The sequence below is a fragment of the Cervus canadensis genome, chromosome 4 (assembly GCF_019320065.1).
Source record: "Cervus canadensis isolate Bull #8, Minnesota chromosome 4, ASM1932006v1, whole genome shotgun sequence".
NCBI classification, from domain to species: Eukaryota; Metazoa; Chordata; class Mammalia; order Artiodactyla; family Cervidae; genus Cervus; species Cervus canadensis.
In genome coordinates, this window is record NC_057389.1 from 93225724 (window position 1) to 93297812 (window position 72089).

General features: G+C 40.5%; 5 protein-coding genes and 1 pseudogene across 5 annotated transcripts; 3 read left to right on the forward strand and 3 right to left on the reverse strand.

Moving 5' to 3' along the window:
• The first annotated feature begins 10978 nt into the window (after nt 1–10978).
• On the forward strand, nt 10979–11965 carry LOC122439314 (olfactory receptor 18-like). Its single transcript, XM_043464396.1, has one exon. It carries the CDS (start codon nt 11036–11038, stop codon nt 11963–11965), a length of 930 nt encoding a protein of 309 aa, XP_043320331.1. The 5' UTR covers nt 10979–11035.
• An 11507-nt stretch (nt 11966–23472) lies between these two features.
• LOC122439316 (olfactory receptor 18-like) lies at nt 23473–24414 on the forward strand. Its single transcript, XM_043464398.1, has one exon. It carries the CDS (start codon nt 23485–23487, stop codon nt 24412–24414), a length of 930 nt encoding a protein of 309 aa, XP_043320333.1. The 5' UTR covers nt 23473–23484.
• A 9486-nt stretch (nt 24415–33900) lies between these two features.
• LOC122439315 lies at nt 33901–34852 on the forward strand (annotated as a pseudogene).
• Nucleotides 34853–42085: 7233 nt separating this feature from the next.
• On the reverse strand, nt 42086–43018 carry LOC122440938 (olfactory receptor 7A10-like). Its single transcript, XM_043467595.1, has one exon. It carries the CDS (start codon nt 43016–43018, stop codon nt 42086–42088), a length of 933 nt encoding a protein of 310 aa, XP_043323530.1.
• Nucleotides 43019–56188: 13170 nt separating this feature from the next.
• Nucleotides 56189–57127, reverse strand: LOC122439317 (olfactory receptor 7D4-like). The gene has a single exon (XM_043464399.1). The coding sequence runs from the start codon at nt 57125–57127 to the stop codon at nt 56189–56191; it is 939 nt and encodes a 312-aa protein (XP_043320334.1).
• Nucleotides 57128–70240: 13113 nt separating this feature from the next.
• Nucleotides 70241–71197, reverse strand: LOC122440939 (olfactory receptor 7D4-like). Its single transcript, XM_043467596.1, has one exon. The coding sequence runs from the start codon at nt 71195–71197 to the stop codon at nt 70241–70243; it is 957 nt and encodes a 318-aa protein (XP_043323531.1).
• Nucleotides 71198–72089: the final 892 nt, after the last annotated feature.

A 72089-nucleotide genomic window follows, 5' to 3' on the forward strand; every position in this document is an offset into this window, starting at 1 on the left:
CACTTAATGCCACTGAACTGTACACCTAAAAATGGTTAAGATGGTCTACTGACAGATGAATCGATGACATACATGATAGAATATTAGAGCCATTAAAAAGAAAGAAATCATTCCATTTGCAGCAACATGGATGGATCTAGAGATTATCATTCTAAGCAAAGTAAGTCTGAAAGAGAAAGACAAATATGATACGACTTATATGTGGAATCTGAACTACAACACACATGAACATATCCAGGAGACAGAAACAGACTCACCAACATAGAGAATAGACTTGTATTTTCCAAGGGGGAGGAGAGGTGAGAGGGAAGATGAGGAGTTTGTGATTAACAGATGCAAACTATCATATAGAGATGGATACACAACAAGGTCCTGCTGTATAGCACAGGGAAATATATTCAATATCCTGTGATAAACCACAATGGAAAAGAATGTGAAAAGTATATATACATATATACAACTGAGTCACTTCGCTACACAGCAGAAATTAAACACAACTAAGTAACACATCTACACTTCAATAAAGTTTTTTAAAAATGATTAAGACTAAATTTTATATTATTTTGCGACAATAAAAAAAAAAAAAACTCCTATCAGGGATGAGAACATTTTGCTCCAATGTTGGGTGTTAGCGTTCAGCAATCTCTAGAGGGATCTGCCTCTAGGCAGGCAGCCCACATCCAATTACTATATGATGTGGCGGTGGAAGCATTTATCTTCTTTGCTCCAACTCCAGGATGATCCAAGGGATCATCCTAACTCCAGGGCTCCCTGGAGGTTTTCAGAGGCCTTTGAGGGGCTTCAACTTGGCTTGTTTTTTTTCTATTGCCTTTCCTCACTGCAAAGAGTTTGCTAAACCACAAAGCCTAAGGAAACAGTCCTCACAAGCCTGTCCTCATTTCAGATCCCAGCACAAGTTCAGGAGTTCCCAGGGCTAGCCTCATTTCAGGCCATGCGTGCATGCTCAGTTGCTAAGTCGTGTCTGACTCTTTGTAATTCCCAGGATTGTAGCCAGCCAGGCTCCTCTGCCCATGTGATTTCCCAGGCAAGAATATTGGAGTGGGTTGCCATTTCCTCCTCCAGGGGATCTTCCTGACCCAGGGATCAAACTTGTGTCTCCTGCATTGGCAGGCAGATTCTTTACCACTGAGTCACTTGGGAACTGTAGAACTGGGGAACTGAATGACTGTGGCTTATTCGAACATTGATGGAAGGAGTCTATGGTGAGCCTAGTTGCTCCTCTAGAGCAACTAGAGGAATTTCTGACTACATGGCCAGGAGCAGTATGGTGGCATCTGCAAAAAATACCCCAAACAGTGAAAATCCTTCCACGTTTCAGTTCTACAGGAAAGTTTTCTAGAAAAGATCAAGTTTTAATGGGCTGGAGATGAGGCTGGAAAACAAAGGAATATCTCTACAGTCTTACCTTTCTCCAAGTCAACTGTTCTGATAGAGGGTAAGGTCTGTGTGGTAGGTAGCTTCAAAGATGCTCCCAGTGAAACCAGCCACCTGTGTTCATGCTCTTGTAGATACCTGTCTCTTTGAATGAACAGGAAACAGTGACTTGCTTCCAATGAAAAGAATTTGGAAAACTATTGGACTGTCCCTTCAAACCTTAATGTGTAGAAAGACTCAGCTTTTATCTTGCCAACACTCTCTGGCCATCTCACCACCTTGCTCTGGTGAGATAGCAGCCAGTTGCCATATTGCCAGAGGTCCATCTGGTAAGAAGCTAAGAGAATTCTCTGGACCTCAAAGAACTGAATCCCATCAACAGACTTGTAAGTGAGGGAAATCAGACACTTTTGCAGGCAAGCCTTATAAGGACTGTAGCCCCAACACATTTTGAATGTAGATATCTCTAAGGCCTCTTGAAGAGTTTAAGCAAAGTAGCAAGTAACCAGATAAATATGTCAAATAAAGATTTGTGCAATGTGAAAACATACTTCAACTGAGTAGTAAAATTATAGCAAAAATTTTAAACTAATTTCAATTAAAAATTTTAAATTCCACCTAAATTAGAACTTGAACTGTCATTCAAAATAGCAAAAACCATACATCTCCAAGGCATAAAATCTAAAATTTCAAAGCAAGACTACATAAAAAGTAGGAAGTTTTCAGAGACAGAAATCTTAACTAAAGAATTAGAAATACTGTCAGAATCCTGTTATGGAAGACCTAAATCTCTCTAGTTTACATGATGAACTCAATAAATGTGCAGATATAAAAGTCACATATTCCCTTCTCTTATTAAATAGAATGTGCCTGAATTTTATGATGAGGTAAACAACCTGGAAGTCAGAAGTGAGGAGAAGAGATCAGTCTCCTCCTGAGAAGAGGACAGGTCTAGATCCCTTCTAAAACAATCAGTTTCTCCTCTTCCTCCTCCATTAAATTAGCAAATCCTCAGAGACTGTGAAACCATGGACCAAGTTGGCTAATTATCTGCTATGTACATCAAGGTCTCAAGGCTGCACCACAATAAATAATCAGCCTGTGCTTCCCAGACCTTCAGTTAGCCAGCTCCAGTCCAATGGGCTCCATACCTGTGTGTCCCATCCCCCCAGAGTTGTTGTCCGCACCAGGAGGCCCACACCTGAGTCTGCCTTGCTGCCAGTCCTGAGGACAAGCCTCAGCCCTCATCCAACACCAGGTGGAAAAGGGACAGCCAATCTGTATCCCTCAGTCTTACCCCAGCAGAGACGCAGCACAACCCAGTGAGTGCCAAGCGCAGTGGGAGACGCTGAATGCAGGAGGGATTGGGGGAGCCTTGTTTTCTCATCAAAACAGTGGGACATTTCTCATCAAGCCAGTGGGAGGGCACCAAAATACATAGATTCAGCTCAGAGGCCTAGGAAATTGATGTTGTTGTTACCAGTGGGGATCTTAGAACTCTTATTTAAGTGCTTATTTTCCTCCCTTCTCTCTTCCTTGGGCATCTTTTCTACCTGAACAAGAAATAGGAACCTCTAAACTATACCCTAAGTACTCCAGATGATCATGAAGGGGATGGTCATGAAAATGAACAGTAACCACAAAATTATAAACTTTTACCTAGGGATTCCACATGCCAGGAGCTGAGTTAAGATTTCATATAACTCATTTCCTTTTACCTGCATTATCACCTCCCATATATGCTTTAGCATCATTTTACAGTTAAGGATAGGAACACAGGACTTTAATGCAATTTTTTTACTAGGCTCTAGGGTAGAAAAAGATTAAATTCAGATTTGAATGTAGACAATGAAATTCCATCCATAGGGCATCTAGACAGTAGTCTTTTCTGCTAACTCAACCTATATTCAAAGAGCTGAATTTAGAAGAAATGCAGTCCTCTAAAAGGGCAAATTGACTTGAAAATTCTGAAATTGTCATAAAAGGCCAACTTTAGGTTTCAGACGTGGCCTTGGTCCTAAATTTCTCAAGTATCCGTAAGAGGTGTGGATCTGATGAGAGATCAACCCTCCACAAATGTTTAGGTTTTGCGACATCTTTAAGAAGTTTATCAACCCACTACAAAGATAGCAGAAAGCAAACTTTCTTCCTTTCATCCTAGGCAGAGATGTCCTGCTCACTGGACTCTTTCCTTTGGGGGTTCATGGTACAGTGGAAAGCAGGGGTGGTACCTGCTGCATCAACTATAGGAGAGAAGGTTGAGCTGATGGTGGGAATCCCACAAAGATTCTGTTTATAAGGATTCAAGACAGTTCTCTCTCTTGAGCCAGCTCTTGGATTTTGTTTCTGTTTCCACTTATTCCTTCATTCTTAATTTATATCCTCTTGATCTCTAAGGGAGTACAGAGTGAGGGTGTTGGACTTTATTCTTAGGTAAGAAACAAGAAATAGTTTAAAGGTATACCTTAGAACGTTTGGGAGACACCTCTGATCCCCTACTTAAACTCTCTGAAGTGGACACAAACAGTGGCAAAGTTCAGCGCACAGGCCTCAGAGACTCACAGTCAATTTTGGTTCATATCTGCTGTATGTATTTAAATGACACTGAGAAAGATCTTAATATCTTTCAGCCTGAACGTTGTCATCTAAACTGATATCAGTCGATAGAACTGTGGTGCATAAGAATTAAACAAAATGAGTATTAAGCATGTGACTAAATGTGTGAAGGATGCATTATAGCAATACCAGAGTAAACTAGGTATCTTTTTTTTTTTTTTTGAGTTTCACTTAGGTATTTATTTCCAAAGCATATCTAGCAGTTACAGATTTTAAAAATATAACCTAATTCTTAATTCACATAAGAATTCACTAGTTCCAAATCAATTAATTTTAGAGAAAAGAATTCAGTATCTTGCCCCAATTAGCCTCCAACTAATAAAAAGAAATGAAATAAATAAATAAATAAATAAGCTAGGTATCTTTATCATCATCATCATCAGCAGCAGCATCAAGGCTAAGTGCCATATGCTGCGATCAGAAGTTTTTTTTTTCCCTAAATCCTGAGAGAATATATTTTTTTACAATTTATTTATTTATGGCTACACTGGGTCTTCGCGGCTATATGTGCTTTCCCTAGTTGCGGCAAGTAGGGGTAATCTCTGCGGTGCATGGGCTTCTCATTGTGATGACTTCTCTCATTGCAGAGCAGGTGCTCTAGGGTGCGTGGGCTTCAGGAGTTGTGGCTTACGGGCTTAATTACCCCAAGGCATGCAGGAGCTTCCAGGACCAGGGACTGAGCCTGTGTCCCCTGCATTGGTAGACAAATTCTTAACCACCAGACCTCCAGGGAAGTCTGAACATTTTATTTTTGTTCTGCAAGTAGAGTTGAGTGCCTGGTGGGACACATCTGAGTTTCCCTCATTTCTTGAATTCTCAGAGCCTCCCCTTGCTTGGCACAGAACAAGATACAAGAACAAGCCTCTCTGTTAAAATATTGAATAGACCTTTCTTTGGTTCTCAAAAAGAGTGTGGGCAACATGACTTCCTCATGCTGGGCACTTTCCTGCTTGTTCTGACATTCCTTCCAGTGAAGTCTTATAGGACTAGACAATAGATGAATCAGTGTTTGTAACCCTCTGTGTCAATTTCTACAAGAATTATTACTTCCCATTTAATAGAATTTAAAACATGAGGTTATTTTTTAAAAAACAACACTGGGTCCTAAAAGAAATTACCATATGTAAAATAGATAGCTAGTGGGAATTTGCTATATGATGCAGAGAGCTTAAATCAGGTGCTCTGTGATAACCTGGAAGGGTGGGATGGGGTGGGAGGTGGGACGGAGGTTCAAGAGGGAGGTGACATACGTATACCTATGGCTGATTCACACTGATGTGTGGCAGAGGCCAGCACAATATTGTGAGACAATTATCCTCCAATTAAAAATTAAAAAGAAAGAAAAATGAAAAAAAAGAAAAAGAAAATAAACAGCCCTTTTCAGAAAAAAAGGAGAGCCAGAGAGAAAGGGATAAAAAAGGGAAATTAATCTGATTGTGTGGTCTGAGACATATTTTAGGATCTCCACTCATTTTATGAAAGACTTCCCTGAACCATGATAGTTTTCTGTGCCTCTGCTATAGGATAGAATATAAGATTATTAAGCCTTCATTAGGATTGTACTTCATCAACACCTAACTACCCCAGGGATGTCTCAAATTCTGATTTAAGAATTAGAATTGAATATTTATTAAGCACTGACCTCTGTTAGAGGCCACTATTGGGGATCAGGATGTGCTATGTGCTAAGTTGCCTCAGTCAATTCGGACTCTTTGCAACCCCACGGACTGTAGCCCACCAGGCTCCTCTGTCTATGGGATTCTCCAAGCAATAATACTGGAGTTTGTTGCCATGTCCTCCTCCAGGGGATCAGGATGGGTCACCCAAAAATATACCAAAAAGATGTATTGATTGGTATGAACTGAAGTTGTTTCTGGAGGAGCTGATATGAGAAGGAAACTCTGTCCTTCTCTGTCTCCATGAAAGTAGGAAATGAATCTCTCTTATGAAAGGTGTACTCCCTGCATTTGGAGAGAGAAGGACCCGCTTATCATCAGAGATGGAGAATTTGGAGCCTAGAAACCTGTATATACAATACTCTATTTCTCTTCAATTTACTACCTCACGCCCAAACTATTTAGATTCTTCACTAATTAAGCACCCAAATACTAAGATTCTTTGTCCTGCCAATTCCTCACCAATTTATTGTTTCTTCCTCTAAGAAGTATAAAAGTTACCTGCTCTGGACACTTCTTAAGTCCCATTTCTATGAAACCTCCATGTGCATGAATTCAAATGTGTTTCTTTTTCTCCTATTAATCTGTCTTGTGTTGATGCTATTGTTATTCCATGCACAAGAACCCAAGAGGGAAGAAGGTGAAATTTCTCCTTCCTTAATAACCCACATCTCTTACAAGTGGATGTTATTCACCCAACTTCAATGTAAGGGGTACCAGTGCCCAGAGGTGGGGAAATTTCCATAAACTCCATATTTAGCGGGTGAAAAATGTGGGACTCAGGCAAAGGTCTGCTGATTCCCATCCCAGGGCTCTGTCCCACCAGAGTGCAACAACTTATTGCTTTCTTTCCAAACCTGCTTTAGTCCCAGATGAACAAATGGAAGTAAATAGAACGATGGATTCATCCTAGTGTGATTTGGTGGGTCCATCTATGAGTTAGCAGAATGCATCAGATGGTTTGCAGGGGACTTTTTGCATACATATTATGGGCCATAAGATTTTCTATGAATGGTAATGCATTTTCCAGCCCATTTTGAAAATTTGACACATGGAAATAACAGTGGCTATACAAAACGGGAATTTTCACGTGGCTCTATCATGAAGAACTATTGCTAGTCATATTTCAGGAATCTTTTTGATTTAATTTTGAAAATCAGAATGTGTACTTGATCTTGTCTGATTTTTCCATCAGGAAAACAATTACAGGTAATTAATAGTAAAACTGTACAGGTTTCAATTTTTACAATTGAAACAATAATGTGTGCATATATGTTTTGGAAATTCTCATTTGTGTATTATGAAGGATGGTACAAAAATTTCCTTAACTGAAAACTAAGCTTATCCCTCAGGATATACTATGCTCGTTTTATGTAGTGAAACAAATGAATGTACTTCAGTTCAGTTCCATTCAGTTCAGTCAATCAGTCGTGTCTGACTCTTTGCGACCCCATGGACTGTAGCACACCAGGCTTTCCTGTCCATCACCAACTTCTGGAGCCTACTCAAACTCATATCCATCGTGTCAGTGATGCCATCTAACCATCTCGTCCTATGTCATCCCCTTCTCCTTCCGCCTTCAATCTTTCTCAGCATCAAGGTCTTTTCCATTGAGTCAGTTCTTCACATCAGATGGCCAAAGTATTGGAGTTTCAGCTTCAGCCTCAGTCCTTCAAATGAATACTCAGGACTGATTTCCATTAGGATTGACAGGTTAGGTCTCCTTGCAGTCCAAGGAACTCTCAAGAGTCTTCTCCAGCACCACAGTTCAAAAGCATCAATTCTTTGGTGCTCAGATTTCTTTATAGTCCAGCTCTCACATCCATACATGACTACTGGAAAAAACATAGATTTGACTAGATGGACTTTGTTGGCAAAGTAATGTCTCTGCATTTTAATATGCTGTCTGGTTTGGTCATAGCTTTACTTCCAGGAGCAAGTGTCTTTTAACTTCATGGCTGCAGTCACCATCTGCAGTGATTTTGGAGCCCCCCAAAATAAAGTCTGTCCCTGTTTCCACTGTTTCCCCATCTATTTGCCATGAAGTGATGGGACTGGATGCCATGATCTTTGCTTTCTGAAGGTTGAGTTTTAAGTCAACTGTTGTTTTTTTTTTCACTCTCCTCTTTCACTTTCATCAAGAAGCTCTTTAGTTCTTCTTCACTTTCTGCCATAAGGGTGGTGTCACTTGCATATCTGAGGTTATTGATATTTCAGGTGGATTCTTTACCAACTGAGCTATCAGAGCAACTCTGAGTCCAGTTCAATTAATATAACAACTTTACAGATATACAAACTACTCATATATTGTTTTTCTTTTCTTATGAAGTCTTTTATTGGTAAATTTCAAGAGGTACATAATCTCAATCCCAAGAAATGAGGTTAAATATTTTACCATTGTTTATCAGGGGTTATCAGCTTTCCTGCCCAAGATGGAAAGTATACTTTTTACCCTATTTTTCTGATATTAGCGTTTAGCTTTTCTCCTTTTGATTTTTCCCAAATTACATCATGTTTTGACCTGTCAGGAGAAATGAAGACCTGAGTTGCCTTCAGGAAGGTGAATGTAGGAGAAATGCCATTTATCAATAAGGAAGAATGACTTGAAAAGCTGGTATAAGAGGACCAACATAGCATTTGAGAACAGGCTTTGGTCTTAAACTTTTCTTTTCTATTTTTTTTTCCATTTATTTTTATTAGTTTGGTCTTAAACTTTTCAACTGTGTGTAAGAGAGTTGGATTTGATGAGAAATCAACCCTTCACAAATGTATAGGAAGAGATACATTGGGGTTTCCCAGGTGGTGCTAGTGGTAAAGAACCTGCCTGCTAATACAGGAGACACAAGATGTGCAGGTTCAATCCCTGGGTGAGGAAGATCCCCTGGTGAAGGAAATGACAACCCACGCAAATATTCTTGTCTGGAAAATCCCATGGACTATTCTTGTCTGGAAAATCCCACGGAGCAATTTGGCTGACTACAATTCATAGTGTCGCAAAGACTCAGACTCAACTAAAACAATTTAGAGACATATTTAAGAAGCTTTAATTAGCCACTACAAACAAAAACAGCAAAAGGCAAACTAAACTTCATACCTTTCTATGAGAGAATATAGTGCTTCAAAAATGAAAAAAATAAGCATTTATTAAAAGTGAATTATTCTTTAATCATTGGCATATCGTATAGTAATCATAATCAGTGACACTGTATTACTGTATGCTTTCAACAAAAATATGTTTATCAAAATATGAAGTTCACCAAGGCCAAATATTTGTATTTGAATTATATGTGAAGGAACTTTGACCTGACAACCCACCCCTACCTCCATGGAGGATGGAAGACATAAAACCAAGTAAATATGCAAAAACCCTTAATTTGCATAGAAATGCTATCTCTGAACATTTCATTTTAATTTAGGATCCAATTAACATGACTCTAGCTCTTTAGGTAGTCCTTTAGGTAGTGCATCTTAGTAGATGCACATCAAGGAAACTTCTTGTACTGCATTTGGATAAGATACAGTACATTTGAGTGTTTCTTAGTGTCCTTTAATCAGAATTTTTTTTTAAAAAGAGAGAAAAGAATACTTTCAATTTCATACACTTCCTTCAAAAGCAGGAGACAGCCAGTCAGAATGGCTGCTACCCAAAAGTCTACAAGCAATAAATGCTGGAGAGGGTGTGGAGAAAAGGGAACCCTCTTACACTGTTGGTGGGAATGCAAACTAGTACAGCCACTAAGGAGAACAGTGTGGAGATTCCTTAAAAAACTGGAAATAGAACTGCCATATGACCCAGCAATCCCACTCCTGGGCATACACATTGAGGAAACCAGAACTGAAAGAGACACGTGTACCCCAATGTTCATCGCAGCACTGTTTGTAATAGCCAAGGCATGGAAGCAACCTAGATGCCCAACAGCAGATGAATGGATAAGGAAGCTATGGTACATATACACAATGGAATATTACTCAGTCATTAAAAAGAGTACATTTGAATCAGTTCTAATGAGATGGATAAAACTGGAGCCCATTATACAGAGTGAAGTAAGCCAGAAAGATAAACACAAATACAGTATACTAATGCATATATATGGAATTTAGAAAGATGGAAATGATAACCCTATATGCAAGACAGAAAAAGAGACACAGATGTATAGAACAGACTTTTGGACTCTATGGGAGAAGGCGAGGGTGGGATGATCTGAGAGAATAGCATCAAAACATGTATATTATCAAGTGTGAAATAGATCACCAGTTCAGGTTGGATGCATGAGACAGGTGCTCAGGGCTGGTGCACTGGGATGACCCAGAGGGATGGGATGGGGAGGGAGGTGGGAGGAGGGATCAGGATGGGGAACACATATAAATCCATGGCTGATTCATGTCAATGTATGACAAAAAACACTACAATATTGTAAAGTAATGAGCCTCCAACTAATAAAAATAAATGGAAAAAAAAAGCAGGGGAAAAATATGGTACTGTGTTCATTAATTTCTGATCTCAAATTGTCATTACTTCTCTCCAATTCTTTGGCCTCATACCTTTAAAGTAGGTGTACAAAAAACTTGCCAGTATTTTGGGTGTCAATAAAGGTGTGTTCCGGCTTTATCATACTGTCCATGGAGTTCTCATAGCAAGAGTACTGGAATGGGTTGCATTTCCTTCTCCAGTGGGCCACATTTTGTCAGAACTCTTCATTATGACACATTCATCTTGGGTGGCCCTGCACAGCATGTCTTATAGTTTCATTGACTTATGCAAGCCCCTTCACCACAACACATTCGTGATCCTGCAAAGATTGGATTCTTTCAAATTTTGGTGCTGGAGGAGACTCTTGAGAGTTCCTTGGACTGCAAGGTGACCAAACCAGTCCATCCTAAAGGAAATCAACCCTGAATATTCATTGGAAGGACTGATGCTGAAGCTGAAGCTCCAATACTTTGGCCACCTAATGCAAAGAGCTAACTTATTGGAAAAGACCTGATGCTGGGAAAGATTGAGGGCAGCAGGAGAAGCGGGCAGCAGAGGATGAGAAGGTTAGATAGCATCACTGACTCAGTGGACATGAATTTGAGCAAACTCCAGGAGACAGAGGAGGACAGAGGGGCCTGGCATTCTACAGTCCATGGGGTTGCAAAGAGTTGAACGTGATTTAGCAACTGAACAACAATAACAAAATATGTGTTCACAGCTAAGAAGTATTGCTGAAGACTGTGGGATGTATGGTCTTCAAGCCTAAACACTTTGAGATCCACTTAAATCCAAAGCATAGACATTTATCTGGGTCCCTCTACAATTGATTCATTTATTCAATATTCTCTTCTTTTTCAAAAGGTGTCCCATCAACATGGAACCACAGAATCTAACAGGTGTCTCAGAATTCCTCCTCCTGGGCCTCTCAGACGATCCAGAACTTCAGCTCCTCCTCTTTGTGCTCTTCCTGTCCATGTACCTGGTCACTGTCCTTGGGAACTTGCTCATCATCCTGGCTGTCACCTCTGATTCCCACCTCCACACTGCCATGTACATCTTCCTTTCTAACCTATCATTGACTGATGTCAGTTTCAGCACCACCACCATCCCCAAGATGTTAGAGAATCTCCAGACACACAGCAAATCCATCACCTACGTAGGGTGCCTAGCTCAGGTGACCGTTTTTTCTCTTTTTGTATGTTTGGAGAGTCTCCTTCTGACAGTGATGGCCTATGACCGGTTGGTGGCCATTTGTCACCCTCTGCACTACCTGGTCATCATGAACCCCCGCCTCTGTGCCTTGTTGGTCCTGGTGTCATTTTCCATCAGCCTTTTGTCCTCCCTGTTGCACTACTTGGTAATGTCACAGCTTACCTTCTGTGCAGAAGTGGAAATCCCTCATTTCTTTTGTGACCTTTCTCAACTCCTCAACCTTGCCTGTTTTGACACCTCCACCAATAACATATTAATCTATTTCATTGGTACAATCTTTGGTGGAATTCCACTCTCAGGGATCCTTTACTCTTATACTCAGATTATGTCCTCCATTCTGAGAATCTCATCATTAGGCGGGAGGTATAAAGCCTTCTCCACCTGTGGCTCTCACCTGGTAGTTGTTTGCTTATTTTATGGAACAGGCCTTGGTGTGTATCTCAGCTCAGCCGCCTCATCTTCCCCCAGGAAGGGCGCAGTGGCCTCAGTGATGTACACTGTGGTCACCCCTATGCTGAACCCCTTCATCTACAGCTTGAGGAACAAGGACATCAAGACTGCCCTCTGGAGGATTATCAGCAGAATAGCCTAAGGTCAACATCCATGCTATCTTCTTTCTATTCATAGGACTGGAAAAGGCAGCAAGGTCAATCTTGTGCAAGAAGAAATTCTGATCTGCAGTCCCATAACGTATATGTGTCTTTCTGGATCTGCTTCTTGCTTACACATTTTTTCCCTCTTCAGTTTAGTTCAGAAACTCAGTCATGTCTGACTCTTTGTGACCCCATGGACTGCAGCACGCCAGGCTGCCCTATCCATCACCAACTCCCAGAGCTTACTCAAACTCATGTCCATCAAAACGTTGATGCCATTGAACCATCTCATCCTCTGTCATCCCCTTCCCCTCCTGCCTTCAATCTTCCCCAGCATCAGGGTCTTTTCCAGTGAGTCAGTTCTTCACATCAGGTGGCCAAATATTGGAGTTTCAGCTTCAGCATCAGTCCTTCCAATGAGTGTTCAGTACTGATTTCCTTTAGGATTGGCTGGTTGGATCTTTCTGCAGTCCAAGGGACTCTCAAGAGTCTTCTCCAACACCACAGTTCAAAAGCATCAATTCTTCAGCTCTCAGCCTTCTTTATAGTTCAACTCTCATATCCATACATGACTACTGGAAAAACCATAGCTTTGACTAGACAGACCCTTGTTGGCAAAGCAATGTCTCTGCTTTTTAATATGCTGTTTAGGTTGGTCATAGCTTTTCTTCCAAGGAGCAAGTGTCTTTTAATTTCATGGTTGCAGTCACCATCTGAAGTGATTTTGGAACGCCCCAAAATAAAGTTTCTCACTGTTTTCACTGTTTCCCCATCTATTTGCCATGAAGTGATGGGTCCGGATGCCATGATCTTCATTCTCTGAATGTTAAGTTGTAAGCCAAATTTTTCACTCTCCTCTTTCATTTTCATCAAGAGGCTCTTTAGTCCCTTTTGCTTTCTGCCATAAGGGTGGTGTCATCTGCATATCTGAGGTTATTGATATTTCTCCAGGCAATCTTGATTCCAGCTTTTTCTTCTTAGAATAAGTTTAATGGAATTGAGAGCTTATTTGGACACCTCATATGAGTCATTTCCTTTCCAGAATTCTGCATACACAGCAGTATGCCCTTTTCATTTTCATCATGCATTACTCAAGACTCTTCATCACGGGTAGTCTTGTCTCTATCTACTGAATAATCATAGTTCCCTCTTTCTCGGGAGGGAGAAATTTACTACTTATGTACTTTTTCTATGATTTTTTCCCCTATGTATTAGGTGAATCTAAATCCTAACTTGCTTCCCAGGTGATGCTAGTGGTAAAGAACCTGCTGCCAATGCAGGTGACATAAGAGACACGGGTTTGATCCCTGGTCAGGAAGATCCCCAGAAGGAGGGCATAGCAACCTACTCCAGTATTCTTGCCTGGAGAATCCCCATGGATGGAGGAGCTTGGTGGGCTACAGTTCATAGTGCTTCAAAGAGTCAGACATGACTGAGGCGACTTAGCACACATGCACACAAACCCTAACTTAATGACCAAGGCATCTAATATATTTTTACTCCTTAAGGATTTTTGAGCTAATGGGATGTCTATTTCATTTCATTTCCAAACCAGAGTATTTTGAAATTGAAACAGGACACTGTTAATATTAAGCTTGCATAAACATTTATCAGCTGGAATTTTCCTAGGAAAATGGGGATGATGGGAGAGAGTAGATGGGAGAGAACCTATCAGAGAAAAATTGATTCCCAATCTTTCTAATGACTCCCCTTCCATTCCCTAACTTTTCCCCAGTCATATTATATAACCAGACACAAAGTGACAAAATTTGAATGACTCCACAGATATAATAGTCAAATTCATAGAGAGAGAGAGTAGAATGGTGGTTGCCAGAGGCTTTGGGAGGAGGAGGGGAAGTTAGTGTTTAATGGGCACGGAGTTTCAGTTGGGGAAGATGAAAAAAATTCTGGAGATGTGGAGATGGATGGTTGTGATGGTTGCAAAGCAATGTAAATATACTAATGCCATTGAACTGTATACTGTAAAATGATTAAAAAAATACATGTCCTATCAGAAATGAGGGACATATTGCTCCAATGTTAGGTGTATTCAGCCCTCAGTAATCAATGCCTAAAGGAAGCTACTTCTGGACTCGTGACTGTATGGCCAGAAGAAGCATGGTGGGATCTGCAGAAGTACCACAACAGGGCAAACTTCCCTCTGCCAGGTCTTCTCCAGCGAATTTTTCTTGAAAAGATGATACTGTGATGGGTTGGAGACAAGGCTACTAAACACAGAAACATCTCTATAGTTTCAATTCTTCTTAGAGCCAATGCTCCTGAAAAAGTGTGGGGTCTATGTGAGGGTAGCTTCAAAGATGCTTGTAATGAACCCTTCCTCCTATATTGATGCCCTTGTATATCTGTCTCCTTGAGTATAGACTGGATACAGTGACTTCTGTTCAATGAATTGAATTTGGAAAAATATTGGACTGTCCCTTCTAACTTTAATATGTAGAACAGCTCAGGTTTTGTCTTGCCAGCCTGCTCCTACCAACTGACCACCTTGCTCTGATGGAAGCCAGGTGCCACGCTGTCAGAGGCCTATATGGTAAAAAGCTAAGGGAGTCCTCTGGCCCTCAGAGGACTCAATCCTACCAAGAACCATGAAAGTGAGCTTGGAATCAGATACTATCCTAGTTAAACCTTGATAAGACTGAAGTCCTGACCTATACTTTGAATGTAGACTCTCTGAGACTCCTTGAAGTGTTCAAGCAAGCTAGCAAGTTTCCAGATAATATGTCAAAATTCACAGTTGTGTAAAATATCACAGTGGCTCAGTGAGTAAAGAATCTGCCTTTAAGGCAGGAGCCACAGGAGACCCAGGTTCAATCCCTGGGTCAGGAAGATCGCCTGGAAGCAGAAATGGCAACCCACTCCAGTATTCTTGCCTGGGAAATCCCATGGACAGAGGAGCCTGGTGGGCTATAGTCCATGAGGTCATAAAAAGTCAGAGATGACTGAGCATGCATGCAATAACATACAACTACTGAACAGAAAAATTAGAGCTAGAATATTAAATTAACTAGAACTTAAAATTTAAAATTCTGTAATGTTAGAACTAGAGTTGGAACTCTCACTCAAAGTAGAAAAAAGAAAAACCCATGAATCTCCAAACATAATATCCCAAAACCCTAAACCAGAACCATAGAATTAAAAATAAGGTTGCCCAAGACAGAAGTCTTAATTAAGGAAATAGAAAAGATCATGTTTTAGAAGATGTAAATCTCTCTAAATTACATAACTGATTCAGTGGATCTGCAGATTAAAAAGTAACATTGTTTTCTCTAATTGAAAAAAAATAGTTGTCTGAATATTATGATGAGATAGACATTGTGAAAGTCAGAGACTGTGAGTAGAGGTCAAACTCCCCTGAGAAGAGGACAAGTCTAAATCTCTCAATGTTCTCCTTTTCTTCCTCCATGAAATTAGCAAGTCCTCAGAGACTGAGACCTTGGACAAATCTGGCAAATTATGTGCCACCTGCAGTGAGGTCTCAAGGCTGCATAACTGTAAATAAGCCTGTGATTCTCAGCTCTTCAGTTAGCCAGCTCAAGTTCAATAGGTTTGATACCTGTGTGTCTCACCCTCCTGGAATTGCTGTCTATACCAGGAGGCCCATACTTGAGTACATCTTGCCTCCAGTCCGAAGCCTCAGTCCTCATCCAAGAGCAGGTAGGGGAGGGGAAAGCAAGCTGCATCCCTCATCCCTGCTCCAGCAGAGACACAGCCCAGCCCAGTGACTGCCAATGCAGTGGATGACACTGAAGGTAGAAGGAATTGGGGGAACCTTGTTTTCTCACCATCAAGGCTGTGGGGCAGTTGGGATAGCCAGTGGGAGGGCACCAAAATGCAAAGATCAGCTCAGAGGCTTATGAAGTTGAGGTTGTTGGATATTTTGATCATCATAGAACTCTCATTTAAATTTCTATTTCCCCTGCACACTGGGTTTGTCTTCCATGGGCATCTGGTCTGCCTAATCATGCCATCAGTTCAGTTCAGTCACTCAGCTATGTCCGACTCTTTGCGACCCCATGAATCGAAGCACACCAGGCCTCCCTGTCCATCACCAACTCCCGGAGTTTACTCAAACTCATGTCCATCGAGTCGGTGATGCCATCCAGCCATCTCATCCTCTGTTATCTCCTTTTCCTCTTGCCCCCAATCCCTCCCAGCATCAGGGTCTTTTCCAATGAGTCAACTCTCCACATGAGGTGGCCCAAGTATTGGAGTTTCAGCTTCAGCATCAGTCCTTGCAATGAACACCCAGGACTGATCTCCTTTAGGATGGACTGGTTGGATCTCCTTGCAGTCCAGGGGACTCTCAAGAGTCTTCTCCAACACCACAGTTCAAATGCATCAATTTTTCGGCACTCAGCTTACTTCATAGTCCAACTCTCACATCCACACATGACCACTGGAAAAACCATAGCCTTCAGTAGATGGACCTTTGTTGGCAAAGGAATGTCTCTGCTTTTTAATATGCTATCTAGGTTGGTCATAGCTTTCCTTCCAAGGAGTAAGCATCTTTTAATTTCATGGCTGCAATCACCATCCACAGTGATTTTGGAGCCCCCATAAATAAAGTCTGACACTGTTTCTACTGTTTCTCCATCCATTTCCCATGAAGTGATGGGACCAGATGCCATGATCTTAGTTTTCTGAATGTTGAGCTTTAAGCCAACTTGAAGGAGATGGGAATACCAGACCACCTGACCTGCCTCTTGAGAAACCTATATGCAGGTCAGGAAGCAACAGTTAGAACTGGACATGGAACAACAGACTGGTTCCAAATAGGAAAAGGAGTACATCAAGGCTGTATATTGTCACCATGCTTATTTAAATTATATGCAGAGTACATCATGAGAAACGCTGGGCTGGAGGAAGCACAAGCTGGAATCAAGATTGCCAGGAGGAATATCAATAACCTTACATATGCAGATGACACCACCCTTATGGCAGAAAGTGAAGAGGAGCTAAAAAGCCTCTTGATGAAAGTGAAAGAGGAGAGTGAAAAAGTTGGCTTAAAGCTCAACATTCAAAAACTAAGATCGTGGCATCTGGTCCCTCTAAATTGTCTCCTAAGTGCTCCAAATGATCATGAAGGTTATGGTGATGAAAATGATGACTGTAAACACAGAATCACAAACTCTTATGTAGGTATTGACATGCCAGGGGCTAAGCTTAGTTGTTTTTTTTTTTTTTTTAAGCTTAGTTTTTAAGTTTGTTTCTTTCCTTTTATATGCATTACCAGCCTCAAAAGACAGCAATGTGCATTATCTTTATTTTACAACTGAGGATAAGATCACAGTATTTTAATGCAATTTTTATCAAGCCCTGTGATAAAAAGGGAGTAAAGTCAGATTTTAATGTAAACATTGAATACGGTAGGGCACCTAGACCGTATTCTCTCCTGCCAATCCAGACTGCATTCAAGGGTAAATTTAGGGAAAATGTAATCCCTATATGAGTTTATTGAAAAGTTCATAGTAATTTCTAGTTCCATCCATGTGACTGCAAATGACATGATATAGTTTTTTCCTGAAATTGCTGAGTAATATTTCATTGTATATATCTACCACATCTTCTTTATCCACTCATCTGTCGGTGGATATTCAGATTGCTAGAGCCAGAGACGGTCATACTGAGTGAAGTAAGTCAGACAGAGAAAGACAAATATCATATGATATCATTTATATGTGGACTCTTTTTTATAAAATAGTACAAATGAATTTATTTACAAAACAGAAATAGAGTCACAGATGTAGAAAAGAAACTTGTGGTTACCAGGGGGTAAGGGTGGGAGGGATAAATCTGGAGATTGAGATTGACATATACACTATTATATATAAAATAGATAACTAATAAGGACCTACTGTATAGCACATCTGCTCAATACACTGTAATGGCTTATATGGGAAAAGAATCTAAAAAAGAGTGATGTATGTATGTATGTGAATAACTGATTCGCTTGACAGTACACCTGAAACTAACACAACATTGTAAATCAACTATATTCCAATTAAAAAATCTTAAATAAGAATTCAAAATTTAAAAAAAAGCCCTTTAGCTGGCATGCAAAGGCCAACTTAGCATTTGAGAACTGCTTTGGTCCTAAATTGTTCAACTGTTCATAAGAGGGTTGGATTTGATGATAAATCAACCCTTCCCAAATGTTTAGGATTTGAGACATATCGAAGAAGTTTTATTAAGCTATTAAAAAGGAAAACACCAAAAGGCAAACTCTCTTCCTTTTCATCCCAGGCAGAGACCCCCTGGCCTCCCCTGGTGGCTCAAATGATAAACAATCTGCCTGTAATGCAGGAGACCTGGGTTCGATCCCTGGGTTGGGAAGAAACCCTGGAGGAGGGCATGGCAACCTACTCTAGTATTCTTGCCTGGAGAATCCCCATGGACAGAGGAGCCTGATGGCCTACAGTCCATGGGGATCACAAAGAGTAGGACACGACTGAGCAACTAAGCCCAGCACAGCACACAGAGACCCCTGGTCACTGTATTCTTCCTTTTGGGTGTTCACGGTAGACACAATGGACAGTATGTGTGGCACCTGCTACATCAGTGATAGGAAGGAAGACTGAGTTGAAGGTGAAAGTGAAAAAGTAAAAGTGTTAGTCACTCAGTCGTGTCCGACTCTGCAACCCCACGGACTGTAGCCTGCTAGGTTTCTCTGTCCATGGATCTCTCCAGGCAAGAATACTCGAGTGGGTAGCCATTCCCTTCTCCAGGGGATCTTTCCAACCCAGGGATCAAACCCATGTCTCCTACGTTGCAGGCCGATTCTTAACTGTCTGGGGATCTGAGAAAGTATCAGTTTATGACAATTCAAGGCACTTCTCTCTCTTGTCTTTGATCTTGAATTTTGCTTCACTGTCAACCTGCTCCTTCATTCTTGTCATTTATAACCTCTGGATTTCTTTTTTTTCCCCAAGGAGTAAGACTTGTATTTGCTACATACCCACTGGCAGCTACTTATATGCTATTTGCATTGTATTTACAACTTATTGCATTAGGTATTGTAATTTCTAAGAGAGTATAGTGTCAGGGTGCTGATTAGGAAACAAGAAACAGTATAAAGGTATATGTTAGGAAGTTTGGAAGAGACTTCTCAGTCTCTGCTTCAGCTCTCTGAAGTGTAGGGAAACAGAGTGCACATTCAGTGCATGGGCCTCAGAAACCCACAATTTAATTTTGAATCTTACGCTCTATTTATTATCTGAATGACACTGGACAAGCTCTTAATATCTTTGAGCCTGAAACTGGTCATCAAAATTGATATCCAATTGATACAACTGCCTAAGTAAGAATGAAAAAAAGAAGTAAAAAGCTAGTGATTAAAAGTTCCCTGGATACACTTGCATTACAATAATGGCAGAGTAAATTTTAGGTATGGCTGTTATTATTATTATCCTTGAGTCTAAGTACCAATTACTCAATTAAAATATTTTGTGATCTGAGGTTTGGTTTTTCCCAGATCCTGAAAGAACATTTTATGTGATAGTTCTTGTCCTTATGCAAATAGATTCTGAAGGCCTCCCGGGAAAACTGAGTCTTATTCATATCTGATTCCTCAGAGTCTCTCTTTGCTTGGCACAGAATAGGCTACAAGAACAAAAATCTCTGCTTAATATTGAATAGACCCTTCCTGGATTCTCAGAAACACAGCGTAGGCAGTAAGGCTAAGGCTTCCATATGCTGGGTCATTCCTGCCTGTTCCTTCATTCCTTCCTAGTTTCTTGTTGTTGTTGCTCAGTTGCTAAGTTGTGTCCAACTCTTTGTGACCCCATGGACTGCAGCACAATATCTTATAGGACTAGACAAAACATAAACCAGTACTTGTATGCCTCTGTGTCACTTTCTAAGGGACCTATTGTTTTCCATTTAATAAAATCTACAACACTCAATTATTTTTTTCTTTTTAAAAAAATTATTTTAAGTGAAACGAAGACGAATTTTTAAAAAAAATTTTAAATCTATTTATTTTTAAATTGAAGGGTAATTGCTTTACAGAATTTTGTTGTTTTTCTGTCAAATATCAACATGAATCAGCCATAGGTATACATATGCCCCCTCCTTTTTGAGCATCTCTCCCATCCCCCTCCCCATCCCACCCCTCTAGGTTGATACAGAACCCCTGTTTGAGTTCCCTGAGACGTAACACAAATTCCCATTGGCTGTCTATTTTACATATGGTAATGAAGTTTCCATATTACTCTCCATACATCTCACCCACTTCTTCCGTCTCCCCATGTCCATATGTCTGTCCTCTATGTCTGAAACAAAGATGAATATTTTTAATGGTCAAACGTACAATTCACAAAAGAGACATCATATACCATTAGACACCTTAAAAATAAAGAAACATAAAGCAAAAATCAGAAGAAATATAAAGGAAAAGAAAAAATATATCATAGTGAGACATATTAACATTTCTGTGAGAATATTTTATCAAATGCAGAAAAAATAAGAAGCGGAGCATCTTGAATTATGTCATTAATAATTTGAATATAATAAATTTATATTTAATTAATCTATATTAATCATATCCTACACAAATATATTTAAATTTTGTATCTCATATGCTGTTATTAGATGTCCATAGAACATTTAGAAAAACTGGCAAAAAGATAAACATTACTAAATTTCAAAAAGTAGAATTCTTTTTTGTGTACAACATAATTATTTAAACAAATAGTGAATCATAAAAAAATTTTTAACTCTATTATTATTTTTAATTGGAGGGCAATTAGTTTACAATGTTGTGATGGTTTCTGCTGTATATCAACATGAATCGGCCATAGGTATACATGTATCCTCTCCCTTTTGAACCCCCTCCCACTTCCCTCTCTATCACATCCCTCTAGGTTGTCACAGAGCACTGGCTGTGACAACATAAAAGTTTTTTTTTTTTTTTTTTTTTTTTAAGCAGAATCAGTTAAAGAAAAAGGAAAGCTAATTTTATTGGGTGGACTGAGACATATATTAGGATTCCATTCATTCTGTAAATGAATTCCCTGGGACATGACAGGCTTCTCTCTCTCTCTCTCATATAATAGAATGTAAGATCATTAAAACTTTATTAGAATTGTATTTCATCAATAAGATAAATAGCCCTATAATGATTCAACTTCTGATTTAAAAGCTGTGACTGGGGACTTCCCTGGTGGTCCAGTGCTTAAGACTTCACCTTCCAATGCAGGAGGTTTGGGTTCGATCCCTGGTTGAGGAGCTAAGATTCCACATGTCTCATGGCCAAAAAACTAGAACAGAAACAATACTGTAACAAATTCAATAAAGACCTTAAAAATGGTCCACATTAAAAAAAGTTTTAAAAAAAATAACTGTAACTGAATATTTCTTAAGTACTGACCACTCTTATGTGCCACTACTGAGGATTAAGGAGGTTGGTCCCAAAAGGTCCTGCAATGGTTTATTGATTAGTTTCTACAGAAGTTGCTTGAGAAGAAGCCAGTGCAAGAGGGAAACTCCCTTGTCTCCTGGAAAAGCAGGGAATAAATCTCTGACGTGAAAGGGGCAATCCTGCATCAGGAGTGGGAAAGACCTCCTTATGATCAAAGATAGGGAATTTGGAGCCTAGAAGCCTGTATTTGTTGCTGTTCAGTCTCTCAGTTGTGTCTGACTCTTTTTAACCCCAAGGACTGCAGTACACCAGGCTTCCTTGTCCTTCACTATTTCTTGGAGTGTGCTCAAACTCATGTCCATCGAGTCAGTGACACCATCCAACCATCTCATCCTCTGTCGTTCCCTTCTCCCCCTGCCTTCAGTCTTTCCCAGCATTGGGGTCTTTCCCAATGAGTCAGTTCTTCGCATCAGGTGGCCAAAGTATTGGAGCTTTGGCTTCAGCATTAGTCCTTCCAGTGAAAATTCAGGGTTGATTTCCTTTAGAACTGACTGGTTTGATCTCCTTGCTGTCCAAGGGACTCTCAAGAGTTATTCAGCACCAGAGTTCGACTGCATCAAATCTTCGGCACTCAGCCTTTTTTTGTGGTCCAACTCTCATATCCGTACTTGAAATGGGCACTCCTGCATTGGGAGTGGAAAGATCCCCTTATGATCAGTGAAAGGGAATTTGGAGACTAGAAGCCAGTGTTCAGTTCAGTTCAGTTCAGTTCAGTCACTCAGTTGTGTCCGACTCTTTGCAAAGCCAATGTAAACAAATCTTATTGTTTCTTTCATTTACCACCCCAAGCCTAAATCTGTTTAGATTCTTCACTCATGAAATACCAAAAGCCTACATTTCTTTCTCTCAATTCCTCATCAACTTACTGTTTCTTTGCCTAAAAAAGATAATAGCTGCCTGCTTTGGCCACTTCTTAGGTCCTATTTTAATGAGACCTCCATGTGCAGGAATTCAAATTTGTTTCTTTTTCTCCTGTTAATCTGTCTTGTGTCAATTTTGTTACTATCCCAGCCACAATAACTCTAGAGGGGCAGAAGAGGAAATTTCCCCTTCCTCCACACCACACACATTCTACAAATGGGTGTTATTGGCCCTACTTCAATGTGAGGGATACAAGTGCAGAGAAGTGGGGAGATTTACATACACTGCACATTAAGTGGGTGAAACATTTGGAACTCAGACAAAGTCCTCCTAATTCCCACCCCAGGGCTCTGTCTCACCAGATTATTTTCTTTTTAAAACCTACATTAGTCCCAGATGATCAAATAGAAGTAAAACCATGAATTCCTTCTTTTGAGATGTGGTGAGTTCATAGGTAAATTAGCAGAATGGACCAAACTGCTTGCAAGGGATCTTTATTGTATGAATAGTATGGATGATGGGGTTTTCTATGGATAGTAATGCATTCTCTAGCCCATTTTGTAAATCTGAGTTATAATAGTTATAATAATGTCATTCCTTGTGCTCAGTTGCTCAGTAATGTCCAACTCTTTATGACCCCATGGACCATAGCCCACAAGGCTCCTCTGTCCACAGAATTTTCCAGGCAAGAATACTAGAGTGGGTTGCCATTTCCTCCTCCAGAGGATCTTCCCGACCCAGGGATCAAATCCGAGTCTCCTGCATCTCCTGCATTGGCAAGTGGATTTTTTACCACCTGAGCCACCTGGGAAGCCCCATCATTCCCTATATAAGGTTCAAAATTTCATGTGACTGTATCATGAAAAGACTATTCCTAGTCAGCCTTCAAAGATCTTTCTAGTTTTACACCTTGAAAATCAGAACGTGTGGTTGATTTTGTCTGATTTTTCCATTAGCATAACTTGTAGAGATAGTTATAGAAAAATATAATGTTTCAATTTTTAAAATGGAAGCAATACTCTTGCATGCATATATCTTTTGGAAATTCTCACTAGTGTAGTATACAGAGGATTGCAAGAATTTTCAGAGCTGTATCATAATAAAATTTTTTTTAAATATTTGTGAATTGATTAAATCCAAAGTATGGACACTATCTGTATACCCCTACAATTGTTGTTTATTCAATACTCTCTTCTTTTTCAAAGGTGCCCCCTCTACATGGAACCACAAAATCTAACGGGTGTCTCAGAATTCTTTCTCCTGGGCCTCTCGGATGATCCAGACCTGCAGCCCCTTCTCTTTGGGCTCTTCCTGTCCATGTACCTGGTGGCCATGCTTGGGAACCTGCTCATCATCCTGGTCATCAGCTCTGACCCCCACCTCCACACCCCCATGTACTTCTTCCTCTCCAATTTGTCCTTGGCTGACATCAGTATCAGCACCACCACCATCCCCAAGATGCTAGTGAACCTCCAGACACAGAGCAAATCCATCACCTATGCAGGCTGTCTAGCGCAGGTGACCTTCCTGTCCCTTTTCGCAGGTTTGGAGAGTCTCCTTCTGACAGTGATGGCCTATGACCGGTTGGTGGCCATCTGTCACCCCTTACACTACCTGGTCATCATGAACCCCCGCCTATGTATCTTGCTGGTCCTGGCATCATTTGCCGTCAGTCTTTTGACCTCCCAACTGCACTACTTGATGATGTCACAGCTTACCTTCTGTACAAATGTGGAAATTCCTCATTTCCTTTGTGACCCTCCTCAGCTCCTCAACCTTGCCTGTTCTGATACCTCCACCAGTAAAATATTAATTTATTTCATTGGTACTGTTGTTGGTGGGATTCCACTCTCAGGGATACTTTACTCTTATATTCGAATTATATCCTCCATTCTGAGAGTCTCTTCATCAGCGGCTAAGTCCAAAGCCTTCTCCACCTGTGGCTCTCACCTGTCCGTTGTTTGCTTATTTTATGGAACTGGCCTTGGGGTGTACCTCAGCTCAGCCGTCTTGTCTTCCCCCAGGAAGGGTGCAGTGCCCTCGGTGATGTACACTGTGGTCACCCCTATGCTGAACCCCTTCATCTACAGCCTAAGGAACAAAGACATTAAGAGTACTCTGTGGAGGATTATCAGCAGAATAGCCTAATCTCAACACCATGGTATCTTTTTTTGGCTCATGGGAGTAGAAAATTTAGCAAAACCAAACATGTGCAATAAGTGATTCTGTTCTGTGGTCACATAGCTTACATGTACCTATCTGGCTCTCTGCTCTGTTTACACAATTTTTCCTCTTAGAATATCTCTAATGTAATTGGGAAATTATCTGGATGCCCCAAATGAATCATAGCCCTTCTAGAATTTTGCATAGCACATCAGTGTACCCTTCTCGTTTTCACTGCATATGACCCAGGACTCTTGGTCATGGGCATTCTTGCTCCTATCTTCACAAAATAAACACAGTTCTCTCTTTCTTGTTACATACTGTTTCTATAATTTTCCTATGCTTATTTTCTGTGTGTTAGGTGGATCAATGGGCTTGCAGATATGAAAGTCACATGTTTTCTCTAATTGAAATAAGAAGGGGGAAAAAAAAAAACTTGGAAGTCTGAGCTGAGGAGTAGAGGTCAAACTCCCCTGAGAAGTTGATGAGTCTAGATCCTTCCTAATACATTCGCTTTTCTCCTTTTCCTCCTCCATGAAATTAGCAAATTCTCAGAGTTTCAGAGACCATAGACAATTAATTATTTCCTAAGTGTATTGAGGTCTCTAGGTTGCATCACTTTAAATAGTCAACCTGTGCTTCCCAGCCTTTCAGTTAGCCAGCTCCAGTCCAATGGGCTCCATACCTGTGTGTCTTCTCCTCCCAGAGTTTTTGTCTGCACCAGGAAGCCCACACCTGAGGCTGTCTTGCTGCCAGTCCTCACCGCAAAGCTCAGCCCTCATCCAACACCAGGTAAGGGAGGGGCAGGTGATCTGCACCCCTCAGTCCTGGTCCAGTGGAGACAAGCGCAACCCAGTGAGTGCCAAGTGCAGTGGGAGACATGAATGCAGGAGGGATTGAGTGGAGGGTGTGTGTGTGCGGGGGCGGGTGTTTTCTCATCACCAAAGCAGAGAACAGATAGGAGAGCCAGTAGGAGGGTACCAAAATGCATATATCAGCTCAAAGGCTTATGAAGTTGATGTTGTTTTTAGTGGTGGGGATCCAAGAACTCATTTAAATTTCTATTTTCCTCCCACACTGTTTCTATCTTCCTTGGGCATCTTTTCTACATGATCAGGAAATAGGTCTCTCTAAACTGTCCTTCTCCCTTGGAGAAGGAAACGGCAACCCACTCCAGTATTCTTGCCTGGAGAATCCCAGCTAACAGGGTTTGAGAACGGCTTTGGTCCTAAATTGCTCAACTGTTCATTAGAGAGTTGGATTTGATGAGAACTCTTCACGAATGTTAAGGATTTGAGGCATATGTAAGTTTTATCAAGCCACTATAAATAAAAATAGCAAAAAGCAAACTCTCTTCCTTTTCTTCCCAGGCACAGACCCCCTGCTTGCTGTGCTGTTCCTTTTGGGTGTTCACAGTAGGCTCGGTGGAGACCACATGTGGCACCTGCTACTGAGCGAGTCCTTTCCTAGGCAGGTTGACACGAAGTCTGGGGGTCCCCAAGGAGAGAGGGGTCTGGAATTCTCAAGGAGGAAGAAAGGACAATAATTTTTTGTCCCTATACATTCCTTAGGATTATATGACAATAATGTATCCTGCTTGAGGACAGTCTCTGGAAAAAACCTTCTGTCTGGCTAATTCTGTTATCTCAAAATGTAAATTATGGGAGTAGGTCTGGTGAGGTCTTTACAATCTCCAGACATTCTTTTGATTCACTGTAATAACTAATTTGGGAGTATATAACTCCATTGCTAATGCTAGCAAGGGGGTACTCTTTCTGCCCCCTTCTGATGTCTATGTCAGAAGCTTTCTCTATCCCTTTTATACTTTAATAAACTCTATTGCACAAAAACTCTGAGTGATCAAGCCTCATCTCTGGCCCCAGATTGAATTCTTCTCCCCCGGAGTCCAAGAATCCTGGCGTCTTTGCGTGGGTTCAGCAACAACCTTTCACTACATTGGTTATAGGAAGGCAGGCTGAGGTGAAGCTGGGGATCCTAGAAAGCATCACCTTAGCCAATTCAAGGCACTTCTCTCTCTTGCCTTTGACCTTGAATTTTGCTTCATTATCAACTTGTGTCTTCATTCTTGTAATTTATACTCTGTGGATTTCTAAGGGAGTAGAGTCGGGGTGCTGGTCAGGAAACAAGAAACAGTATAAAGGCATATACAATATTGTAAAGTAATTAGTCTCCAATTAAAACAAATTAATTAATTTAAAAAAAAGAAAGTTGGGAAGAGATTTTTGAACCTCTGTTTAAACCCTCTAAAGTGTAGGGAAACAGAATGGACAGTGCATGAGCCCCATACACACACAAATTAATTTTGAATCCAACCAGTCCATTCTAAAGAAGATCAATCCTGGGTGTACACTGGAAGGGCTGATGTTGAAGCTGAAACTCCAATTCTTTGGCCACCTGATGTGAAGAGGTGACCTCATTTGAAACAACCCTGATGCTGGGAAAGATTGAGGGTGGGAGGAGAAGGGGACGACAGAGGATGAGATGGTTGGATGGCATCACTGACTCAATGGATGTGAGTTTGGGTAAGTGTCAAATTCCAGGAATTGTTGATGGACAGGGAGGCCTGGCATTCTGCGGTTCATGGGGTCGCAGAGTCGGACACAACTGAGTGACAGAACTGAACTGATCTGCTCCACTTAGTACCTGAATGACACTGAGTAAGCTCTTAATAACTTTGAGCCTGAAACTGGTCATCTAAATTGATATCCAGTTGATACAACTACATGAGTAAGAATGAAACAAAGTGGGTGATAAATATTTCATGGATGCATTGCAGTAACAACAAAGTAAATTTTAGATATTGTTATTCTCAAGTTTAGGCTTCTTAAGTGGCTTAGAGGCAAAGAATCCACTTTCCAGTGCAGGAGCTGCAGGAGACTTGGGTTCAATCCCTTGATCAGGAAGATCCCCTAGAGGAGGGCACGGCAACCCACTCCAGTTTTCTTGCCTGGAGAATCCCACAGACAGAGGCGCCTGGCTGGCTACAGCTCATAGAGTCGCAAAGAGCTGGGACACGACTAAAGCGACTTAGCATGTATGCTGGGCCCTTCCTGCCTGCTTGCCCCTTCATTCCTTCCAGTCATGTCCTGTAGGTCTAGACAAAGCATAAAGCAGGGTTCATATGCCTCTGTGTGATTTTCTAAGGGACCTATCATTTCCCATTTAATAGAATCTATGATACTCTATTAAATTTTAACAAGTAGTGAATCATAAAATTTTTTTAAAGGAGAAACAGTGAAAGAGAAAGGAAAGTTAATTTAATTGTGTGGACTGAGACACAATTTAGGATTTCCACTCATTCTATAAATGAATTCTCTGGGACATGACAGGATTCTAGCTCTCTCTCATACAATAAAGTGTAAGATCATTAAACTCTATTAGGATTGTATGTCATCAATAAGCTAACTAGTCCAATAATGATTCAACTTCTGAATTAAAAGCTGTGACTGGGAACTTCTCCTGGTGGTCCAGTGGTTAAGGCTTCACCTTCCAGAGCAGGAGGTGCGGGTTTAGTCCCTGGTTGGGGAGCTAAGATTCCACATGCCTCACAGCCAAAAAACTAAAACAGAAACAATACTGTAACACATTCAACAAAGCCTTTTTAAATGGTCCACATTAAAAAAAAAAATTTGAAAAATTAATAGATAAAATAAAAACCGTTGCTGAATATTTATTAAGTACTGACCTCTTAGGTGCCACTATTGGGGATCTGGGTGGACTGCTCCAAAATGTGCTGTGATGGTTTATTGATTAGTTTATACTGAAGTTGCTTGAGAAGCAGCTAATGCAAGAGGGAAACTCTGATCCTTCTGTGTCTCCTGGAAAAGCAGGGAATAAATCTCTCACATGAAAGGGGCATTCTTGCCCCAGAAGTTGGAGGACAACCTTGTTCTCAGAGATGGGAAATATGGGGCATAGAAGCCTATACAAACAAATCTGATTGTTTCTGTCATTCTCTGTCCCAAGCCTAAATCTGTTTAGATTCTTCACTAGCAAAGTACCCAAAGCCTGTGTTTCTTTCTCTTGTCAATTTCTCACCAATTTATTGTGTCTTTGTCTAAAAAAGAAAAAACTGCCTGCTTTGGCCACCTTTTAGGTCCTATTTTTATGAGATCTCCATATGTAGGAATTCAAATTTGTTTCTTTTTCTTCTGTTAATCTGTCTTCTGTCAATTTTGTTATTATTCCAGCCACAAGAACTCCAGAGGGGTAGACGAGGAAATTTCCCTTTCCTCAACACCACACATGTCCTACAAATGGACGTTGTTGGCCCTACTTCAATGTGAGGGATACAAGTGCAGAGCAGTGGGGAGATTTACACACACTGCATATTAAGTGAGTGAAACATTAAGTGGACTCAGACAAAGGCCTCCTAATTCCTACCCCAGGGCTCTTTCCCACCAGATCATTTTCTTTTAAAACCGACGTTAGTCCCAGATGATCAAATGGAAGTATAGCCATCAATTGCTTCAATTGGAATGTAGTGAGCTCATATCTAAATTAACAGAATGGACCAAACTGTTTGCAGGGGCTTTGTGGTATGAATATTATGGATGGTATGGTTTTCTATGGATAATAATGCATTTTCCAGCCCATTTTGTAAATCTGAATTATAGAAATATCATTCCCTATACAGGATGTAAACTTTCATACAGCTCTGTCATGAAAAGGACTATTCCTAGTCAGCCTTCAAGGATCTGTCTAATTCTACACCTTGTATATCAGAACATGTAGTTGATTTGGTCTGATTTTTCCATTAGCGTAACTTTTGTAAGTAGTTAATAGAAAAATTGCATGTTTCAAATTTTAAAACTGAATCAATACTCTTGTATGCATATACCTTTTGGAAATTCTCACTAATGTAATGTACATAAGGTTGCAAGAATTTTCATAGCTATGTCATAATAAAAAACTCAAAAAATAAAGTGAAATTTATTACTCTGAAAATGTTATGCATCATTTCTTTCATAAAAGGCATTTTATTTTAAATATAGTAGTGTGTACATGTCAATCCCAAACTCCCAATACTGTGGTCAATGAGAATTTATCTATGTTAGATAGGACCTAGGTAAGTTTTCAACAAAATTGCTTATGAATACATGGTTTAAGACTAGTGTTATGGAAACACTGAAAGAAAAATGTGTCTACCCAATTCATGATGTGTTTGCCTCTGAGCTGGTGAAGTGCAGGAGAATAAGATCACTCAGGGACAACAAAACCCCTCTGTTTTCATCAGTAATAAATATGCGTTCTAAAGAAAGTATTATCAAATATTTATATTTTAATATGGGCCGTGGGTAATATGAGGAAGAAATGGGAATCCACTTTAGTATTCTTGCCTGGACAATCCCATGGACAGAGGAGCCTAGTGGGCTATGGTCCATGGGTGGGAGAGGGTCAGACACGACTGAGCAACTATAAGCATGAGCACTAGTGGGTAATACGGTTTTAACGATAACTAACATTATCGCGATGTTTATCAATTGCCTAACAATGTTTCTCTACCCTGACAATATGTTCATTTGCCCAAAGGAATTATGAGCAGAGATTCTGATCTGATTGGTGTGAGGCTGCCAGGGCTAACACCATTGAGGGCGGCCGGGACCTAAGTTTAGATTTCCCCCGAAATGGTAAGATTCCCTACCCCCATCAGGCCACCTGGAGCCAGCCAATCAATATGTGCCCAGTAAGAAAAAGGGAACCTATCAGGGGAAAGCTGAAAAGCCTGCGAACGCCCAAGTTTGAAAAAAGCCCACGAAGGTTTGAGCCAATAAGATTACTTTGCAAACATGTAACCAATCCGCTTAAGCCAACTACCAACTGCTTATGCTCACCCTATAAATTTGTCTAACAGCTTGGGCTCAGCGCTTTCTGACCCCGCACCACTGTGTTGGACGCGGCAGGAGCCCTGACTCGAGTCAGTAATAAACTTCCCTTTTTTTGCGAGTTGCATTGTCTTGGAAGCCTTCTCTCTTCCCGCTCAGGGATTCGGACATCGGGCATAACAATTGGTTCTAGGTTGTGGCTAGTCCATAGCTAAATTTTGAAAGATCAAAAGGTAATTATATTGATCAGCCAGCACTAATAACACTGGTTAAGTATTTTATATTGATTTTAATTTGATTTCTTCCAGCAATCCTATAAGCTCAGTACAGTTAATATACTCATTTTACAGATGCACAAACTCCCCAGGTATGTGGGATATTAGCCTTTGGGGTTTTTTCCCCTTTTGATTATTCCCAAATGGCATCATGTTTTGACCTATAGGAGAAATGAAGGCCTGAGTTGCCTTCATGAAGCTGAATGTAGAAAAAAAATGCAATTTCTTATTAAGGAAGAATGACTCGAAAAGATCTTAAGCTGATCTTAAGTAGGACAACTTGGGGTTTGAGACTTGGCTTTGATCCTATGCTCTTCAACTGTTCATAAGAGTTAAGTTTGATGAGAAATCAACCCTTCCTAAATTTTTAGGAGTAGAGACATAGTTAAGAAGGGTTACCTAGCCACTACACACAAAAACAACAAAACCAAGCTCAGATTTTTTCTTGAGAGTTGCCGGGAGCCAGCACATGAGATCCCACCCATGACAAGGCCATGAGGAGAAGACCTGACAAGCAAGGCAGATAAGGACTTCAGGGATTTCAAAAAGCTGCCCCAGTGCTCACCTTAAAGATAATCTCTGTCTTTCTGATGCTTGCTATATTAGACTACTCCTAATTTCTGTGACACAGGTAGAAGTCCTTCCCTGCTCTCTCTCCAAACAGAATCAACTTAGAACTTTAATTAATATGTCCGCCAGACGGTGGTATCCTATGAGATTATCCAGGATGAAAGGAGTGTTTCAATTTAGACCCCTTTGCTGGCATTCTAGCCTGCTTGGCAAATGCGTACTAATGCACATGGCTGCTCACAACACCTTAATCATAAACAGCATAAAGAACCTGATCACATAAAGGCCCGAATAGGCACAGAGCCCTTCAGGGTGAGGAAGCCCTATTAGAGAACACAAAAGTATTATTCTAAAAGTGGTTATAGTTAAAGATTTAGAAAAATAAGAGTTTAGAATTGCTTATTTTAACCTGGAATGCTAAACAGGGGCTGCCTCACCGGAGCTGCAGAGTCTTTGTGTGGTAAACCTTTTAGATACGTTTAACTGATAACTTCTTCAAGAGGACTGACCTTTGTGTTCATTAAAGAATACATTTACAAATGCAAATACAGCTTTGCATTCACCTAGGTCATAAAATGTCAATAGGCCCCAAGGCCAGAAGATAACTATAAGACTCTCACAAAGAAGTATGCAGAAAACACCCTGGTTTCCTGAAGGATAAGCTAATGTAATATTAAACTATCTTCCCCTTAAAAAATGTGCTAACTTAGAATATAAAAGCTACGGTAAAAAAATAAAGATTTGCCGGACTCTGCTACACACCCCCAGTCTGGTCTCTCTTTCTCTCTCTCTCTTTTTCTCGCCGACGCCGTTCATCCTGAGGGTACCCCTGGATCCTGCTGAGGCTGGACCCCAGCAGAGAGTGTCTAACACTGATAGAGAAAAACTGCAAAAGTGAAAAAAGTTCAGAGTATTTATTAAAATTTAATTATCAAAAAAGCAAGAGAGTTTCAGAAAAAAACATCTACTTCTGCTTTATTGACTATGCCAAACAAAGCCTTTGATTGTGTGGATCACAATAAACTGTGGAAAATTCTGAAAGAGATGGGAATACCAGACCACCTGACCTGCCTCTTGAGAAACCTGTATGCAGGTCAGGAAGCAACAGTTAGAGCTGGACATGGAACAACAGACTGGCTCCAAATCGGGAAAGGAGTATGTCAAGGATGTATATTGTCACCCTACTTATTTAACTTATATGCACAGTATATCATGAGAAATGCTGGAGTGGATTAAGCACAAGCTGGAATCAAGATTGCTGGGAGAAATATCAATAACCTCAGATATGCAGACGACACCACACTTATGGCAGAAAGCGAAGATCTAAAGAGCCTCTTGAAAGTGAAAGAGGAGAGTGAAAAGTTGGCTTAAAACTCAACATTCAGAAAGCTAAGATCATGGCATCTGGCCCATCACTTCACGGCAAATAGATGGAGAAACAATGGAAACAGTGACAGACTTTATTTTCTTGGGTTCCAAAATCACTGCAGATGGTGACTGCAGCCATGAAATCAGACGCTTGCTCCTTGGAAGAAAAGTTCTGACCAACCTAGACAGCATATTAAAAAGCAGAGACATTACTTTGCCAACAAAGGTCCGTCTAATCAAAGCTATGGTTTTTCCAGTAGTCATGTATGGATGTGAGAGTTGGACTATATAGAAAGCTGAGTGCTGAAGAACTGATGCTTTTGAACTGTGGTGTTGGAGACTCCTGAGAGTCCCTTGGACTGCAAGGAGATCCAACCAGTCCATCCAAAGGAAATCGGTCCTGAATATTCACTGGAAGGCCTGATGCTGAAGCTGAAACTCCAATACTTTGGCCACCTGATGTGAAGAACTGACTCATTGGAAAAGACCCTGATGCTGGGAAAGATTGAAGGTGGAGGAGAAAGGGATGACAGAGGATGAGATGGTTGGATGGCATTAATGACTCAATGGACTTGAGTTTGAGCAATCTCTGAGAGTTGCTGATGGACATAGAAGCCTGGCATGCTGCAGTCCATGGGGTCACAAAGAGTTGGACAAGACTGAGCAACTGAACTGAACTGAATTATTATTTAATCCCTGGTACATCATATGTTTATACTATCCTCAGGATCAGTGACACTTTTAATGAAATACATATACTTTTAGCAAAAATATATTTATCAAAATATGAAACCCACCAAGGCCAAATATTTATATTTCAGTTATATTGAGAACACTTTGACTGCCACATTTGAATGAGCACTTATCTCCATGGAAGATGGATGTCATTAAACCACATAAAGATGAAAAACCCTTAAAGATAATTGAAATATAGATAGGTTATCTGACTATAATTTATACTATAGTGAATGTGGTTTGATCTCTTCAGGACTACATTACAAAGCAAGGGAATTTCTTGTACAGCATTTGGATAATAGCAGTACATTTGAGTGCTTTTTAGTATCCTGTAATTAGAATAATTTTTTAAAAGGGAAAACAATAATTTTTATTCAATATTTTTCCTTCAGAAGTAGGGGGCAGATATTTTACTGTGTTCCTGGGTTTGTTATCTTGAAATGCCTTTATTTCTCTTCTATTCTTTGGCCCCATGCCTCTAAAATAGCTGTATAAAGAAATCAGTGAATATTTTGACCCTAATGAAGAATCACTCACAACTGAGAAACACTGCTAAAGGTGCTAAGGGATATGATTATCAAGTGTAAATATTTCATTTGTAAATTGCTTCAATCAAAAGTATGGACACTAATCTGGGTGCCCCTACAATCATTTTCTGTTTTCAACACTCTTTTTTTTTCTAAAGGTACCCCATCAACATGGAACCACAGAATGTAACAGGTATCTCAGAATTCCTCCTCCTGGGTCTCTCAGATGATCTAGACCTGCCGCCCCTCCTCTTTGGACTCTTCCTGTCCGTATACCTGGTCACCGTGTTTGGGAACCTGCTCATCATTCTGGCTGTCACCCCTGACCCCCACCTCTACACACCCATTTACTTCTTCCTCTCCAACCTGTCCTTGGCTGACATCAGTTTCGACACTACCACTGTCCCCAAGATGCTAGTGAACCTCCAGACACACGGCAAATCCATCACCTATGCAGGCTGCCTAGCTGAGGTGACTGTCTTTTCGCTTTTTGCCTGTTTGGAGAGTCTCCTTCTGACAGTGATGGTCTATGACTGGTTGGTGGCCATTTGTCACCCCCTACACTACCTGTTCATCATGAGCCCCCACCTCTGTGGCTTCTTGGTCTTGGTGTCATTTTCCATCAGACTTTTGAACTCCCAGCTTCACTACTTGATGGTGTCACAGCTTACCTTCTGTGCAGAAGTGGAAACGCCTCATTTCTTCTGTGACCCTTCTAAACTCCTCAATCTTGCCTGTTCTAAAAACTCCATCAATATCATATTAATTTATTTCATCAGTACCATTGTCGGTGAGATTCCACTTTCAGGAATCTTTTGCTCTTATTTTCAAATTGTTTCCTCAATTCTGAGAGTCTCCTCATCAGGTGGGAAGTACAAAGCCTTATCCACCTGTGGTTCTCACCTGTCAGTTGTATGTTTGTTTTATGGAACAGGCCCATGGGCTGTACCTCAGCTCAGCTGTCTCATCTTCCCACAGGAAGGGTGCAGTGGCCTTGGTGATGTACACTGTGGTCACCCCTATGCTGAACCCTTTCACCTACAGTCTAAGGAACAAGGACATCAAGAGTGCCCTCTGGCGGATTATCAGCAAAATAGCCTAATCCCAAAGCCTGTGCCACTTTTTCAGTTCATGGAAGTAGAAAATGCAACAAAATCGAACATGTGCAATAAGTGATTCTGAATCTGAAGTCACTTACTCTAAATGTACCTATCTGGCTCTCTACTTTATGTTTACACGATTTTTCCTCTTCATAGCATAGCTTTAATGGAATTGGAGAATTAGCTGGATGACCCATGTGAGTTATAACCCTTCTGGGCTTTGGCATATCGCATCAGTATACCCGTCTCTTTTTCCTTAAGTATTACTCAAGACTCTTGGTCACAAGCAATCTTGTTTCTATCATCACAAAATAAACAGAGCTCTCTCTTTTTCTTGTTGTGCGTTGTTTCTGTAACTTTCCTATGATTATTCCCTATATGTTAGGTGGATCTAAACCCTACCTTAATGACCGAGATATCTAATATATTTTTGCTCCTTAATGATTTTTGAGTAAATAGAGTGGATATTTGATTTCTAAACTAGAGTATTTTGAAATTGAAATAGGACACTATGAATATTAAGTTTGAATAAACACTTATCAACTGGGTTTTTCCTGGGAAAAGTGGGGTATATGCTTCCCAAGGAGTAGATGGGAGGGTACCTATCAAAGCAAAGTCAGTTCCCAATTTTGCTGATAATTCTCCTTCCCATTCCACCTAACTTCTTCCCAATCATATTAAATAGCAAAACACAAAGACAAAAGTTGAGTGATTTGACACCTAAAGTAGTCAAAATCATAGAGACAGTGGTTGGGATGGCAGTTTCCAGAGGCTTTGGAAAGAAGAATGGGGAATTAGTTTAGTGGAAATAGAATTTCACTTGGGGAAAATAAAAAGTTCTGAAGATGGATAGTGGTGTGTGTGTGCATGCTCAGTTGTTCAGTCATGTCTGACTCTTTGCAACACCATGGACTGTAGTCCACCTGGCTTCTCTCTCCCTGGGATTTCCCAGGCAAGAATATTGGAGTGGGTTGCCTTTTCCTCCTTCAGGGGATCTTCCTGATCCAGGGATCAAACCCATGTCTCCTGTGTCTCCTACCTTACATGTAGATTCTTTACCACTGAGCCACAAATGCTCCTGAACTGGACACTTAATATGGCTAAGAGGGTAAGAAAATAATAGCAAATGCAACAATTAACAAAGGATTAATTCCCAAAATATACAAGCAGCTCATACAACTCAATACCAAGAAAACAAACAACCCAATCAAAAAGTGGGAAAGAGACCTAAACAGACATTTCTCCAAAGAAGACATAGAGATGGCTAACAAACACATGAAAAGATGTTCAACATTGTTCATTAGAGAAATGCAAATCAAAACTACAATGAGATATCACCTCATACCAGTCAGAACAGCCATCATCAAAAAGTCTACAAACAGTAAATGCTGGAGAGGGTGTGGAGAAAAAGGAATGTTCTTGCACTGTTTGTGGGAATATTAATTGATACAGCCACTGTGGAAGACAGTATGGAGATTCCTTAAAAAACTAGGGATAAAACCACCATATGACCCAGCAATCCCACTCCTAGGCATATACCCTGAGGAAACCAGGGTTGAAAAAGACACATGTATCCCATTGTTCATTGCAGCACTATTTACAATAACTACAACATGGAAGCAACCTAGATGCCCATCGACAGATGAATGGATAAAGAAGTTGTGGTATATATACACAACGGAATATTACTCAGCCATAAAAAGGGATGCATTTCAGTCAGTTCTGATGAGGTGGATGAACCTAGAACCTATTATACAGAGTGAAGTGAGTCAGAAAGAGAAAGATAAATATCGTATTCTAATGCACATATACAGAATCTAGAAAAATGGTGCTGAAAAATGTATTTACAAGGAAGCAATGGAGAAACAGACATAGAGAATAGACTTATGGAGATGGGGAGAGGGGAGGGGAGGGTGAGATGTATGGAAGGATAACATGGAAACTTACATTCAGTTCAGTTCAATTCAGTCGCTCTTTGTGTGTCTGACTCTTTGCGACCCCATGAACCGCAGTATGCCAGGCCTCCCTGTCCATCACCAACTCCCGGAGTTTACCCAAGCTCCTGTCCATCCAACCATCTCATCCTCCATCATCCCCTTCTCTCCTGCCCCCAATCCCTCCCAGCATCAGGGTCTTTTCCAATGAGTCAACTCTTCACATGGGGTGGCCAAAGTACTGGAGTTTCAGCTTCAGCATCAGTCCTTCCAGCGAACACCCAGGACTGATCTCCTTTAGGATGGACTGGTTGGATCTCCTTGCAGTCCAAGGGACTCTCAAGAGTCTTCTCCAACACCATAGTTCAAAAGCATCAATTCTTCGGTGCTCAGCTTTCCTTATAGTTCAACTCTCACATCCATACATGACTACTGAAAAAACCATAGCTTCGACTAGACAGACTCTTGTTGGCAAAGCAGTGTCTCTGCTTTTAATATGCTGTTTATGTTGGTCATAGCTTTTCTTCCAAGGAGAAAGTGTCTTTTAATTTCATGGTTACAGTCGCCATCTGAAGTGGATTTTTTAAGCTGGGGGAAGCTAATGGAAAAGCACCGGAAGATGTTAGGGAAGGGAGGTGGGTTGATAGGATAGGCCATTTGTGTTTGCTAATTGCTCCTTTTCTTTTTGGGACTTCCCAGGTGGTGCTACTCGTTAAGAAGCCACCTGCCAGTAAAGAAGACAGAGGTTTGATACCTAGGTCAGGAAGATCCCCTGGAGGAGGAAATGGCAACCATTCTTGCCTAGAGATTCCTCATGAGAATCCCCACACACAGAGGAGCCTGGCAGGCTAGAGTCCACAGGGTCACAAGGAGTCAGACATAACTGAAGTGACTTAGCACACATGCACACTTTCTTTTTAACTGGAGGATAATTGCTTTACAATGTTGTGTCTGTTTCTGCTGGACAACAAAGGGAGTCAGCCATAATTGTACATATATCCCCTCCTTCTTGACCTCCTTCCCCACCTCCCATCCTACACCTCTAGGTCATCACACAGTACCAGGCTGGCCTCCCTGTGTTGTATATCAGCTTCCCACTAGCTATCTATTTTACACATGATAGTGTATATATGTCAATGCTACTGTTTTGGTTGCTGCTTTTTGAATTTAGGCTCTTACACTCCCACAGAAGCAGGGAGACAGGGGAACTAATTTTCTTGATGATTACATTTCAAAGGGAAGACTTTGTGAAAATCATCCTCTGGTTGTAAAAAGGATGAGAGACTTGGAGAAGATATATCTACATTTACTAATAAAAGATGCAGACTGGACTTCCCTGGTGTTTCAGGGGTTAAGACTCTGTGCTTCCACTGCAAGCGGCACAAGTTCAGTCCTTGGTCAGGGAACTAAGATTCCCACATGCCCACGGCATGGCCATAAAGAAAGGAGTAGAGAAAGAATTTAAAAGTATTCTAATGTAAATACTCTAAGAAAAGAGAGTGAAGACAGATTGGTAGAAACTCATTTAAGCTGAGGGGGAAACTTAAGGTAGTCTTAGCCAATGAATATCCAACATTTCCACTGTTGTTACAACTTTGCAATTCTTGGGGTTTTGATTGTGGTGTGGGAAGCTAACCTCCACACTGAGCAGGAGTTTTAAATTATGCTTACAAGTAACTTGAGTTATAAACTCAAATGTCAGTGTTAACAGTGAGAGGCAAGGCAATAAATCTGGAATGGTGCAGTCACAGGTAAGCACACATCAGAAGCATTGTTAGATTTAGCTAACCAAAAATATCAAGAGCAAGTCAGCAAAAGTCAGAAGGAGATATATGTATACAAAAGCTGATCCACTTCATTGTTCAGCAGAAACTAACACAAGAGTGTAAAGCATCTATGCCCGAATTAAAAAACAAAATTGAAAAAGATGCATGTACCCCAATGTTCATTGCAGCACTGTTATAATAGCTAGGACATGGAAGCAACCTACATGTTCATTGACAGATGAATGGATAAAGAAGTTGTGGTACATATATAGAGTGAAAAATTACTCAATCATAAAGAGGAACAAATTTCAGTCACTTGTCATGAGGTAGATGAATCTAAACCTTGTTATACAGAGTGAAGTAAGTCAGAAAGAGAAAAACAAGTTTTGTATAATAATAGTAATAAATATATATAGCATGTAGGAAAATGGTACTGATGAACCTATTTGCAGGGCAGGAATACAGACTCAGACATAGAGAACAGATTTATGGACACAGAAGAGAAAGAAGAGGGTGCGATGAATTGAGAGCAGCATTGAAACATACACATTACCATATGTAAAACAGATGGCCAACGGGAAGCTGCCGTATAACACAGAGAGCCAACCAGTTCTCTGTGACAGCCTAGAGGGATGAGATGGGGTAGGAGTTGGGGGGGAGACTCAAGAGGGAGGGAACATATGTATACTTATGGCAGATTTGTGTTGATGTATGCCAGAAACCAACACAACATTGTAAAGCAATTATCCTCTACTTAAAAATAATTTTTTAAAAAAATAGTCAGTTCCACAATTGAAAATAATGATTCTTTTCCCAGTTGCCAGACCTAATCTCTCAGTCACAAAGCCTAGAGATTAAACGGATTAAATAGGAGATGAGATCCCCTTTTGGAAGCCCATTCTTGTTCTTCAAAATGGTAGCACTCTTCAAGGACATAACTTGGTGACCAGTTGATTCCACTGGACTCCAGTCCCCGTATGAGCAGTGATTCTTCTTTACCAAGTTGAATATTTATGTGTTTATGTTTGCCTTCCCTGCCTGCAATGCCTTGGCAAACACACCATCCAAAGAACACATCATCCAATTTTGTCTTTTTAATATTTATTTATTTATATTTCTTTTTCATTGTGCTGGGTCTCCCTTATTGCCTGTGGGCTTTCTCTAGTGGTGGCAAGCGGGGGCTACTCTCTAGCTGTGAGAGTAGTGATAAGTGTGGGCTTCTTCTTGTGGTGACTTCTCTTGTTCTGGACTACAGGCTCTAGTGTGGATGGGCTTCAGTAGTTGTGGCTCATGGGTTCTAGAGCACAGGCTCAGTAGTTGTGGCACACAGGCTTACTTGCCCCATGGCATGTGAAATCTTACTGGACCAGGGATCAAACCCATGTCCCCTCCACTGACAGGTAGATTCTCAGTCACTGGACCACCAGGGAAAGTCCCATTTAATTTCTTTATGGTGAAGAATATGGGAAAATAAACATTCATCAAGACATCTAGTAGTTTGAACATATTCTGTACCCCCTGAAGCTGCTCAGCATCACGTATCTCCAGGGTGGCAAGTCTGTGATTCAATTCCTACTCTTCTGAATTCTAATCCAGTACTCTGTCCTGGCACAATACCTGAACATATGTCCCCTTTCATCCAGATTTTGTCACCATCTGGATCTTGTGTTTCAACTTCAGTAAATTCACCTAGAGTGAGGCAGCTAGACCCAACAATTTATTAGCAACTGACCTGTTCTAATATTCTTGGCCTTGCACTTTTTCTGTCCTAGTGATAAACGTTCATACCTTATTTTGGAAGCATACTAAATATACGTAGAAAAGTTCAACCACGTTGAAAATCAAATAAATAATTTATTTGTCAGTGTATTTTCTGTTTGGACATAGAGCATGGTCTGATAAATGCTGAAATCCAGGATTTAAGCTCTATGAGGGCAAAGATTTTTGTCTTTATTTCCCTCCCTTCACTTCTTTGTTCCAGATATTTGCATCAGCCTGGCACAATGAGCACCGCTCAGAAAATACTGTTGAATAAATGAATTTGATAAAAACTAGCAATGATATTGATAATAAGCACTATTTCATAATTCTTATTCAGCTATTCTGAGTCTGTACTTGAAGTGGCTGGTATCAACCTGCAGGACTAGAAATCCAATCCAATTTACAATGATGGATAAGTAAAAGGAGGGATGCAAAGAGTAGAACTGAGGTTAATAGAGACAATACTGTAAGAGGTGAACACAAAGTATTCACTAAACAATTCTGACCAAAGTCCCTTGCAGTGAATGAATGAGAAACAAAACTCGATGTGACTAAAAGGCAAAATTTCTTGTTGGAGAGAGTGTGGAGAAAAGGGTACCCTCCTATACTGTTGGTGGGAATGTAAATGGTACAGCCACTATGGAGATTCCTTAAAAAACTAAATATAGAAGTTCATATAGAATATATGATCTCACAATCCCACTCCTTGGCATATATCCAGAAAAAAACAAAAAGATACATGCTTTTCAATGTTTATTGCAACAATATTCACCAAAACCAGAACAAAGAAGCAAGCTAAATGTCCATCAACAGGGGAATGAATGAAGATGTGTACTTACATACAGTAGAATATTACTCAGCTATGAAAAAGAGCAAAATAATGCCACTTGCATTTACATAGATGGACCTAGAGATTATCAAACCAAGTGAAGTAAGTCAGACAAATATACAGTATCACTTACATATGGAATCCAATAAAAATGATACAAACAAACTCACAAAACAGAAAGACTCACAGATCTCAAAATCAACCACAAGGTTACCAAAGGGGGAGGGAGGGGAGTGATAAATTTGGGAGAATGGGGTTAACAAATGTACAGTACTATGGATCAAATAGGTAACTAATGAGGACATTCGATATAGCACAGGGAGCTCTACTCAATACTCAAATGATCTATATGGGGGAAAAGTCTACAAAAGAATGGATATATGTGATGTATAACTCATTCGCTTTGCTGTACAGCAGAAACTGACCATTTTTTTTTTAATATTCTGTAGTAACCTATACAAGAAAAGAATCTGAAAAAGAACAAATATAGGTGTATATATAACTGATTCACTTTGCTGTATACCTGGAATTAAAACAACATTGTAAATCAACTATACTTTGATAAAATTTTTTTCACAAGAGGCAGGATTTCAAACACTGAATGACATAACAATATACTGAGTAAATGCAAACTTGAGTAATTAAGCACAGATCTACCTTCTAAAATTCATTCAGTAGTCATTAAAAAACACTTTATTTACATATGTAAAATTATTAAATAAAGGCTATTTAGGTCTGATATTCTAAATTCATGAAGTGTGTTTCTAAGACAATCCTGAAATTGTACAATGAACTGAATGCAAGATTTCAGTATTAAAGTGTATGTGCTCTATTTAAATAAAATACATATGTACTCAAATCACCCACTCACAAACAAAAGAGGCAGTATTTCTTTAGCCAACTGTTGCTATCACTGTCAATTCAACCCCTGGACAAATGTTCCCATCACTGAACACAGAGTGTTCTTCTAAAGACTTTTTGTAGAAACTTCTTGATGTCCCTGTTCCTCAGGCTGTAGATGAACGGGTTCAACATGGGGGTGACCACAGTGTACATCACCGAGGCGATCATGCCTCTCCAGGAAGATGAATCAGAACTGAGATACACACCAAGGCCTGTCCCATAGAACAAAGAAACCACGGACAGGTGAGATGCACAGGTAGAAAATGCCTTATATTTCCCATGAGCTGATGGGATTCTCAGAATGGAGGAGACAATGCGGGTGTAGGAGAAAAGGATCCCTGAGAAAGGAACAATGCCGAGAAAGCCAATCACCATATACAGCAGGATGTAATTAATGAGTGTGTCTGAGCAGGCAAGTGTGAGGACCTGAGCAAGTTCACAATAAAAGTGTGGAATGACCCAGTTGGTACAGAAGGACAGCCGCAACATCAACAAACTCTGGATCAGGGAGTGTGACAAGCTGGTGAACCAAGACACCAGAACCAGCAGGCCACAGAGGCAAGGGTTCATGATGACTGTGTAGTGTAGGGGGTGACAGATGGCCACAAAGTGGTCATAGGCCATCACAGTCAGCAGAAAAGTGTCCACACCTCCAAAAACCATGAAAAGACACATCTGGGTGATGCAGCCTGCATAGCTGATGGATTTGCTCTGTGTCTGGATGTTCACAATCATTTTGGGGACTGTGGTGGAGATGAAACCAATGTCAGCCAAGGACAAGTTGGAGAGGAAGAAGTACATGGGGATGTGGACACGGGGGTCTGAGCTGATGGCCAGGATGATGAGCTGGTTCCTGAGCACAGAGACCACAAACACAGATAGAAACAACCCAAATAAGATGCACTGCTTTTCTGAGTCTTGGGAAAATCCCAGGAGTAAAACTTCTAAAACACGTGTTTGATTTCCTGGTTCCATGTTGCTGATGCACCAGCTAGATGATTGAAGAAGGGGGAAAAAATGAAATAGCCACTGGACAGACTCTGGAGCCCCTGTACTTCTTTAATTTCTTAAAGTGAAGGATTGGGTATAAAAGCATTAACATGGCAAAGCTTCAGAATCCTATATTGTTATTTCTTCTATGCAGCAGTTCAGCCATGTCCACTGACCTTTGGGATACTCATCCATCATCCTGAACTCTGGCTTGTTGTTGATGATCAGTTTCTAAGGCATATACGACTCTTTGCAACTCCACAGACTGCAGCCTACCAGGCTCCTCTGTCCATTGGATTTCCCAGGCAAGAATACTGGAGTGGGTGGCCATTTCCTTCTCCAGGGTATCTTCCTGATGCAGGGCTCAAAATCACATCTGCGGCATCTCAGGCAGATTCTTCACCACTGAGTCACCATGGAAGCCTCTATCTCTGGCTTAGGATCATCAAATCTAAAAAGTTAGAGCAGGACTTTCCTGGTGGTACAGTGGATAAGAATCCACCTGCCAATGCAGGGAACATGGATTTGATTACCCTGGTCCAGGAAGATCCCACATGCTGCAGCACAACAAAGCCCATATGCCACAACTGCTGAAGCCCTCGTGCCCTAGAACTCGTGCTCCACAAGAAAAATTACTGCAATGAGAAGCCCACTCACTGCAACTAGAGAAAGCCCCATGCAGCACCAAAGACCCAGTGTAGAGAAAAATAAAGAAGTGCATTTAAAAAAAATTTTTTTTTCATTAAAAGCTGAGGGCAACTTTGGACCTTAGATAAAAATGGTTCACGCTCACTCTAACACAAAAGTGGAACATGAGGCCCAGTGGAATACAGTAACTTGATCTATGCTACTTGCCTTTTCTGGCAGCCAGAAAGGGGTCAGGTAACCATGCCTCACAGGTGAGGAAATATGAGAGAATATCTCAAATATTTGGACCCAGTCCTGCGGGATGAGTAGAATTACAGTCTATTTCTTATGGAAAAATAAAGAAAACATTTTCACTAAGTAATAAAACACATTTACAAATGTTTAGGGGTTTCCCTGATAGCTCAGTTGCTAAAGAATCCACCTGCAATGCAGGAGACTCTGGTTTGATTCCTGGGTCAGGAAGATCCCCTGGAGAAGGGATAGGTTACTCACTCCAGTATTCTTGGGCTTCCCTTGTGGCTCAGCTGGTAAAGAATCCACCTGCAATGTGGGAGACCTGGGTTCTATTCCTGGGTTGGGAAGATCCCCTGGAGAAGGGGAAAGCTACACACTCCAGTATTCTGGCCTGGAAAATTCCATACAGTCCATGGGTTGGCAAAGAGTCAGACACGACTGAGTGTCTTTCACCTACAGATGTTTAATGCCTGATATACCAAGGACATTGAGGGCAGGAGGAGAAGGAGGCAGCAGAGGATGAGATGGTTAGATGGCATCATTGTCTTAATGGACATGAGTTTGAGCAAACTCCAGGAGATGGTGAAGGAAGCCTGGCATGCTGCAGTCCATGGGGTCACAAAGAGTTGGAAATAACTGATTCTCTGAACAACAAATACCATGGACAATTAATATCTTGTAGAAACAAGGCTATGTGTTTTCTGGACATTCATCAAGTGATGAAACACCCTTCATCTGTGAAGTTATGGGACTGGTTAAAATGTCCAAGGAAAGTGAGGCCATCAAGTCTTAAACCATTTCAGTACCATTAGATACTAGGATAGTTACAAACAAAACTTTGTTCTCTATGGTGCTCATTAAATATTGGGAGGAAAGAAGTTGCACCAGGATATTTACATATTATCCTGAAAGGCTGAGTCATATGTGGCACCCACATTAAAGTGATGCTTAGAATGGAGCTAAGAAGATGAAGACACTCATCTAGAGCCCAACTGCCCTCTGCTTCTCACCACCCCTGGTCCTGAGGGTCCTGTACCCAGAATAATGGGTCCTATACCAGCAATTAGGAATAACATAAGATCATACAATGATTGATAGTGAAGGGCAGGGAAGCCTGGCATGCTGCAGTCCGTGGAAACACAAACAGTCAGATGCGACTTAGTGACTAAACAAGAATACAGTGATTGTCAGTGTTCTCTTTGCCTTGTTACAAATCTTTCTGCATACTTGCTATTCTGTAATGCTCCTAATTACAAAGGAGAAAGACCACCATTGGCTGTCATCACTGTCAATCTCCTTGGGTTGACAAAAGTCTCCTAAGTCTCCTTAGGAAGATGAAGGATGGGTGAACTGGGTGAAGGGGGTCAAAGTGTGCACACTTCAGGTTAAGAAATAAATAAACCATGGAGTTGTAATGTACAACATGCTGACTTTGAATATTTGAAAGCTGCTAAGAGAGTAGACTTTAAAAGTTCTCATCACATTTTTTCTTGTGTTTGTGATCTTGTGATTTGGTGTTAACTGGCTTATTGTGGTCACTTTGAAATATTGAGTGTTGAATGTCTTCCAATATTGAATCATTATGGTGTACATCTGAAAATAACACAGTGTTATATCTCCATTGCCACTCAATAATTAAAAAAAAATTCAAGGCCGATAGTTGCCGGGACCAGCTGGCAAAGAGAACACGTCCCGATCGCAACAGCACGGAAGCCTGAGAAAAAAGCCGATAGTAAAGAATGGGGTCGAGAGGACTGAAATGCTCTTGAGGCAAGCCAGTGATTTTATTGAGTAAAACAGCTACCTTTATACTAGTACAAGCAGAAAACATAGTTCATAAAAATGCCATCTGGTTTTTGTCACATCAATACAATTCTTTGTCTTAAGTGATTGCAGAAGCTTACATTCCTTTTTTCACATTCCAAGATAGACTACTAAGTGAAGGTCACTACTATGTTTTTCTCAAGGAAGAACAAAGGAGACCCAGCAACTGTTTTACTACTTTATCATGGAGTGGCGGGACAGGGAATGGCCTCTTTCAAGGCTTTCCCAGGGCCTTTTTGGGCCTTGAGCAGGCTGGCTCCCCACAGATAGTATTTTGGAAAGATAAAATGACCATATCATATGCAAATTCTTTAACTATACATGAGTATCTTCATTCAATCTGACTCTTTAAGGGAGGTGGGCAGTTTGTAATTGTTGGTAGTGGCTTCTGATCAATTGAAAGGCAGTCTTATTTCCATGACTCATATTTGAAGTATAATAGTTTGTAAAAAGATTCTCTTGACTTTTAACAAATGTGGATTGTTCTCTTGCATTTCAACTTGAGCATTTATTGAGCAGAGTCATAGAATGTATATAAGAATGCCTCAGATTCTGGGTATTCGCTGGAGTGTGCTGTGCAACTTAATGGATCAACTGCCTTGGAAGTGAGGAAAGTAATTTTATCTCCTACTGATCTATTGTGTGCTTCCCAAGTGGCATTGGTGGTAAAGAACCTGCCTGCCTATGCAGTATACGTAAGAGATGAAGGTTCAATCCCTGGGGTGGGATCATAGACCTACTGCAGAGTTCTTAGCACATCAAGAACTTCCTACGACTATAGTTGAGTGAATTAATAAGTAGATGAGTTTCTCCATCATTGCAGCTCATCAAAGCCTCTGGGTGTCTATGCCTCCCAAACTTTCAGCAACTATTTACCTCAAGGGAAATTACTAAATGGAGAGAAGATAAAAGAAATAAGATGTTAATATTAATAGAAGAAAGCAAGAGAAAAGGAATATAAAGTTTCCACTCATTAAATAACCAAATTCAGGCTTCTCTGTTGGCTCAATGGTAAAGAATCTGGCTGTCAATGCAGGAGACACAAGTTTGATCCCTAGCACAAGATGATTCCATATGCCACGGAGCAACTAAGACCATGCACCACAACTACAGAACCTGTATTTCAGAGCCTGGAAACCTCAAATACTGAGCACCTAGAGCTGATGTTCTGCGACAGAAGAAGCCACCACAATGAGAAACCCATACACCACCACTACAGAGTAGCCCCTGCTTGTTGCAATTAGAGGAAAAAGCCTACACAGCAACAAAGACCCAGCAGAGCCAAAAATAAATTAAATTAAAAGGGCAACATGCTCATTTCCATTGTTGACTCCTTCCTAGTCCAAATAATTTAGCCTATTTGCTCTTGCCCTGATATCTATTTATTCTTTCATCTGGGATCTTTCTTCTTTATGGTTTTAATTTTTCATTGAAGTAGAGTTGATTTAAAATGCTGTGTTAATTTCTGCTGTAGAGCAAAGTGATTCATTTATACATAAATATACATTCTTTTCTATATCCTTTTCCATTATGGTTTATCACAGGATATTGAACATAGTTCTCTGTGCTATACAGTAGGACCCTGTTGTTTGTCCATTCTGTCATCTGGGATCTTTACCCAGGAAAGTATCAGCAATTGCTTTTCTACAGTCCTTTTCTGCAATACCAATATATGTGTCTCTGACTTCCTGCCCTAATTATCAAAGGGCACAAACAGAAGGTAACTGAGAGACTAAATAGGGAAATTACACATTTACAAGAAATTTCACAAATGATGAATTATCACACAGCTATTTTTCTGCAATCATAAGTAAGGATACTTATCATCCTTTGATTTCCATTCCTGGAATTTCTTCAACATTTATATTCTGAGTCCTTTTGCTTTCATGTGAAATTTCTAAATACCTTTAATTTCTGAATGAGGGGATCCTTCCTTTTTTTGTGCTCTCCCCTCAAACACTTGAGGATCTCCTTCCAGGGCAGAGCAATGGTGTGTGTTCGTACTTAGTCATTCGACACCTGCAACCCCATGGACTGTAGCCTTCCAGGCTCCTCTGTAAATGGGATGTTTTCCCAGCAAGAATACTGAAGTGGCTTGCCATTTCCTCCTCCAGGGGATCTTCCCAACCCAGGGATCGAACCCTCATCTCCTGTGTCTCCTGCATTGCAGGCAGATTCTTTATCACTGAGCCATCTGAGCAATGGCAGGTAAGAGGATAAAGACACTCATTGCTTTACCTCTGGTTATAGGGCCTCACTGAGTGACTTCACTTTCACTTTTTGTAGGGCCTCAGGATCTGAAAAGGAGAGAGCCAGAGGATAGGCTGACACTGGACAAATGCCTCCTCTCTCCATCTTCTCAGCATTACCTCATGGGTGACCCTCATCCCTTCAGGATCATACATAAAAATCCTGGTGCAATTTTGCTCTTCTTATAAAAGTATTTAATGAACACCATGGAAGATAGTACTTTCCCAGATAGTGCTAATGGTAAAGAACCTGCCTACCTGCCAATGCACAAGATGTAAGGGACATGGGTTTGTTCCCTGGATTGGGAAGATCCCCTAGAGGAGGGCAAGGCAATCCACTTCAGTATTCTTGCCTGGAGAATCCCATGGACAGAGAAGCCTGGCAGGCTACAGTCCATATATATAACTGAGGTGAGATCTCACTCTGTCGTGGCAACTTCAGTCCTGAATATTCATTGGAAAGACTGATGCTCAACTGAAGCTCCAGTACTTTGGCCATATGATATGAAAAACTGACTCACTGGGTAAGACCCTGATGAAGATTGAAGGCAGGAGGAGAAGAGGACGACAGAGGATGAGATGGTTGGATGGCATCACTAACTTGATGGACATGAGTTTGAGCAAGCTCCAGGAGTTGGCAATGGACTGGAGTTCTGGTGTGCTGCAGTCCATGGGGTCGCAGAGTCAAACATGACTGAGCAACTGAACTTAACTGAAACTTGAACACCCTTCCCTCCAGCATGCAGAACCTTTGGAAAGTATAAATTGGTTCCAAGCAGAGGCTAAGTTGGACAGTGTATGAGGCCAATAGGCCATCTGTTTTCTATCTTTCCTCAAGAGTTTAATCTCTTACAACTGGGAAGAGAGTAGGGGTAGCTAAATATCTTTTTTTTTTTTTAACTTTTAAATTTATACTGGGGTATGGCCAGTTAAAATGTTGTGATCCTGAAAGGTGAACAGAGAAGGGACTCAGCCTTACTTTTACATGTATCCATGCTCCTCCCAAACCCCCCTCCCATCTAGGCTGCCACATAACATTGAGCAGAGTTCCATGTGCTCCACAGAAGGTCCTTGTTGGTAACCATTTTAAATTTAGCAGTGTGTCCCTGTCTATACTAAACTCCCTAAGTATCCCTTCCCTTCCCCTCTGGCAACCATGCATGAATGCTAAGTTGTTTCAGCTGTGTCTGACTCTTTGCAGTTCTATGGACTGCAACCCACCAAGTTCCTCTGTCCATGGGATTCTCCAGGCAAAAATACTGGAGTGGGTTGCCATGCCCTCCTCCCAACAACTATAAGGGAACTGAATATCTTGAGTCATGGAGATTGTATCTTTCTCTAAGTCAATGCCTTCAAAATGGCAGGGCCTTCAATTGGAGTAACTTGATGCCTGTTGGGACAGGAATAAAGTCAAGTCCTGTGGTCTTGGAGACAGTTGCAGTCACACTTGGCGGTGATAGGATGCATGTTCAAGGGAGCCACAAGTGCCATAATTCACAGAAACATGGAAGCCATCTGCTTCACGGATTGAAAATAAGGAGAGTGGAACTGGATGAGTGCCTTGCAGAGGAGATGAACAGTTTACCACCTTCTTTCTCTCTGTCTCTTTCTGTGTCTTACCGATTTAAGAGCTTTGCAGGAACTCTGCTATTCTCCATGTAAGCTCCCTCAGTAAAGCCATATTTAACACAGTTGTGGCAGTTTTAAGACATGGCTCGCAAATTTTTTATATTCTTCTCCCTGGTGGCTCAGCGGTAACGAATCAGACAGCAGTGAGGGAAGTCTCAATTCGATCCCTGGGTCAGAAAGATCCCCCGGAGGAAGAAATAACAACACACTCCAGTATTCATGCCTGGGGAGTCCCAGGTGGCTCAGCGGTAACGAATCAGACAGCAGTGAGGGAAGTCTCAATTCGATCCCTGGGTCAGAAAGATCCCCCGGAGGAAGAAATAACAACACACTCCAGTATTCATGCCTGGGGAGTCCCAGGAGTCTGGTGGGCTACAGTCGATGTGGTTGCAAAGAGTTAGACATGACTAAAGCAACTGAGCACACATGAAAGTGAAGTCCATGTCCCCTCACTTGAATCAACTTGTAATTCTAAGTATGAATTGTAGTTGGAACTATTAATACCTACTATCTCTAAAATCATTGTCACCCAGGCTATAGAAATGTCAGTTTCTTAGCTTTAAAATGGGGCCAATAAGAACTACAATTTTACATAATATTTTTAGAAGTTGAGAGTCAAAGATCCCAGCTATATATTCTCACTTGCTCTGACATTCACTGGCACAGGTATAGATCTCTTTTCTTATCTCTGTTGACTCTACACAATTTAATTTTTATGTCATGCAAGCAATTTCTCCAGGGACTAAGGGTGGGGAAAATGGGGAGATATTGGTCAAAACCAGGGCATGCTGCAGTCCATGGGGTCACAAACAGTCAGACACGACTGAGTGACTGAACTGACTGGTCAAAGGATGCAAACTTCCAGATAGACGATGAATAAATTCTGGAGATCTAACTATAGTCAGGGCTTCCTTGGTGGCTCAGACAGTAAACAGTCTGCCTAAACATGCAGAATACCCAGGTTAGAAAGATCCCCTGGGAGAAGGGAATGGCTACCTACTCCAGTATTCTTGCCCAGAGAATTCCATCGACAGAGGTTACAGTCTATGGAGTCACAAAGAGTCAGACACATCTGAGGGGCTAACACTTTCACTTTTTCAAATGGGAAGGGAATTCAAAAAAGAGGGGATATATATATATATATCCATGTGTATGTATAGCAGATTCACTTTGCTATATAGTAGAAACTAACACATTGTAAAACAACTATACTCCAATGAAAATTAATTTTTTAAAATGTATTTGTTCATTTATAACAGGCATTGTTGCAAATGGTTATGTACATGAATATGTGTAAGGGAAGTATGTAAGATCTCTAGCTAGAAAAATAAAGATATATCTTTAAAATAATAAATAATTTTGATCTTTAAGTGAGAGGTAACATTCAATGGCACATGGAAACTTCAAGAAATAGCAATTAATGAACATGTAAAAATTTCTACTATAAACCACAGTATTTAATATTATTTTGAGAACTCAAACAAACACACAAGATGAAAACAAGAGCAGGGGGATAAACATTTTAAAGTGACAACAAATGGATCATCATTTGTAGGTCAGATGTTGGAGGTGAAGATCTCTCAAACCTCTGAAGACACAGCCTTGTGATAGTTCTTCATCACTCATTTAAACAAATCCACAAGAGCAGTTGTTTTCAAATTTTAGCCACCCATAGGATCCACTCAGGTGGCTTATTAAACACAAGTAGCTGGGGCTGACCCTGGAGATTCTAACTTATCATCAATAGATCTGGGATGAAGGCCAAAACTGTGCATGTCTAACAAACTCCCAGGTGACGCTGATGCTGCTGATCTGGAGACAAAACTATGAGAAACACTATTCTTTGTGTCCCTAGGACTCTGTCTAATAAGTTTTCCCTCCATTGCTTACATCTCCCTCCTCTATCCCCACCCGCAGACTTTACTTTGGTACCCTGCCTCTTTCAGATGACATCATGGAAACCCCTAGTTGCCTTGGTTGTTTTCCTACAGTGCACATTTTCTTCCAGAAAGTACAGGGAGATTATCCAAGAAGGGAATTCACACCTTATGTCTGGGAAGTCCAAGATACTTTGCCTTGGGGACTCTAAAAGCTTATTTTAAAAGTTTCCAGCACTTTGGTAGATGAATTCTCAGACTGCCTCATTAAATAAATTGGCCTGTTGTCACTCTACTCTTTAAACAATTAAGCTCCCTTGGGGTAGAAGGAGAATAATAGAAAAGAAACTTTCTGCCACTGTGGTTTCCCTGAAGATCGCAGTGAAGAGAGGCAAAATTCTTTCTTCCAATTATTTTTAATTTATCTGGCTATGATCAAACATTTGTAGTCAATGTTTGATTATTTGATTATTTCCCTGGAGATTAAAAAAATTTCTTCATGAAGAAATCTCCCAGGGCTCTTAGGATTCTTCCTAATTCTTGCTTCCCCTTTACAGGATTTGATTTCAAAGTTAGAAGTTTCTCCCTCAGGGATGTGTTAATGCTGCAAGTTGCCCCGTGGACTTAAATCTGTGAATCCCAGTGTAACAGAAACAAAATGCTTTAGAAAGGTCCCTATTTCAAGAAAGGGAATGCAGCCATTAGTGATATTGCTACTGAGACATCAAGCATTTTGACAAAAGGAAATATCCCTTAAAATTTATTTGGCATGTGAGGTCACTGTAGACCTTAGGGAAGGCAGTTGTGATGGAGGTCGAAATACTCCTGATGAGTTGGTTGAGAATAGAGGGAATATTGTGAAAATGGAAGTAACAAATACTGACCAAATTCTTTAAAAGTTTGGAGCACTACCCAAAGGGCAGTATGGGTCTATGAGTGTTTTATTTCCCTTGAAAGAAATGAGAATGTGGATGATTGGATATTATAATGGGTCATATGAGAGCATATATCCAGATGAGGCTCTATAACTGAGAACTGAAGCATTATGGGTTCTATCTATAGAAGCATGGGCTTCTATTTCTATTAATAACTCCTGAATCTCTCAGCAAGAACTTCTTCTGTCTGTATGATTAATTAACTTATACTGTGACTTATGCAGATTAATGATATCCAGACCAATACCACTTACCTCTGAGATAATAGCAGGCCATCAACTCAACCTTTCCAAGGTAACCTGATGTTTTATCCTCCCCCAAATGTTGCTTTTTCTATGATCTCATCTTCTTGAAAGTGTAAACCATCAATTCTGGTGCCCACAGAATTTTTTTACTCCATTTTTCTCAACCAGACTGATTTTGCCCTCTCTGAAACAACTGGCAATGTCAGGGGACATTTCTCCTTATGACAACTCAGTGCTGGTATCTCATGAGTAGAGGCCAGGGATACTGTTAAACATCATAGAATATATAGGACAGACTCTGTGACAAACATTAATAATACAGACCAAAAATATCAGTATGGTTGAGGTTGAGAAACCTTTGTCTATGTTGCTGATGAAAAATATTAAAATGTTTATCTCAATACTTTCCTAATTTTCCAGTGGTTAAGACTTCATACTTCTACTGCAGGGTGCATGGGTTTGACCCCTGGTTGGGGAACTAAGATCTTGCATACTGTGTGGCTTGACCAAAAAATAAATAAAAAATTTCCCCCAAAATCCCACCAAGCTCTATTATTTTATAATGATATTAAAAACATTATCCAAAATAAACCTCAATCTTTTTCCATTATTTTGTGCTATTTAATGTTTCTTGTTGTGATTACATTTACATAACATATATGTAAAAGAATGAAAGTAGAACATTCTCTAACACCATATACAAAAACAAACTCACAATAGATTAAAGACCTAAATGTAAGACCAGATACTATAAAACTTTTAGAGGAAAGCATAGGCAGAACACTATTTGACATATATCACAAAAATATTTTCTCCATCATAACCATTTTTATATGCACAATTGTGTACAGTTGGCATTATGTACATTCACATGGTTGGGCAACCGTCACCACCTTCCACCTCCAGATCTTTTTCATCTTCCCAAACTGGAACTCTGGACCCATTAAACACTAAACTTATTTCCTCCCTTCCTCTATACCTTGGAAACCATCATTCTATGTTGATTCTATGAATTTGACTACTGTTGGTACTTCATATATGTGGAATCTTATGTATCTGTGTGAAATATCTCAATTTCTGAGATATTTCTGAATCTCTGATGTCCACTATCATTCCCAAATTTGCTTCACTCTCATCCTCCCTGTCTCAATGGATGTGTGCTGTTGTGCTCAGCAGCTCAGTCATGTCTGACTCTTTGCGATGCTATGGACTGTAGACCACCAGGCTCCTCTCTCCATGGGGATTCTCCAGGCAAGAATACTGGAGTGGGTTGCCACTTCCTTCTCCAAGGGATTTTCCTAAGCCAGGGATTGAATCCTTGTCTCCTGCATTGCAGGTGGATTCTTTACCACTGCACCACCTGGGAAACCCATCTCAATGAATTCAAGTCTAGTTTTTCAGTCATTCAGGCCCCAATCCTGGAGTCATTCTTGTCTTTTCTCTTTCTCTCACAGCCATATCCAACCTGGAAGCAGAACCTTTTGGTTCTCCCTTCAAAATACAACTCAACTGACTGCTTCCCAGTGCTTACACTGCTATCCTCCCCTTGGTCCTAGGTACCTATATCTCTTCCCGAAAGTAAGTCCAAACAGGCTACCTTACACCCTACAATCCAAGCTAAATCCAGCACCCAGAATGACCTTTAAAATCTTAAATCAGATCATGCCATGTGTCTGCTCAAATCCCTGCAATGACTCCCTATATTATTCAGAGTAATTGAAAGCGTGTGTCGTTCAGTGGCAGAAAGTCTCACCGGATCAGCACTGATACCTACCCTCTTGTTCTGCTCTGCTCCCCCTCACTCTGCTCCAGCTACCTCCCTGGCACCAGGCAGTCTCCTACCTCAGGGTCTTTTTATTAACCTTACCTGGGGGTACTCTTTCCCCAGATACCACTTGCCTAAGTCATTTGCCATCTTCACCTATATTCCTGCCCCAAACCTACACTATTGATTTTTTTTTCTGTTACTTTTTAAAATTTATTCCTTTGTTTTAATTGGAGGATAATTACTTTGCAATATTGTGATGGTTTTTGCCAAACATCAACACGAGTTGGCCATAAGTATACACGTGCTTCCCACCCATCCTAAACCCCACTCCCACCTCCCTCCCCACCCTATCCCTCTAGGTTGTCTCAGACCACTGGCTTTGGGTGCTCTTCTTCATGCTTCAAACTCACACTGGTCATCTATCTGATATGTGCTGTGCTGTGCTTAGTCAGTCAGTCGTGTCTGACTCTCTGTGACCCTATGGACTGTACCCTGCTAGGCTCCTCTGTCCACGGAGGTTCTCCAGGCAAGAATATTGCAGCGGGTTGCCCTGCCCTCCTCCAGGGGATCTTCCCAACACAGGGATCGAACCCAGGTCTCCCACTGTGCAGGCAGATTCTCTACCTTATGAGCCACCAGGGAAACCCCTATTTTACATATGGTAATATATATGTTCAGTGATTTGAGAACTCCACTGTTGTTTCTTGACTCTTCCTCCCTTGTCTCTCCATCCCCTCCCTTTCCTAATTAACAACTGTTTGGACCTGCCCTTGGAATTCAGGGAAGGTCTTGGAGTCTGAATGTGGCCTATTTCCTGTAATCAAAAAATTGTTGTTGTTGTTGCTTCATCCTAAGTCATGCCTGCCAGGAGCCTGCCAGGCTCCTCTGTCCAAGGGATTCCCCAGGCAAGAATACTGGAGTAGGTTGCCATTTCCTTCTCCAAGGGATCTTCCTGACCCAGGGTTCGAATCCATGTCTCCTGCCAATACAGGCTGATTCTTTACTGTCTGAAACACCAGGGAAGGCACTTCTTTTGAAAAGTGGGGTGAATAAGAGAAAATATCTCAAAGAAGTGTTTACAAGAAGATATAAAGTCACACATGTGAAGAAACAAGCACAATCCTGGTATGAGAAACTCTTTGTTACGTCTATTGTATGATTTGTATCCCATTTCTTTTGGAGATAACAAGTCCACAACCAAATGAATGTGAAGAACACCAAATTTAAGAGGCTAATTTGGGGACTACCAGGTCAGCACTTGATAAAGTGCTCTAAATCTGAAGTTAGAAATTGTTAGAATGGCTACAAGAAAGCATGTAAAACCATGAGATTTTATGGACAGCGTATAATAAAAATGTCAAAAAAAATTTACTGACAACAATGCTGTGGAGAAACTAATACAAAAACAGAAGTGGGGACTTCTCTGGCAGCCCAGTGGTAAGACTTTCCCTTCCAGTGCAGGGGGTACTTCTTTGTTACCTGCTTAGGGAGCTAAGATCCCACATGCCTCATGGACAGAAAAACCAAACATAAAAGCAGAAGCAATGTTGTAACACATTCAATAAAGACTTTAAAAAATGGTCTCTGTCCACAAAAAAAAAAGTCTTAATAATCCAACAAAAGATGCTTTAGGAATAGAAGAAATGAACATGTCTTTTGAGGGAGAAAAGGAGCCAGGAGATTCAAATCTACAACATTTGTCTTTGGGGTTCACAATGTTCACTTAGTCCTGAGGTCAGTGACTCATCACAGACAGGGGGTTCCTAGACTCAGGAGCCTGGCCAGGGCCCCTTTCACATCCTTGTTCCTCAGGCTGTAGATGAAAGGGTTCAGCATTGGAGTGACTACAGTGTACATCACTGAGGCAATGGAGTGTCTCTGTGAAGAGTGGGTCACAGCAGAAGTGAGGTAAACCCCCAGGCCTGTCCCATAGAACAAGGAGACCACAGTGAGGTGAGACACGCAGGTGGAAAACACTTTATACTTGCCCTCAGTGGAGGCCATCTTCAAAAAGGAGGAGACAATCTGAGAGTAAGAATAGAGGATCCCAGTCAGAGGAAACATACACAGCAGGACAGTCGCCACATACAAGCAGATGTTATTGATGAGGGTGTCCGAGCAGGCCGCCTTGAGAGTCTGAGTCAGTTCACAGAAGAAATGTGGAATTTCAGTTCCAGTACAGAAAGTCAGCCGCATCATCAGTAGCACATGAAACAGGCAGTTGAATAAAATGATAAGCCAACAGGTGAGAACCAGGAGACTACAGAAGTGGGGGTTCATGATGACCATGTAGTGCAGGGGTTGGCAGATGGCCACAAACCGGTCATAGGCCATCACGGTCAGGAGGAAATTGTCCATTCCAGCAAAAACCATAAAGAAATACACCTGAGTGAAGCAGCCTATGTAGGAGATGTCTTTTCTCTGTGTCTGAATATTCACTAGCATCCTCGGGACAGTGGTGGAGACAAAGCAGATGTCAACAAAGGACAGGTGGGAGAGGAAGAAGTACATGGGGGTGTGGAGGTGGGAGTCAGTGCTGATGGCCAGGATGATGAGCAGGTTCCCCAGCATGGCAACCAGGAACATGGACAGGAACACTCCAAAGAGAAGGGGCTGCAGTTCTGGATCATCTGAGAGGCCCAGGAGGAGGAACTGTGATACTCCTGTCTGGTTTCCTGCCCCCATGTAGCTGGTGTGTCTGCTGGGGAAGGAGGCAAAAGCAACATTCAATGAATAGTCAACTGGCACCTCAGCTAGTCATCACTTTTCTTTCAGAATGAAGTATAGTTGATTTGGGGGACTTCCCTGGTAACTCAGATGGTAAAGAAACTGCCTGCAATGCAAGAGACTCCAGCTTGATTCTTGGGCTGGGAAAATCCCCTGGAGAAGGGATAGGCTACCCACTCCAGTACCTTGGGCTTCCCTGGTGGTCATTCAGTAAAGAATCCACCTGCAATGGAATCCCCACACAGAGGAGCCTGGTGGGCTGCAGTCCCTGGGGTCAAAAAGAGTCAGACACGACTGAGTGACTCATCACAGCACAGCACAGTTGATTTATAATATTGTGCTAGTTTCAGCTGTATAACAAAGTAATTCAGTTATATATACTTTTTTAGATTATTTTCTATTATGATTTATTATAAGATATTATAATATAGTTCACTCTGCTATACAGTAAATCCTTCTTGTTTCTTTATTTTATGTTTAGTAGTTTGTATCTGTTAATCCCATACTCTTAGTTTACTCTCCTCCCACTCCCTTCCCCCTTAGGTAACTATCAGTTTGTTTTCCATGTCTGTGAATCTGTTTCTGATTTGTATATAGATGCATTTGTATTATTTTTTTCAGTTCTATATATAAGTGACATCATATAATATTTGTCTTTCTCTGACCTACCTCACTTTGTTTGATAATCTCTAGGGCCATCCACGTTGCTGCACATGGCAATATTTCACTCTCTTTTATGACCATATAATATTCCATTCTGTGTGTGTGTGTATATATCTATGTATATCACATTTTCTTATCTTCTTAAGCTAATTGTCTGTTGATGGTCACTTGTTTTCATGTCTTGATTGATGTAAATAGAGCTTCTATGAATATTTGGGAGCATGTGTCTTTTTTAATTAGAGTTTTCATCTTTTCTGGATATGTGCCCAGATGTGGGACTGCTGAATAATTTGGTAGCTCTGTTTTTACATTTTTTAAGCAAACACCATACTGTTTAGTGGTTGTACCAACTTACTCTCCCACCAACAGTATAGGAATCCCTTTTCTTCACACCCTCTTCAGCCTTTGTAATGTGTAGACTTTTTAAGTCTTCACCTTCTGATTCCACATTTTCATGGGCAGGCTTCATTCTCTTTTAGTTCTTCCTATGTCAGTGATTCATTCAATGAAGTGGCAGCCCATTTCTGTTTTAAATATACATAATTATTCAGACTTTCTTTAATTCAGCAGATATCTCTATTTCTTTTTATGTCCTAATCAAGTGTTCTATTTCCCATATTGAATCTATGAACATAAATAAAGTTCCTCAAAATTGGGCTATTGATTGAAGACATTAAGGTCTTTTTAAAAAATAGTATCTGTATGTCCTTCATTTGCATATCTCTATAATAGTGAGTAAGACGTGAGTTGTCAGTTCAAACAATTTTAATTCTGTCCCATGATACTTCCTTCCTATTGATGTCTCAGTTAACTCTAATGTATCTTATTTCTACTCCTTCGAAAAATGTGGTTACTGCTCTTAACTTTTTAGTGATGCTTGCAAATGCCCTTGTGCACAGCAGAATATCAATAAATGATAGCTATAATTATTATAATTATCAATATTAATATTGTGGCAATTATTTATGAATCATAACTCAAAGTACAGTATGAAAACAATTAGTTGCTCAGTCCTGTCCAACTATTTTGCAACCCCGTGAGGCTCCTCAGTATGGGATTCTCCAGGCAAGAATACTGGAGTGGGTGGCCATGTCCTGCAGGGGATATTCCCAACCCAGGGATCAAACCTGGGTCTCCTGCATTGCTAGCAGATTATCATCTGAGCCACTAGGGAAGCCCTAAGTGTAGTGTAGAGCTGTGATTTATAAAATTTGATCTTGAGACAGATTGCCCAAAATAGAATTTTGGTCCACCAAGTTACTTTCTTTGTGACCTAGACAAAGTAACTTAATCTCTCTGAACTACAGATACATACCTCTACAGTGGAGCAGTAAACATCCCCTACATTGTAAGACTGATGAGTGAATAAAATGAGATGATACATGTGCTTTTTCTAGTGTGTTTTTTTTGACATGCAGTGGACATCTAGTAAATGTGACCTGTTCTTCACATGTATCTTGCATGGCTACCATTGAGCAATATTGCCCTTAGAAAGGGGGAAACATCAAAGATAAAATCTTGATTATTATAAACATAAAAGGTCTGTTACCTCTTTTGACTCCCATGCAATACTTCTAATTAATGATGATTCCCAAGGCTCCCTGGAGAAGGCAATGGCACCCCACTCCAGTACTCTTGTCTAGAAAATCCCATGGATGGAGGCGCCTGGTAGGCTGCAGTCCATGGGGTTGCAAAGAGTCAGACACGACTGAGCGACTTCACTTTCACTTTTCACTTTCATGCATTGGAGAAGGAAATGGCAACCCACTCCAGTGTTCTTGCCTGGAGAATCCCAGGGACAGGGGAGCCTGGTGGGCTGTCGTCTATGGGGTCGCACAGAGTCAGACACGACTAAAGCGACTTAGCAGCAGCAGCAGCAGCCCAAGGCTCCCACTTTCAGAGACCACCTGCCAGGTGGATTCTTGCAAGAAAGGGAAAAATCTTATGAACTACATAGATAAGAGAGGGAAACAAGATCACAAAACCATTAAAATCAAATACAAAGTGTGTGAGAGAATATAAGTGTATGTGTTCATGCTCACAATTGGAAATGTGTCGTATAAAAATCAGTGGACTTGGGATTTCCCTGGCACTCTATTGATTCAGACTTCGCCTTTCAGAAGAAGGAGTGTATGTTCAGTCTCTGGTTGAAGAGTTAAGATCCCACACACCTCGCAGACAAAAAACAAAAGCATAAAACAGAAGCAATATTATGAAAATTTATAATAAAAACTTGTACAAAATCAGTGGACTTAACTGCAAGAAAGGTATGGTGGATAGATTCGATTTTTAATATTCAAAACTTCTATAAATCAAATTTACAAAAGCTGAAAGGCAAATTTAAGGCTTGAAAAAATGCTTACATCCATTATGATAGAAAAAGTTTGCAATTAATGTAATGTCTAGATAATGCTAGTTAATTAAAGAGACAAACGTCATTGAGAACTAATTTGCTCTGAGAAGGTGGGTAGAAAAAGTTTCTCTCTGAAACACAAATATTGAGCTGTGAGAGGAAGGATGGGAATTGTTAATCAGAGGAAATAAAGAAAGGGCAACCATTTGGGGCTGAGAGAACAGATTTCATGGTTGCTCTGGGACTGATGAACTTGGTAATGGAAGGGATGTGAGAGGTCAGTGAGATGGAGAGCAGAGTGAAGCCAGAAGGACAGAGAGTGAAGCCCACAAGTCCAGCATCTTGTGCTATTCTTGACCTGCATCTCATGTTGGTAATTTTATGTTTATTTGTGTGTGAGAAGTTGTGACTGTTTTTGCTTATCATTGTCCTTCCAGGGGCTTACATAGTGCCTGGCACATAGAAGGTGCTCAACATGTGCAAATGATAGATATATAATAAAAAGGTGAGACCATAAGCATCAACTATAACACAAAATGAACCTGCCAAGTTTATCATATGCGTGTATATAGACACAACACAGAATAGTTAAATGAAACAAAGTACTTAAAATAGAGCTTTTAAGATAATAATATATCATGAATAATAACTATTTTCAGAATGGGAAGCTGGCTATACTATGATGTTTGTTAACACAATTCATTACAACTTTCCAAAACTGAACTAGGAAGAAATAGAAAATCTTAGCAGACCCACCACAAGCACGAAAATTGAAACTGTAATCAGAAATTTTCCAGCAAACAAAAGCCCAGGACCAGACAGCTTCACAGCTGAATTCTACAAAAAATTTAGAGAAGAACTAACACCTATCCTACTCAAACTCTTCCAGAAAATTGCAGAGGAAGGTAAACTTCCAAACTCATTCTATGAGGCCAGCATCACCCTAATACCAAAACCAGGCAAAGATGCCACAAAAAAAGAAAACTACAGGCCAATATCACTGATGAACATAGATGCAAAAATCCTTAACAAAATTCTAGCAAACAGAATCCAACACCATATTAAAAAGATCATACATCATGACCAAATGGGCATTATCCCAGGGATGCAAGGATTCTTCAATGTCCTCAAATCAATCAATGTAATATACTACATTAACAAATTGAAAAATAAAAACCATACAATTACCTCAATAGATGCAGAGAAAGCCTTTGACAAAATTCAACATCCATTTATGATGAAAAAAAAAAACAAAACCCTCCAGAAAGCAGGAATAGAAGGAATATACCTCAACACAATAAAAGTTATATATATCAAACCCTCAGCAAACATTATCCTCAATGGTGAAAAATTGAAGGCATTTCCCCTAAAGTCAGGAACAAGACAAGGGTGCCCACTCTCACCACTACTATTCAGTATATTTTGGAAGTTTTGGCCACAGCAATCAGAGCAGAAAAAGAAAGAAAAGGAATCCAGATTGGAAAAGAAAAAGTAATACTCTCACTGTTTGTGGATGACATGATCCTCTACATAGAAAACCCTAAAGACTCTACCAGAAAATTACTAGAGCTAATCAATGAATATAGTAAAGTTGCAGGATATAAAATGAACACAGAGAAATCCATTGCATTCCTATACACTAACAATGAGAAAACAGAAAGAGAAATTAAGGAAACAATTTCATTCACAGTTGCAGCAAAAAGAATAAAATACTTAGGAGTAAATCTACCTAAAGAAACAAAAGACCTATATATAGAAAACTATAAAACACTGGAGAAAGAAATCAAAGAGGACACAAATAGATGGAGAAATATACTGTGCGCATGGATCAGAAGAATCAATATTGTGAAAATGAGTATACTAACCAAAGCAATCTATAGATTCAATGCAATCCCTATCAAGCTACCAACGGTATTTTTCACAGAACTAGAAAAAATAATTTCACAATTTGTATGGAAATACCAAAAAAAAAAAAAAAAAAAAAAAACCTAGAATAGCCAGAGCAATCTTGAGAAAGAAGAATGGAACTGGAGGAATCAACCTGCCTGACTTCAGACTATACTACAAAGCCACAGTCATCAAGACAGTATGGTACTGGCACAAAGACACAAATATAGATCAATGGAACAGAATAGAAAGCCCAGAGATTAATCCATGCACCTATGGACACCTTATCTTTGACAAAGGAGGCAAGAATATACAAAGGATAAAAGACAATCTCTTTAACAAGTGGTGCTGGGAAAACTGGTCAACCACTTGTAAAAGAATGAAACTAGAACACTTTCTAACACCATACACAAAAATAAACTCAAAATGGATTAAAGATCTAAACATAAGACCAGAAACTATAAAACTCCTAGAGGAGAACATAGGCAAAACACTCTCCGACATAAATCACAGCAGGATCCTCTATGACCCACCTCCTAGAATATTGGAAATAAAAGCAAAGATAAACAAATGGGACCTAATGAAACTTAAAGGCTTTTGCACAACAAAGGAAACTATAAACAAGGTGAAAAGACAGCCTTCAGAATGGGAGAAAATAATAGCAAATGAAACAATGGACAAAGAATTAATCTCAAAAACATACAAGCAACTCCTGCAGCTCAATTCTAGAAAAATAAATGACCCAATCAAAAACTGGGCCAAAGAACCAAACAGGCACTTCTCCAAAGAAAACATACAGATGACAACAAACACATGAAAAGATGCCCAATGTAAATCAGAGAAATGCAAATCAAAACCACAATGAGGTACCATTTCACGCCAGTCAGAATGGCTGCTATCCAAAGGTCTACAAACAATAAATGCTGGAGAGGATGTGGAGAAAAGGGAACCCTCTTACACTGTTGGTGGGAATGCAAATTAGTACAGCCACTATGGAGAACAGTGTGGATATTTCTTAAAAAACTGGAAATAGAACTGCCATATGACCCAGCAATCCCACTGCTGGGCATACACACTGAGGAAACCAGAATTGAAAGAGACACGTGTACCCCAATGTTCATCGCAGCACTGTTTATAGTAGCCAGGACATGGAAGCAACCTAGATGTCCATCAGCAGATGAATGGATAAGAAAGCTGTGGTACATATACACAATGGAATATTATTCAGTCATTAAAAAGAATGCATTTGAGTCAGTTCTAATGAGGTGGATGAAACTGGAGCCTATTATACAGAGTGAAGTAAGCCAGAAAGTAAAGCACCAATACAGTATATTAACACATATATATGGAATTTAGAAAGATGGTAACGACAAACCTGTATGTTAGACAGCAAAAGAGTCACAGATGTATAGAACAGTCTTTTGGACTCTGTGGGAGAGGGCGAGGGCAGGATGATACGGGAGAATGACATTGAAACATGTAAGTTATCATATGTGAAATGAATCACCAGTCCAGGTTCGATTCATGATACAGGGTGCTCAGGGCTGGTGCACTGGGGTGACCCAGAGGGATGGGATGGGGAGCTAGGTGGGAGGGGGCTTCAGGATGGGGAACACAGGAACACCCATGGTGGATTCAAGTCAATATATGGCAAAACCAGTACAATATTGTAAAGTAAAAAATAAATAAATAAATAAAACTGAAAAAATAAAAAGAGAGAGAAAATGCATTTGAGAAAATGTATGAGCCATTACTATAGTTATCAGCCAGGACAGAACCTTTCACTAAATGGGGATACAAAAGACAGTTTCTTAACCCAACCAAGAATAGATATTTTAAAACTACAGCCAGTAGAATATTCTACAAAATGCTAAAATATTTGTTAAATTCATGAACAGGCCAATTCTGTTAAATTCATGACAGGCCATCTACTTCAACTTCTATCTCCCCATATTATCCTGAACGGTTAGAGATAGGGGTCCACAAAGTCTGGGTTGCACCATAGGAGGTGAACAGCAGGTGATCAAGCAAAGCTTCACCTATATTTACAGCCACTCCCCGTCACCAACATTACCACCTGAGCTCTACCTTCTGTCAGATCAGTGATGCCACTGGATTCTCATAGGAGAGAAAACTTTACTGTGAACTGTGCATGTGAGGGACCTAGGTTGTGCGCTCCATATGAGAATCGAATGCCTGATGATCTGAGGTGGAGCTGAAGCAGTGATGCTAGTGCTGGGGCGTGGCTGCAAGTACAGACTATCATCAGCAGAGAGGTTTGACTGCACAGTGCATGTTTAGTCGCTGCAGTCGTGTCTGACTCTTTGTGACCCTGTGGACTATAGTCTGCCAGGCTCCTCTCTCCATCGGATTCTCCAGGCAAGAGTAATGGACTGGGTTCCCATTTCTTTTTCCAGGGAATCTTCTCAACCCAGGGATCAAACTCACATCTCTTATGTCTCTTGCATTGGCAGACAGATTCTTTACCACTAGCACCTCTGGGAAACTCCTTGACTGCATAGAGATCAAATGTTTATAGACTCATATCAAAACTCTATCAGTGAGTGGCAAGTGATAACTGTATAATTATTGCTTTATATATTCCAAAGTAATAATAATAGAAATAAAGTGCACGATGAATGTAATGCACTTGAATCATCCGAAAACCTTCCCCCCAACCTCTATCTATGCAAAAATTTTCTTCCATGAAACCAGTCCCTGATGCCAAAGGTTGGGGACTGCTGATTAAAGATATTGGTAAGATGAGAAAAGAAAATGAGCCTGAGTACAGAACATGAGAAATAATTGTATTATTTGTCGATGATACTGAGGACACTAAAGTGAAGCAACAAAAAGAATACAATCAATACGGATCTCTTAAGTTTTATCAGTAAGTTCAATCTGCTTCAAAAACATTTGAGCAATGTAATAGATAAATTCCATCACATGAGGAATATATTAGACATTACCTGGTGCGTATCACTAGTCAGCAGTTAATGAATGAGTACTTGGTCAGGGGAAATTAAGTAGGAGCCTACAATTCAAAGGAAAGAGCAGAGAAGAAGCAGAGCTTCTCTGGAAAATAAGTCTTATTGGAGAAAGACTTTAGTAGAGTCTAAGAAGACAGAGAAGGAAACAGCAAGACGTGGAAAACACTGGTGTCAGTAGAAACTAAAGCACCTTCAAAGTACAGGGACTTCACTGCCTTAGAATAAATCAACATTTCCCAGTCTCACTCTGCTAGAGGTAAAGGCTGATATCCACTTTCTCCCTGCTTTTTTTTTTTTTTTCTTACTCCATGGGCAACACCCTGAGAAACATACTCTGGCATTTATCACTGAAGGTTTCTGTTCTCCATTTTCTGTCCTTGGGAAGTCCAGTTGAGTTTTCATTTGGCTGGGCTCAGAGAATTATATCTAAGGGGTAAAAGAACACGCTTATGGTTTGCAGGGTCTCGGGGGTGGGATTCTCACAGCTCCTCATTAAATGAACTGTTCTATTGGCCTTCTACTCTCCAAACAATTCAGCTCCCTTGAGGTACAAAGATAAAAGAATGGAAAATTTTCAACTAGTGCCATGTCTGTGCAAGTAGCCGTGGTGGGAGATGAACTGATTTCTCCACTACTGCCTTTGGGCTTCCCTAATAGCTCAGTTGGTAAAGAATCCATGTGCAGTGGAGAAGACCCCAGTTCAATTCCTGGGTTGGGAAGATCTGCTGCAGAAGGGACAGGCTACCCACTACACTGTTCTTGGGCTTCCCTAGTGGCTCAGCTGGTAAAGAATCTGCCTGCAGTGTGGGAGACCTGAATTCAATCCCTGGGTTGGGAAGATCCCCTGGAGAAGGGAAAGGCTAACCACTCCAGTATTCTGGCCTGGAGAATTCCAAGGACTGTACAGTCCATGGGGTCGCAAAGAGTCAGACACGACTGAGCAACTTTCTCTTTCATTACTGCCATTAATTAAGATGGAACACCTGACCAACACATTCCATTGCCAAGTGGAAATTACTAGTGGGGTGTTTCATGGACACATCAAACTCAATCTTTCCAAGAACAAATTCAGTGTTTTTTCCTTTCTTCCTTTTTACCTTTTTTCGCTTTTACCTTTCTTCCTTCCTTCAGAAGGATGAGATAGACATTTTCCAGTCAATCCTATAAAAGCGTTTGAATCTGAACCCTGAACCTATTCAGAAGATAAATAATCATTTTTAAGTAGGATAAGAAGGCTCAAATTCTTAATATCACAAAACCACCATAGTGGAAAACCTGGATTGGAAATAATTTATGAGGAAAAGATATGAGAGCCTTACTTATTACAATTTTGGTAAATTGGACAAATAGCAAATGAGTGTATAGAGAGACTCTTTTTTTTATTTGGGACGTTATATCATAAAACAAATCGGTTATGCAAATTTTTACTTTTACTTGAAGAAAAGACTGCTAAATCAGTTTGGGCTGGTGTAACAAAACACTATAAATGGGGGAGGGGCTTGTGAACAGTTTTTTTTTTTAAAGTATTTATTAGAGTCCTAGAGGCTGGAAGTCTGAGATCTAGGTTCCAGGATCACTGAATTCTGATAAAGACTCTCTTTCGGACTGCTGACTGTTCACTTTTCATCGTGTCCTCACAGGGCAAAGAGCAGAGAGAAAAACAGCTCTCTCATGACTCTCACAAGAGTAAGAACCCCATCATGAGGGCCCATCCCCCTGACAGCATCAAATCCTCATTACCTCCCCCAAAGAACCACCTCCTAATACCATCACCTTAGAGGGAGGTTTCAGCATATGAATGTTGAGGGGACACAGGTATTCATTCCATAACAAGTATTAATGGGGAAATGAGAGGTTCTATGGAGACTATGACAAAGCCTTTGACTTTGAAGAGGGAAGACTTTGACTTTGAAGAACAAGAATGGGCTTCCAAAAGAGGGGACTTGAAGGGTGAAGTAAGTCATAAAGAGAAAAACAAGTATTATATATTAACACATATATATGACATCTAGCCAAATGGTACTGATGAACCTATTTGCAGGACAGGAATACAGACTCAGACATAGAGAACAGATTTATAGACACAGCAAGGAAAAGAGAGGGTGGGATGAATTGAGAGCAGTGTTGAAACATATACATTACCACATGTGAAATAGATAGCCAGTGGGAAGTTGCTGTATACACTGGGAGCTCAACTGAGTGTTCTGTGACAGCCTAGAGGGATGAGATGGGGTAGGAGGTGGGAGGGAGACTCAAGAGGGAGGGAACGTATGTATATTTATGCGGGATTCATATTGATGTATAGCAGAAACCAATACAATATTGTAAAGCAATTATCCTCTACTTAAAAATAAATTTCAAAAAATAGTCAGTTCCCACAATTGAAAATAATGATTCTTTTCCCAGTTGCCAGACCCAATGTCTCAGTCACAAAGCCTAGAGATTAAACGGATTAAGTAGGAGATGAGATCCCCTTTTGGAAGCCCATTCTTGTTCTTCAAAATGGTAACACTCTTCAAGGATGTAACTTGGTGACCAGTTGATTCAGTTTTACTCCAGTCCTGGTGTGAGCAAGGATTCTTCTTTACAGAGATGAATATTTATGCATTTATGTTTGCCTTTCCAGCCTGCAGTGCCTTGGCAAACACAAACATTCAAAGACAATGCATCATCTGATTTTTTAAAAATATTTATTTATTTATATTTCTTTTTGGTTGTGCTGGATCTTTCTTATTGCCTGTGGGCTTTCTCTAGCTGTGGCAAGTGGGGGCTACTCTCTAGTTGCGAGAGTAGTGATGACTATGGGCTTCTCCTTGTGGTGACTTCTCTTGTTGTGGAATACAGGTTCTAGTGTGGATGGGCTTCAGTAGCTGTGGCTCATGGGTTCTAGACCATAGCCACAGTAGTTGTGGTGCACAAGCTTAGTTGCCCCACGGCATGTGGAATCTTACTGGACCAGGGATCAAACCCATGTCCCCTCCACTAGCAGGTAAACTCTCAGTCACTGGACCACCAGGGAAAGTCCCATCCAATTTCTTTATGGTGAAGAAGATGGGAAAATAAACATTCATCAAGACATCTAGTAGTTTGAACATATTCTGTACCCCCTGAAGCTGTTCAGTATCACGTATATCCAGAGTGGCAATTCTGTGATTCAATTCATACTCTCTTGAATTCTAATCCAGCACTCTGTCCTGGCACAATACCTGGACATATGTCCTCTTTCAGCCAGATTTTGTCACCATCTGGATCTTGTGTTTCAACCTCAGTAAATTCACCTCTAAAATGAGGCAACTAGAACCAACAATTTATTAGCAACTGACCTGTTCTAATATGCTTGGCCTTGCAGTTTTTCTGTCTCTAGTGATACATGCTCATACCTTATTTTGGAAACATACTAAGTATATGCAGAAAAGTCAACCATGCTGAAAATCAAATAATTTATTTGCCAGTGTATTTTCTGTTTGGACATAGAGCATGATCTGATAAACACTGAAATCCAGGATTTAAGCTTTAAGAAGGCAAAGATTTTTGTCTTTTTTTCCTCCCTTCACTTCTGTGTTCCAGATATTTGCATCAGCCTGGCACACTGAGCACCACTCAGTAACTGTTGAATAAATGAATTTGATAAAAACTAGCAATGGTATTGATAATAAGCTCTATTTCATAATTCTTATTCAACTATTCTGAGTCTGTACTTGAAGTGGCTGGAATCAACCTGCAGGACTGGAAATCCAAACCAATTTACAGTGCTGGATAAGTAAAAGGAGGGATGCAGAGAGTAGGACTGAGGTTAATAGTGTCATCATTGTAAGAGGTGAGGACAAAGTACTCACTAGGCAATTCTGACCAAAGTCCCTTGCAGAGAATGGATGAGAAACAAAACTTGATGTGACTAAAAGGCAAAATTTCTTGTTGGAGAGAGTGTGGAGAAAAAGGTACCCTCCTATACTGTCGGTGGGAATGTAAATAGGTACAGCCACTATGGAGATTCCTTAAAAAACTAAATATAGAAGTACATATAGAATATGATCCCACAATCCCACTCCTTGGCATATAACCAGAGAAAACCATAATTCAAAAAGATACATGCACTTCAATGTTTATTGCAACACTATTCACCAAAATTAGGACAAGGAAGCAAGCTAAATGTCCATCAACAGAGGAACGAATGAAGATGTGTACGTATATACAATGGAATATTACTCAGTTGTGAAAAAGAACAAAATAATGCCATTTTCAGCAACATGGATGGACCTAAAGATTATCAAACTAAGTGAAGTAAGTCAGACAAATATCATTAGTATCACTTACATGTGGAATCCAATAAAAATGATACAAACAAACTCACAAAACAGAAAGAGTCATAGGTCCCAAAGTCAACCTTATAGTTACAAAGGGAAATGTGGGGGATGATAAATTTGGAGATTGGAATTAACATGTACACACTACTATGTATCAAACAGACGACTAATAAGGACATACTGAATAGCACTAGGAACCCTATTCAATATCCTGTATGGGAAAAGAATGTGAGAAAGTGTGGACATACATACAACTGATTCACTTAGCTGTATAGCAGAAACCAGCAGAACATTGTGAATCTACCATACTCCAATAAAAAAATCTTAAATATTCTGTGGTAACCTATACAGAAAAGAATCTGAAAAAGAATAGATATGGATATATGTATAACTGATTAACTTTGCTGTGCACCTGAAATTAACACAACATTGTAAATCAGCTATATTTCAATAAAAATTTTTTTTAAAAAGGCAGGATTTCAAACACTTGAATGACAATATAGTATACTGAGTAAATGCAAGCTGTTGATTAATTAAGCATAGGTATACATTCTAAAATTCAATGAGTGGTCATTTAAAAACATTTTGTCTACATATGTAAAATTATTAAATAATAGCTGAAATTCTAAGTTTATGAAATGTTTCAAAACAATTCTGATATTTTTTTAATGAACTAAATGCAAGATATTTACATTAAAATATATATGCTCAGTTTAAATAGAATACATGTTTATCCAAATCACACACACAAGAAAGAGGCAGGACTTCTTTTCTTTTTTTTTCCATTTATTTTTATTAGTTGGAGGCTAATTACTTTACAATATTGTAGTGGTTTTTACCATACATTGACATGTAAATCCGAGGCAGGGCTTCTTTAGCCCACTACTGCTATCACTGTCAGCTCAAAACCCTTGGATCTGTGTTCCCAGCGATGAACACAGAGTGTTCTTGCAAAGACTTTTTGTAGAGCCCTCTTGATGTCTCTGTTCCTCAGGCTGTAGATGAAAGGGTTCAGCATGGGAGTGACCACAGTGTACATCACCAAGGCGATCATGCCTCTCCAGGAAGATGAATCAGAACTGAGATACACACCAAGGCCTGTCCCATAGAACAAAGAAACCACAGACAGGTGAGATGCACAGGTAGAAAATGCCTTATATTTCCCATGAGCTGATGGGATTCTCAGAATGGAGGAGACAATGCAGGTGTAGGAGAAAAGGATCCCTGAGAAGGGAACGAAGCCAAGAAATCCAGTCACCATATACAGCAAGATGTAATTGATGAGTGTGTCTGAGCAGGCAAGTGTGAGGACCTGAGCAAGTTCACAATAAAAGTGTGGAATGACCCAGTTGGTCTGGATCACGGAGTATGACAAGCTGGTGAACCAAGACACCAGAACCAGCAGGCCACAGAGGCAAGGGTTCATGATGACTGTGTAGTGTAGGGGGTGACAGATGGCCACAAAGTGGTCATAGGCCATCACAGTCAGCAGAAAAGTGTCCACACCTCCAAAAACCATGAAAAGACACATCTGGGTGATGCAGCCTGCATAGCTGATGGATTTGCTCTGTGTCTGGATGTTCACAATCATTTTGGGGACTGTGGTGGAGATGAAACCAATGTCAGCCAAGGACAAGTTGGAGAGGAAGAAGTACATGGGGGTGTGGACACGGGGGTCTGAGCTGATGGCCAGGATGATGAGCAGATTCCCAAGCACAGTGACCACAAACACAGATAGAAACAGCCCAAATAAGATGTGCTGCTTTTCTGAGTCCTGGGAAAATCCCAGGAGTAAAAACTCTAAAACACGTATTTGATTTCCTGGTTCCATGTTGCTTATGCACCAGCTAGATGATTGAAGAAGGGGGAAAAAATGAAAAAACAAAATGAAATAGCCACTGGACAGCCTCTAGACTCGCTGTGTGTGTATTAGTTGCCCAGTCCTGTCCTACTCTTCGGGAATCCATGGACTGTAGCCCTCCCAGTTCCTCTGTCCATGGGATTCTCAGGCAAGAATATTGGAGTGGGTTGCCATTCCCTTATCCAGGGGATCTTCCCAACACAGGGATAGAAGCCAGGTCTCCTGAATTGCAGGCAGATTCTTTACTGTCTGAGCAACCAGGGAAACCCAGAGTCTACTTCTTTAACTTCTTAAAGTGGAGGATTGGGTATAAGATACTTAACATGACAAAGCTTACAAATCCTACATTATGTTATTTGTTCTATGCAGCATTTCAACCACTGTCCACTGATCTTTGGGATACTCATCCACCCTCTTGAACTCTGGCTTGTTGTTGTTCAGTTGCTAAGTTGTGTCTGACTCTTTGCAACTCCACAAACTATATAGCCCACCAGGTTCCTCTGTTCATGGGATTTCCCAGGCAAGAATACTGGAGTGGGTGGCCATTTCCTTCTCCAGGGGATCTTCCTGATGCAAGGATCAAAACCATGTCTGCTGCTTGCAGGCAGATTCTTCACCACTGAGTCACCATGGAAGCCTCTATCTCTGGCTTAGTATCATCAAAAAAAAAAAAAAAAAAAAAAGTTAGAGCAGAACTTCCCTGGTGGCCCAGTGAATAAGAATTCACCTGCTAATGCAGGGAACATGGGTTTGATCCCTGGCCCAGGAAGATCCTACAGGCTGTAGCACAACAAAGCCCATGTGCCACAACTGCTGAAGCCCTCATGCCCTAGAGCTCATGCTCCATAAGAGAAGCTTCTGC

What these genes read in the sequence shown, in the direction of transcription:
- LOC122439314 (XM_043464396.1), top strand. Translation starts at nt 11,036, where the DNA reads ATGGAACCACAGAATCTAACAGGTGTCTCAGAATTCCTCCTCCTGGGC.
- LOC122439316 (XM_043464398.1), top strand. Translation starts at nt 23,485, where the DNA reads ATGGAACCACAAAATCTAACGGGTGTCTCAGAATTCTTTCTCCTGGGC.
- LOC122440938 (XM_043467595.1), bottom strand. Translation starts at nt 43,018, where the DNA reads ATGGAACCAGGAAATCAAACACGTGTTTTAGAAGTTTTACTCCTGGGA.
- LOC122439317 (XM_043464399.1), bottom strand. Translation starts at nt 57,127, where the DNA reads ATGGGGGCAGGAAACCAGACAGGAGTATCACAGTTCCTCCTCCTGGGC.
- LOC122440939 (XM_043467596.1), bottom strand. Translation starts at nt 71,197, where the DNA reads ATGGAACCAGGAAATCAAATACGTGTTTTAGAGTTTTTACTCCTGGGA.